This window comes from Oryx dammah, unplaced genomic scaffold, assembly GCF_014754425.2.
Source record: "Oryx dammah isolate SB20612 unplaced genomic scaffold, SCBI_Odam_1.1 HiC_scaffold_18, whole genome shotgun sequence".
NCBI classification, from domain to species: Eukaryota; Metazoa; Chordata; class Mammalia; order Artiodactyla; family Bovidae; genus Oryx; species Oryx dammah.
This window is the reverse complement of record NW_024070202.1, coordinates 106,824,031-106,896,119: the sequence shown is the minus strand read 5'-3', so window position 1 is coordinate 106,896,119 and position 72,089 is coordinate 106,824,031. Positions and strand designations below refer to the sequence as shown.

General features: G+C 39.6%; 4 protein-coding genes, 1 non-coding gene and 1 pseudogene across 5 annotated transcripts; 1 reads left to right on the top strand and 5 right to left on the bottom strand.

The window, feature by feature from the left end:
- Window positions 1-11,890: 11,890 nt before the first annotated feature.
- Window positions 11,891-12,823, bottom strand: LOC120877582 (olfactory receptor 6B1). The gene has a single exon (XM_040259917.1). The coding sequence runs from the start codon at window positions 12,821-12,823 to the stop codon at window positions 11,891-11,893; it is 933 nt and encodes a 310-aa protein (XP_040115851.1).
- A 4,934-nt stretch (window positions 12,824-17,757) lies between these two features.
- TRNAV-AAC lies at window positions 17,758-17,830 on the top strand. The gene has a single exon. It is a non-coding gene; the product is annotated as a tRNA-Val (tRNA).
- Window positions 17,831-25,494: 7,664 nt separating this feature from the next.
- Window positions 25,495-26,436, bottom strand: LOC120877718 (olfactory receptor-like protein OLF3). The gene has a single exon (XM_040260074.1). It carries the CDS (start codon window positions 26,434-26,436, stop codon window positions 25,495-25,497), a length of 942 nt encoding a protein of 313 aa, XP_040116008.1.
- A 14,523-nt stretch (window positions 26,437-40,959) lies between these two features.
- On the bottom strand, window positions 40,960-41,895 carry LOC120877717 (olfactory receptor 2F1-like). Its single transcript, XM_040260073.1, has one exon. The coding sequence runs from the start codon at window positions 41,893-41,895 to the stop codon at window positions 40,960-40,962; it is 936 nt and encodes a 311-aa protein (XP_040116007.1).
- An 8,224-nt stretch (window positions 41,896-50,119) lies between these two features.
- LOC120877716 (olfactory receptor-like protein OLF3) lies at window positions 50,120-51,073 on the bottom strand. Its single transcript, XM_040260072.1, has one exon. It carries the CDS (start codon window positions 51,071-51,073, stop codon window positions 50,120-50,122), a length of 954 nt encoding a protein of 317 aa, XP_040116006.1.
- A 13,664-nt stretch (window positions 51,074-64,737) lies between these two features.
- LOC120877715 lies at window positions 64,738-65,691 on the bottom strand (annotated as a pseudogene).
- Between the last annotated feature and the right edge of the window lie 6,398 nt (window positions 65,692-72,089).

Genomic DNA, 72,089 nt, shown 5'->3' with positions numbered 1-72,089 from the left:
AAAAAAACCCAGTGAGCTACGTTATATGTTATGCCAGGGTGCAAACTGTTTACTTTAATCCTATGAGTAATTCTAACTTTATTTTTTAGGTACAAGAACATTCTGCATAGAGCTACACTGAAGTTAATATTTATAGATGCAAGTAAATGAATCCAAAGTCACTAAGAAAAAGGCATTATGCTTTAAGACAAGCAATACTTCTTCACATCATTTTCCACTTGCCTTGATCTGTACAAGTGTGAATGTTATTCAACATGTATAGAAAATTTAAATTTCCAAAGAGACTGTTATTAAGATGTTAACCAGAAATACAATAAAAAATATGCAGTGATTTCATTGTCTCCAGCCTCAAGTCTCCAGACTCTCAGGGGCTGTGAGAGGTGACGCATTTTCCTGCTTAATGGCTTCCTCTTCTGCATGCTTGTTATTTGGTTGCTTCCTCTCTGATATATTAGTTAACATTCCTCCATGTACCTCTTATAAATATATTTTAATGCTACAATTTCTCTTGTTTGCTTATGTCTCCTCTGCTATTCTGTTTGTTCTTGCGGATTATACATTTTGCTCCATTAGCTATATCAGTGGTATCTCCAAAGGAAGAAAAGAAACTCGTGTATGATAAAGCTTTCTTGCTCTTAACACTTCAAATTCTATATTTCTATCACGTAGTTTTTCACCCTAAGAATTCTCTTTCTCTAAAATAAATTGAATTTAATTCATCTAATTTTTTACACAAGAAACTAACCCTAGCATATTCAGGAAGCTCTTTTGACTACTAGTTGTTTGCTGGCTTATTTTAGGGGGAGGTTTTTGAGAAATGGGGAAATTATTTATTTTTACATAATGGTCTAGATCTTCTTCATTAAATTCCATCAGCAATATCTTGTCAATGTCTCTCCTAGCTGGAGTGTCTATAACAAATTGAATTTATCCTAGATTTTTCTTCTATTTACCTTAATCCTAATCTTGCTCCATTGATATGCTTGATGGATGGTTAAGTATGAAAATCAGTATAAATGCAAGGTCAAAGAACTCAGAAGAATTGGTCACATCAGCAAGAAATATCAGTCCTTTCCATTACCTGCTTCACCACCCAAACTTACTTCTACAAATGAGTTTAAATTAAATGGTTTCCATCATGAATTGCTTGATTGGTTCAATCAAATGTTCAATCTGCAACAGTTAGAGCTGGACATGGAACAACAGACTGGTTCCAAATAGGAAAAGGAGTGCGTCAAGGCTGTATATTGTCACTCTGTTTATTTAACTTCTATGCAGAGTACATCATGAGAAACACTGGGCTGGAAGAAGCACAAGATGGAATCAAGATTGCCAGGAGAAATATCAACAACCTCACATATGCAGATGATACCACCCTTATGGCAGAAAGTGAAGAGCCTCTTGATGAAAGTGAAAGAGGCGAGTGAAATAGTTGGCTTAAAGCTCAACATTCAGAAAACGAAGATCATGGCATCTGGTCCCATCACTTCATGGGAAATACATGGGGAAACAGTGGAAACAGTGTCAGACTTTATTTTTTTGAGCTCCAAAATCACTGCAGACGGTGACTGCAGCCATGAAATTAAAAGACACTTACTCCTTGGAAGGAAAGTTATGACCAACCTAGATAGCATATTGAAAAGCAGAGACATTACTTTGCCGATTAAGGTCCGTCTAGTCAACGTTACGGTATTTCCAGTCAGGTATGGATGTGAGAGTTGGACTGTAAAGAAAGCTGAGTGCCAAAGAATTGATGCTTTTGAACTGTGGTGTTGGAGAAGACTCTTGAGAGTCCCTTGGACTGCAAGGAGATCCAACCAGTCCATCCTAAAGGAGATCAGTCCTGGGTGTTCATTGGAAGGACTGATGCTAAAGCTGAATCTCCAATACTTTGGCCACCTCATGCGAAGAGTTGACTCATTAGAAAAGACTCTGATGCTGGGAGGGACTGGGGGCAGGAGGAGAAGGGGACGAGCGAGGATGGATGGCTGGATGGCACCACTGACTCGATGGACATGGGTTTGAGTGAACTCCGGGAGTTGGTGATGGACAGGGAGGCCTGGCGTGCTGTGATTCATGGGGTCGCAGAGACTCAGACATGACTGAGCGACTGAACTGAACTGAAGCAAGATACACGGGCTTCCCTGGTGGCTCAGTGGTACAGAATCTGCCTGCCAATTCAGGAGACACAGGTTCGACCCCTGGATCAGGAAGACCCCCTGAAGAAGGACATGGCAACCCTCTCCGATATTCCTGCGTGGGAAATCCCATGGAGAGAGGAGCCTGGCAGTCTACAGTTCATGGGGTCGCAAAGAGTAGGATATGACTTAGCCCCTAAAGAACAAGAACAACAAAAGCACATACACATATGGCATAACATACGTATACCTACATATATGCATTAAATCTTTGCTGATTCTTGGGGATGAGGGGATCACTTGACATAGCCATCAGGTTAATGAAAGCCCTGAGGTAGCCTGAGTCTAGGGCTGGGCTGGGCGAGCGTATGTGCTTCTGCTCCCCAGTGTAGATCTGGTCAATGCTGTAGGTCTTCCAGTTGCCAGGCAGTAGGACAGAGGCCCAAAGTCTGTACTCAAGTATGAAACTAATTGGAACAGCCTTGCCGATCAGTGACTTATTAAAGACTTCCAAAGAACTCTCCCTCACTTCCTCCCTCCCTCAGTGACTGCAAATGATTCTAGAGAGATTCTGAGCTAAAAGGTGTGTGCAATCTCTCAGCCTGTCCAGGGAAATCATCTTTAGGGTTTCTCAGTTTTCATATCCTTACTCCCCAAGAACTGCTGCAACTTCAGTAAGTTTGCTATACAAACTCAAGGCGCAGGAGCCTCTTAGAGAACTCACTCATTAAAAAAAAGGCACAGCTGGAAAATTGCCTCAGGCATCTTAGTGAAGATGGAAAAAAAAAAACTTTTTAATTGATCTCGAAGGAATAGAGACTATTTCAGGATCTAAAAAGTAAGTGTCAGTAAAAATCTCCTTGCGGAGTTCATTAAAACTTTGCCACTATTAATTACAACAGCGGAGCTCTCAGTGGGCCGCTGCACAGGAAAGCATGGGGGTGCTTGGAGTTTTGGGGAAAAGTCCTGGCTGCTCACCTGTGGGGCCCCAGAGTTAATGTTTAAGTGGAGTGTGGGGACACCCTGCTTGGAGACTGGGACTCCAAGTATCTTACCAACAGACTGAGCTCTTTCCCCATCCACACATTTAGATAACAGAATAATAAACCAAATAACTGCAGTTTATTCCAGGCACACTGTTAAGAGCTTTATACAAATTGCTGTGAATCATCAAAATGGCATTTTAAAGTATATATTTATTACCTGCCTATTTATAAAAGAAGCAAATCTCATCAAGCTAAATAACTCATCCAAGATCATATAAGTGACAGCCTCCCGATTCAGAACTGATTTTGAAGCCTTTTCCATCTTTCTGTTAATAGAGTCTAGTATGAACTCAAGCACAGTCTCTCTAGACCATTTCATACTTCTCTAGTTCAGCTACTCAAACAGCTTCCCTGTATATTTATTTTCAGCCACAGTAAGGAAGACAAGATCTGATAGAGTGCCTGATGAACTATGGACTGAAGATCATGACATTGTATAGGAGACAGGGATCAAGACCATTCCCATGGAAAAGAAATGCAAAAAGGCAAAATGGCTGTCTGGGGAGGCCTTACAAATACCTGTGAAAAGAAGAGAAGCAAAAAGCAAAGGAGAAAAGGAAAGATATAAGCATCTGAATGCAGAGTTCCAAAGAATACCAAGAAGAGATAAGAAAGCCTTCCTCAGTGATCAATGCAAAGAAATAGAGGAAAACAACAGAATGGGGAAGACTAGAGACCTCTTCAAGAAAATTAGAGATACCAAGGGAACATTTCATGCAAAGATGGGCTCGATAAAGGACAGAAATAGTATGGACCTAACAGAAGCAGAAGATATTAGAAGAGGTGGCAAGAATACACGGAAGAACTCTACAAAAAAGATCTTCACAACCCAGATAATCACAATGGTGTGATCACTCACCTAGAGCCAGACATCCTGGAATGTGAAGTCAAGTGGGCCTTAGAAAACATCACTACGAACAAAGCTAGTGGAGGTGATGGAATTCCAGTTGAGCTATTTCAAATCCTGAAATATGACGCTGTGAAAGTGCTGCACTCAATATGCCAGCAAATTTGGAAAACTCAGCAGTGGCCACAGGACTGAAAACGGTCAGTTTTCAGTCCAATCCCAAAGAAAGGCAATGCTAAAGAATGCTCAAACTACCACACAATTGCACTCATCTCACATGCTAGTAAAGTGATGCTCAAAATTCTCCAAGCCAGGCTTCAGCAATATGTGAACCATGAACTTCCAGATGTTCAAGCTGATTTTAGGAAAGGCAGAGGAACCAGAGATCAAATTGCCAACATCTGCTGCATCATTGAAAAAGCAAGAGAGTTCCAGAGAAACATCTATTTCTGCTTTATTGACTATGCCAAAGCCTTTGACTGTGTGGATCACAATAAACTGTGGAAAATTCTGAAAGGGATGGGAATACCAGACCACCTGACCTGCCTCTTGAGAAATTTGTATGCAGGTCAGGAAGCAACAGTTAGAACTGGACATGGAACAACAGACTGGTTCCAAATAGGAAAAGGAGGATGTCAAGGCTGTATATTGTCATGCTGCTTATTTAACTTCTATGCAGAGTACATCATGAGAAACGCTGAGCTGGAAGAAGCACAAGCTGGAATCAAGATTGCCAGGAGAAATATCAATAACTTCAGATATGCAGATGACACCACCCTTATGGCAGAAATTGAAGAGGAACTAAAGAGCCTCTTGATGAAAGTGAAAGTGGAGAGTGAAAAAGTTGGCTTAAATCTCAACATTCAGAAAACGAAGATCTGGCCCCTCACTTCATGGGAAATAGATGGGGAAAATTGGAAACACTATCAGACTTTATTTATGGGGTCTCCAAAATCACTGCAGATGGTGACTGCAGCCATGAAATTAAAAGACGCTAACTCCTTGGAAGAAAAGTTATGACCAACCTAGATAGCATGTTGAATATCACAGACATTACTTTGCCAACAAAGGTCCGTCTAGTCAAGGCTATGGTTTTTCCAGTGGTCATGTATGGATGTTAGAGTTGGACTGTGAAGAAGGCTGAGTGCTGAAGAATTGATGCTTTTGAACTGTGGTGTTGGAGAAGACTCTTGAGAGTCCCTAGGACTGCAAGGAGATCCAACCAGTCCATTCTGAAGGAGATCAGCCCTGGGATTTCTTTGGAAGGACTGATGCTAAAGCTGAAACTCCAATACTTTGGCCACCTCATGCAAAGAGTTGACTCATTGGAAAAGACTGTGATACTGGGAGGGATTTAGGGCAGGAGGAGAAGGGGACGACAGAGGATGAGATGTCTGGATGGCATCACTGACTCGATGGACGTGAGTCCAAGTGAGCTCTGGGGTTTGGTGATGGACAGGGAGCCCTGGCGTGCTGCGATTCATGGAGTCACAAAGAGTGGGACACGACTGAGCGACTGAACTGAACTGAACTGAACCCAAATGCACCCAATACAAGACACCTAAATATAGAGCAAATATTAACAGATATAAAAGGAGAAACTGACAATAATACCACAATATAGGAGATTTTAACACCCTACCAACCTCGATGACAGATCATCCAGACAGAAAATCAAAGAGGACACAGTGGTCTTAAATTATACAATTATACAGACCAATTGGACTTAATAGACATGTACATAATATCCCACTCAAAAACAGCAGAATACACATTCTTTTCAAGTGCACATGGACCTTTTTCTAATATAGATCACATGCTAGGCCACAAAACTCATCTCAACAAACAGAAGAGTCTAAACAATAAAACTATAGTTCTCAAAGAATCATAGTACTGGTACATAAATCAGTGAAACAGAGAGCCATACAGTCATGGTCATTAATCTATGACAAACAAAGAAAGTAAAAGTGAAAGTCGCTCGGTTGTGTCCTACTGTTTTTGACCCCATGGACTATACAGTTCATGGGATTCTCTAGGCTAGAATACTGGAGTGGGTAGCCTTTCCCTTCTCCAGGGGATCTTCCCAACCCGGAGATTGAACCCAAGTCTCCTGCATTGCAGGAGGATTCTTTACCAGCTGAGTCACAAGGGAAGCCCGACAAGAATATACAATGGAGAAAAGACAATCTTCAGTAAGTGGTACTGGGCAAACTATAAAGGAATGGGATTTGAAAATTTCCTCATAACATATACAAAAATAAACTCAAAATGGATTAAAGTTCTAAATGTAAAACCTGAAAGCATAAAAGTCCTAGAAGAGAACATAGGCTGAATACTCTTTGACATAAATCACAGCAATATTTTTTTTTAGATCTGCCTCCTAATCCAAAAGAAATAAAAGCAAAAATAACCAAATGAGACCTCATTAAAAGTTTTTGCACAGCCATGGAGACCACTGACAAAATAAAAATAATCTACTGATGGGAGAAAAAATTGCAAATGATGTGACCAATAAGGGGTTAATATCCAAAATATAAAAACAGTCCAGATAACTCAATACTAAAAAAAAAAAACAATTAAAAAATGGGCAGAAGCCTGAATAGACATTTTTCCAAAGAAGATATAAAGTGGCCAACAGGAATGTGAAAAGATAATCAATACTGCTAATCATCAGAGAAATGAAAATCAAACAAGAGATATGATCTCATATCTGTCAAATTGGCCATCACCAAATAGAAAATAAATTACAAGTTTTGGTGAGCATGTTGAGAAAAGGGAATACTTGGTGTATACTGTCGGTAGGATTGTAAATTGGTGCAACTACTATGGAACACTGGTGGCTTAGGTGGCAAAGAATCCACCTGCAATGCAGGAGACCCAGATTCAATCCCTGGGTTAGGAAGATCCCCTGGAGAAGGAAATGGCAACTCACTCCAGTAGTCTTGCCTGGAGAACCTCATGAACAGAGGAGCCTGGTGGGCTACAGCCCATGGGGTCACAGAATGTTGGACATGACTTGAGCAACTAACACACACTATGGAACACAGTATGCAGCTGCTTCAAAAAACTAAAAAAGAATAGCCATATGACCTAAAGAAAATAAAAACTAATTTAAAAAGATACATGCACCCAAATGATCATACCAGCATTATTTACAATAGCCAAGATATAGAAGCAATGTAAAAGTCCATCAATAGATGAATGGATAAAGATTCCAGGTATGTATACACACACACACACACACACACACACAATGGACTACTACTTAGCCACAGAAAAGAATGAAATTCTGCCATTTGCAACAATGTGGATGGACCAAGAAAGTATTATGCTTAGTGAAGTAAGTCAGACAAAGCAAATAAATACAGTGTTGTCATTTATATGTGGAATCTAAAAAATAAAACACTCTCCCTTAGTTCAGCTTACATTAGCTGTGTTAATCAGGCATCAACTCTATTCCAGGGGCTGTTTTAGAATCTAGGGAAACAAAGATGAATGAGATGAGTTCCTGTTCCTTTGATATCAAAAAGAGAACACAGGACAGCTGATTGTGCATCAGACAGGAAGTGCGGGCACTTGTTGCCAAGATTCTTGAAAGAGATTCGGGAAACAGCCTGAACAAGAAAAGCATGCCTAAAAGAGCATGTTGTGTTTTATAAACTATAAGACGTTTGGGAACAAAAGTGCTAGGTGAGAATATCTGGCTCTGATGCTGGAGAAGCAGATGCTGATGTGCAAACACGGACAGGACATCAGAGAGCTTTATGACCAAGCTAAGGACGTCGTCTTTGTAGATGGTGAAGAGAAACAATGAAGCGTTTTAAAGAGGAGAGTGACAGGAGCACAGTAGTATTTTCACTTAGGGGGGAATTATTTTATCTAGGAAACAAGCAACACAGCATTTATTAAGTAGAAAAACATAAGAAAATAGGGAGTAAACATGTGTAAATAGATAGCTAGTGGGAAGCTACTGTATAACACAGGGAGTTCAGCCCTGTGCTCTGTGATGACCTAGAAGGGTGGGATGGGAGAGGATACAGGTATACATACATCTGCTTCACTTAGCTGTACAGGAAAAACTAAAGCGATTGCACTCCAATTAAAAATAAATTTAAAAAAGAAAATATTTGGTAAGAAAAAAAATGGAGGAGGACTAGAGGGAAATGGAAGAGACACAAATGCTTGAAATGCATCCACTCCTAGATAAACACTTCTATTCTGTATCTGTATCTCTAGATATTTCTCTTTTCAGATTATCATTGGCCACATGATAGCCCACCATGGAGACATTTCAGTGCCTCAGTCTAATCATGAATCAAAAGGGAAATGCTCCAAATGTCAAATATGTTTCATGTAGAGTTATAATAACTGCTTTAGTATGCTCTCAGTTCTGCGCCCTCCTGTTACCATGACAACCTGTTCAGCAAAAGGCAAGGTTGATGAAGTTGTTTTGATCCAGAAGCTTTGCCTCACTATTTAAGGCTTCAGATTTTTTAATATCAAATAAACCACAGATAGCATTTGTTTATACTCTGTTATAAATTAGATATATTAATTTATCTAAATTTCATATTTTAATATAGCATGTTTATCTATGTATACATTTATGGTGTCATAACCAGCCCAACTCCCAGAGGCTTCTGGGTCTCAGAAGAATCTGGCAATAAACAAAAGGGAAAAAGGAAAACCATATTACACCAAGGCAGAATAACAATTTTGCTGTTCATTGTTATTCTGCCTTAGCATAATATCACAAGTACAAAATGTAAGAATCAAGTTAAAGAAATAGCTGCCTAGCTCTCTCAAACACTATTGGGTTATTAAACCTTCATTTGATTAATATTTCATCTATCTACTCTCATCCCTGCAGTCTGGAAATTATTAATGCTTCCTTCTTTCATCTCTTTTCAAAAAAGTACACATATGCCATATATTCCTATATTTTATGGGATCATGCTGTACATCATTTTTGTAATTACTTATTTGCAAACTGCTTTTTACTCAATAGTATAATGTAAGTTATAAATAAAATAATCCCATGCAATTTTTTTAGCTACAGTATTTTCCATCACGAGGATGTTTTACTCTATCCAACTCTATTTTTTTAACATGCTGGGTTTTTTCATTTTCTGTTATAAACAACATTGCAATGAACATCCCCCTGATTATTCCCATATGGATGCATTTCCTTAATCGCCTCCAACTCTTTGTGACCTCATGGACTGTATAGTCCATGGAGTTCTCCAGGCCAGAATACTGGAGTGGGTAGCTGTTCCCTTCTCCAGGGGATCTTCCCAACCCAGAGATCAAACCTAGGGCTCCTGCATTGCATGCGGATTCTTTACCAGCTGAGCCACCAGGGAAGCCCAGTATAAATGTCTAAACTGGAATTATTATACTACAAGTTTTACTTTATTTCCAATATTGATTAGCCTTCTTCAGGTAACATGCTACTCTAGTTCTCACTACAAGCTCCTGTACTCAGTAGGTGTTTTGCCTATAAAACTTTGCCTGACACAAAAATAAAAACAATCCTTTAAGTAAGAACACTTACTCTGTGCTGAGTACTGATTAAGTACTTCTATTTACTTATCTTCAAACCAATGCAATGGAGTAGGTTCAGTTATGAACCTCATTTTACAAATGAGAAAACAGACACAGAAAGACTAAAGTTACCCAAGTTTACACAGCAGGAACTAGTTTCAAATGGGGCCCCAGAACCTGTGCTTTTCAGTCATTGCATTTTATTTAGCCTGACTACCTAACCTCTCATTATTCATTATTATTTGTGTAAAATATTACCTCCTCATAGGCATTCCTAGACTATTGTTACTAAAGTATTCCATCATCAACAAGTCTACAAATAATAAATACTGGAGAAGGTGTGGCGAACACTCCTACACTGTTGTTGGGAATGTAAATTGGTGCAGTCATTCTGGAGAACAGTATGCAGATTCCTTTAAAAGCTAAAAATAAAGCTACCGTATGATTATTTTTAAATGAATGTGGTTATGTTAAACATCATTTTAATGTGCATTTCCTCACTTTATGTTTTTTGTTAAGGGTTTATTACTTGTTGCTTATTTTATATTTTAGACTATAGAAATGACGTTAGACAAAAAGCAAATTCAAGCAATTTTTTATTCCAGTTAAAAATAGGTGATAAAGCAGAGGAGACAATTGGTATCATCAACAATGCATTTGGCCCAGAACTTCTAACAAATGTACAGTTCAAGAAGTTTTGCAAAGGAAATGAGAGCCTTGAATATGAGGAGCATAGTGGCCAGCCACCAGAAGTGGACAATGACAGATTGAGAGTGTCATGGAAGCTGATCCTCTTACAACTATGTGAGAAGTTGCTGAAGAATTCAACGCCGACCATTCTATGGCAATTCGGCACTTAAAACAAATTGGAAAGGTGAAAAGGCTCAATAAGTGGCTGTCTCATGAGTTGATCAAAAATTTTTTTAAAAATCATTGTTTTTCAGTGTTATCTTTCTTCTATTACCAAATAAGGTAATTATGTGAATCAATATGAGGCCTCACAGGTGGTGCAGTGGTAAAGAATCTGCCTGTCAATACAGGAGACATGTGTTAATCCTTGAATCACAGAGATCCCCTGGAGTAGGAAATGGCAACCTACTCCAGTATTCTTGCCTGGAAAATTGCATGGACAAAGGAGCCTGGCAGGCTACAGTCCTTGGGGTTGCAAAGAGTTGGACATGACTGAGCACATACTACTCACACAATAGAATATTTAAATTCTGACTGACATCAGCACGTTACATTGAATACAGCTTAAAGTACAGCTCCCTTTGCCTTTGTGAGAACTATGAACCAAGAGTAGGCATATCCATATGCACTTCTGCAGGTGGGTGGGCTCACTTTACCAAAAAGGTAAAGCTTACATGGGTAGGGTGTCAGATAAAGAAGTAGGAGAGTAGAGAGTCACTGTGGTATAGGGTGAAAATCTCTTAATTCCTAAGACTGGGCTAATTACTTGTATATGAGGTAAGAGAGTGAGGCCAGAGGAAGTAAAAGCAAGCTGAAGAGGACTGAGAAGACTGAGACCGGAAGGAAAGAGGACTATGAGCGCAAGCTTCCTGCAGCAAGTAAGATATGTGATGATATTCATTTATTTATCAGCGATCATGTGTTCATCCACTGGATGATACAAATAAATATGCTGTGACAGCTAGGAGGGAAATATGAAATTCAACACAAAACAACTGAATAACTTATATAAGAAAACAAAATGTAAACTATAAAAGGTACAGTTCACTTATAGGTGACACCTTGCAGATAACAGGAAGCACTCCAGCTATTTTGAAGCAGAAGGGTATTTTAATGCAGGGAAATGGGTGTTTACAACAAGTGTTGAAAGAGGCTAGAGACTGCTCCTCTAGTCTTTGCCACCAAGATCGACTCCTGGCATCAAATCCAGAATGGGATTATTAAAGGAGCAGCTACTTCTGTCTCAGGAAGCTAAGTCAGGAAGCCATCACCAAATCTGATTCCCTGGAGAGTATAGTGCTTGCTAGATCCTAAAACAGCTAATTCATATGCTGCCATCTCTCTCTCCCACTCTACTCAGGAATTTACTCACAATCTTAGAAACCCCATTTTGGATCACAGTCAAAGAGAACTCGCTGTTAAAGGGGCATGCCCTTAAAACACAGACCACAGGCACAGATGTAGATCTCAGGACACAACCAAGAGCCAGTGGTTAATATGGATGTGGTTAGGTCACATTAACATGAGTAATATGTTAACATCCAGCTGAGGCATTAAGGGAGAAAGGATGGGGGTTGAAGAGCAGGCTCCAAATCAAATTACTTCTTCTAATCACTTGTAACAGACTAGTGAGATCTGGCCTGGCAATAAGCCAGTTTCTTCAGAGCCTCTTTGACCTCCCGGTTCCTTAGACAATAAATGAAAGGGTTGAGGGCAGGGGTGACAATGGTATAGAAGATGGAAATAACTTTGTTCGTGTTGAAGGAGTGAATGGCTCGGGGCCGAGCATACATGAAAATTGTCGCTGAGTAGAAGATGGTGACCACCACGAGGTGGGAGGCACAAGTAGAAAATGCCTTCTGCTTGCCCGTGGGCATGCGTAGAACGGTGGCCAGGATGCATCCATAAGACAGGGTGGTGACAGTGAGGGGTAGGAGGAAGATGACCAGTGCCAGGGCAAAGTCCACCAGCTCAGCTGTGGACATGTCTGTGCAGGAGAGGTTAAGTACTGGAGAGATGTCGCAGAAGAAATGGTTGATGACATTGGGGCCACAGAAGCTGAGGCGAGAGATGAAGTAGGTCTTAGCCAAGGAGATGCCAAAGCCAATGGTCCAGGAACCAAGAGCCAGGCGGAAGCAGAGCCCGTGGCTCATAATGGTGGGGTAGTGTAGTGGGCGGCAGATGGCCACGTAACGGTCGTAGGCCATGGCGGCCAGGAGCACGCATTCTGTGCACATGAGTGCAATGAAGAAGTAAAGTTGTATCATACAGTGAGCAAAGGAGATGCTGTTGCTCACGGACCAAAAACTAAATAGCAACTTGGGTACAGTCACAGAGATGTACCAGGTCTCCAAGAAGGACAAGTTGGCCAGGAAGAAGTACATGGGCTTGTGCAGTGGCCAGTTCTGCTGCACCAACAGGATGATGGTCACGTTTTCAGCCACTGTCAGAATATAGGCCATGAGGAATATGAGGAACACTGCTGCACGCATGCCCCAGCTCCCAGGGAACCCCACCAGGATGAACCTGGTGACCCATGTCTGGTTTTCCACTTCCATATTGGAAACACAGGGCTTAACTCTCCTGGGAGAAAAAATTACTGGTCAGACTCCATGGTCCATTTAGAACCTTCCATCTCTTGCCTTCTTTGACTAGTAACAACAGTAACATATCATTTTTAATAGTGCATTATAGGTTAGATCATACACTGGGTACGTTATGTACACAATGTAATTTGATTCTCACATAGCCCTTTTATACATCTTAGTAATGAAGAAATTGAGTTTTGGAGAAGTATTAGTAACCCACCATGTTCCCACTGGCAGCAGGGCAGGAATCACATTCAAGTTGAAGTCTAAACACCATGCTCTATCTATTACCCTACACTGTCTTTCACAACCACGTCCAAATCAAACAGTATCAAACAACCATGTTCCATATTACCATTGCCAACTGTGAAGGATACACCTGGCTTTCCTGGCCTACCATCCACCCAGAGCGCTGGAAGTTCTGCCTTTACAACGCTTTTCCCCCTGTACTATCCATGGAGACAGAATGAAACCTGTCATTGTCTGCAAGGTGCCTGAGAGAGTGAGGGGGGAGAGGCTTTCCAGTATTAAAAACCTGGACCTCAGTCGTAAATTGCTGTATGAATATATCATCTCCGAAACTCAATTTCCTCCTCTGCAAATGCAAATATTAATATTCATTTAGCTTATCTCAATGTGGATCAAAACCCAAATGAAATAATATAAGTAAAATTATATATAAACTGTAAATGACAGTAGTTCTGAAAGGGCTCCTCCCCCATCTCAGGGCCTTAAAAGATAAGGATGGGCTCACAGGAGTGAGGAGAGTGACTGCTGTGGACCAAGCAGAGTAGTAAACAGATATGAGCTTCCTTTTGCGGAGACTGAAGTCCTTGGGGGTGGAGGTGAGAGTCTCTTGGAGGAGATTTTTTTTTTTAATCAGCAAACAATAAGAAATGCATAAGAAAATTTGAGATATTTTCTATGAAGGTTAAAAAACAGAAATGATACTCGTGTGATTGGGGAAGGCCTCTCTGACCTCTGAGGAGGTGACATTTGCACAGAGGAGGATGCCAGAGCCCCAGCCTTCTCAAGAGTGAGGTGGGAGAGAGCTGCACAGACATGAGGCCGTGCCGGCTGTGACGGATGGAGAAGAAATGAGGAATGGGGAGGGGGAAAGCAAGCAGGGCCAGCGTAAGACCCCACAGGTCATAACAGGGGATCTGGATAGTGGTCTAAAAACCGTGAGAAGCAAGTGAAAGGCTTAAAGCTGAATAGGAGCACAGTATGACTCACGCTTGGAAAGATCACTCTGACATTGCAAAAGACTGGGAGCGAACGTGGGGGTTGTGAGATTGCGGGTGGCTACTCAGAGGTGACGGTGACCTTGAAAACCTCGTTTCACGGGATGAGTGGACTCCAGAGGTATGTTAAAAGCATCTTTAATGGTAACTGATGGATTAAATATGGGAGGAAAGAGAAGAGAGAAATCAAGGAGGAATTTCAGGTATATGGCTTACTATATGGAAGTGATGCCATTTACTGTAATGGGAAAAACTTTGGTGTTTACAGACACGTTTCTCATAGTTGAAGAGATAGCAATGGGCAAGAATCTGTTAGGGTTTTGTTCTGATGAGTTTTAACATGAAGCCTGAACAATATTCCAGAATATTGTTCTGAACAATACTGTTCAGAATATTGAACAGAATATTCTCTAATAATCATTTATCAGTTATTACTAGGTACTGGGAAACTTGCTAAGTATTTTTCAAATATGCCGTTTAACATACAAAACAAATAAGTGAGGCACTGTTACTCTAATTTCACAGAGGACACTTCAGTTTAGACTGATTAGTAACATTTCCAAGTTTGAGAGTGATGAAACCAGAATTAAAGCGAAGACACCATCTGTCTGACTACAAAAGCACAGCTTCAATCACAATGCTCTTTAATATAGATAAGGAATACCATATTTTGCACTCAATACCACTTTTTAAATATTTAAAATGTCTGATAATTTTAGGAAATATTCTCTAATTGTACTGAAATTTCATTATTGGCACAGGCTATTAAAGAGGAGCCCAAATTTTTACAAATGTGACAGCGAGTGCATGTTCAATTACACATATGAAACAGAAATTAATATATAGAAATGCTTGGTAAATGTATCGGAGAAGAGAAAATCATTACAATAAAGATAAGTTGACAATAAAAATAAGTTAGAGATATTTTAGGCAGATGAAACAGAGTGAACAAAGGCAAAGAGATAAGAAATAGCCTGACATTTTCAGGGAAGCATCTCATTAAGACCTATTTCCTCTGTGAGTGGGAAAATTATACGTTAATAAATGAATAGAAACAGAAAGAGAAAAGGGGGATGGCAGAGAGAAACGGTATGGGAAAAGAGAGGAAGAGATAAAATAGTGTTAAGGACCAGATTGTAGATTCCTTCATATGAATTATTAAGGTATTTAAGAGTTATTCTATATTAGAGACAATATGTAATCATTGAATGTTTTCAGCAGCTGATAACATCCTCACATTCCACCCTGGATTTTGTTATCAGGGGGCATGGATTTGATTGGGTCAGGGTTGCCAAATCAGAGATTAAAACACTAGTTGGAATACACCTTCATAGCTAACAAAGACACACACAAAGAAAACAAAAATCACCCCAGTTACAATATTTCTTAAAGAAAAGAAGACAAACATATTGAGACATACTTGTTCACAAGTTATACGGGTAATTTTGCACTCCTAGAGGAAGCTCAACAACGACAACGGATTTCCTTATTTCTCATCCTCTAAATGAAGGGTGCAAGCACTAACTATTGCACACGAATAGGAGGACTTGACCACATGCACTTTCAATGTATTATTTTACTATAGACTTTGTGGTAGTTTCTACTCCACTACGGTGTACTCAAATTTGTTACCCCCTCATTTGAGACTTTTACCAATGATGCAGAATCAGGCATTTTAGCTTCTTCTCTCCATCCTTGTGCCTGCTGTGTGTACACTCCTGCTTAACTCTGTATGGATTCTGTACAAGGGTAGGATCCAAGTAATTCAGATATGATAGAAACATAACCTCCTTCCCTGTCAAGACGGCAGCAGTTTTTGTAGCCACCATCACAAATGAATTGCCAGGAAGACACAGCAGCAAAATTGCTGTCAGAGGCATAATAAGAAACTGCAGGCTGGGATCAGAGCCTGGGGTTTTTATTTCTGACCCAATATCAAGAGATGCCCCTCAAAAACAGTAGGAGGAGTGTGCTCACTGCATATCTGGCTGTACTTAGAGTTCAAAAGACAAGATTATCACCCTGACTGATTGCTGGAGATTGAGAGTGGATAGAAGGAAGAAGTGTGACAACAGAATTAAATGTTTGGTATTCAAACATCACTGTGCCATATGAACCTGAAACAGAGCTGAAATTTCATTATAGGCACAAGCTATTAGAGATGAGCCCACATTTTAAGAAATGTGACATAGATACATATTCTATTATACAAGTAAAACAGAAATGAACATACAGAAATGCTTGGTAAATGTATGAGAGAGGAGATAATCATTAGACTGAGTCCTAAAAAATAAAGTGATATTCTGAGAAGGGACTCTTACCTTGGCTCAGCAGCCTCTAAGTGGCTGGGATGTGAAAAGAAATTCTTCACTAATTCTAAAATAGGAAGAAGTAGAAAAGAAAGATTCAGGTATTGGATAGATGTGAAAAGCGCACTCTCTAAACCTACAAAGGGTGAATGGCCACAGGTTACCCAACTGCTTCCAAACTGATCGTCAGGACTAGAAGAGAGCTGAGCCCTGGACACAAGGAACACATCTGTGCCTGATGTGGCTCCAGGATGGCTCTCCCAGTATCCTGGGGCCAGAGCACCCATTGCCTTCCTGCAGGAAGCTGCAGAGGTCTTAGGCACACCACACTGCAAAGATCTTTGGACTCTGAGAGTTTTATACAGTTTTAAGACTTGCCCTACATTTCTGCAAACACCCAGGAGAAAAGCACTTTGACAAGGCAGTTCAGGTCTCTTGTGGGACCTGAGAAATTTCTATTTGCCTATTGTGGTAATCTAACTTATTTTATACAGTACTAGTTCCATAGGGGAAAGAAATCCATGCTTTGAAAAGAACTACCTGTGAATTTAGTCTTTGCTGAAGCACAAAGAGAAAAAAAAATTACTACTTTTAAATCTATCTGTAGATTTTCAGGATGGCCTGTGGCTCAGATGGTAAAGAATTTGCCTGCAGTGCAGGAGACCTTGGGTTTGATCCCTGGGTCAGGAAGATGGCAACCCACTCAGTATGTCTGCCTGGAGAGTTCCATGGAAGAGCCTGGTGGGCTACAGTCCATGGGGTCACCAAGAGTCGGACACAACTGAGGGACTAACACTTTCACTTTTCATAGATTTTTCAATTATTATTCAACCTTCAGTTACTTAAAACAGGACAATCACATCAGTACTCCATGGGAGATACTAATATCCAAAGTAAACATACTGCTACATGTCAATAAAATTTTAAATAAAGGTTTTTGTTTAAATGTTTCTGCTGTAATTGTGTGCTGAATAAATTTATCATAATGGGATCATTACTTTGTCAGCTGCCTTTGGGAACCACTTGACCAGTATTTCATGTTCTAGGACAAAATTTTACTTTACTAAAATCACTTCTCTGAAATCTGAAGAACTCTTAAATAACCCTCACAGAAGCAAAATCTGTCTAATTCATTGGGGTTTCATAAAATGAAAAATAGAGATATTAGTAGTTATAAGCAATTCAGTCTTCCAATGTGTCTATGATAATTAAACAGGCTTTAACACAGTTTATAGGGCTGAAGTATGAATAGATATCAAACAGTGATAACACCCATATACTGGACTACTGCTTAGCAAAAAAAAAAATGAACTGTCCTTTACCATTAAAAAAATCTAGCCATAACACACAGGTTTCCGTAGTGTAGTGGTTATCACATTCGCCTAACACGCGAAAGGTCCCTGGTTCGAAACCAGGCGGAAACAATACTGGTAGGAATCCTTATTTTGGGCCTTCCCTGTGACTCAGACAGTAAAGAGTATGCCTGCAATGTGGGAGACCCTGGTTTGATCCCTGGATCAGGAAGATCCCCTGGAGAAGGAAATGGAACACAACAGATATAAGATGACACGGAAAACATTAAAAACCAACAGCTGAGGGGCCTCAGGACCTGAGGGAAAACAGGACAGAGAGTGAGTTCCCTGGGTTTCCTTAATGCTTCCCACATAACCTGGACAGAGATCTGCAAAATTATCCAACCTGCAACTGCCAGCCAATACATATATATCTCCAAGAAAAGACAGTATAGCTGAATTCTAGAATAAGATAGTGTCAGCGTGTCATGGAATATAGCCAGTTTGTATCTGATGAACTTCTCCTACCTATCTGAGATCATTTGTATGGAATTCTGACCCTAAACGTCTTGTGTAAAGACACAGACACAGTAATTCATAGAACACTCTGAAGACAGACATTCCCAATCTTTGGAGGAGAAATGGGCTCCCATTTTCAGTCTCCCTGGCACACTGCCACCACAACAGGGAGCCAGAACCAGGTTAGCACAGATATTGTTTAGTGGACCCTCTGTCATTTCTTTCCATTAGTGCCCGCCACATCATGATATATTTAAGATCCATTTGGGAAAACTGTCGATGATATCAAATGATACATTTTGGGGGGATGTCAATTGTTCTAGGATTTTAGGATAAAAGGATTCAGGATAAATAGGATTTGAAAGAAGTGTCTTATTTTTAGTTGTTGCAATTTAGTTTTTATACTTTGGCTCTATTAACTGTTCTTTACCACTAGCACCACCTGGGAAGCCCTTGAAAGTAAGTGAAAGTCCCTCAGTTGTGTTCAACACTTTGTGACCCCATGGACTTTAGCTTGCCAAGTTTCTCTGCCCATGGAATTCTCCAGACAAGAATACTGGAGTGGGTTGCCATTCCCTTCTCCAGGGGATCTTCCCGACCCAGGGATCAAATGCAGGTCTCCTGCATTACAGGCAGACTCTGTACTGTCTGAGCCACCAGGAAAGCCCAAGAATACGGGAGTGGGTAGCCTATCCTTTCGCCAGGGGATCTACATGACCCAGGAATCAAACCAGGGTCTCCTGCAGGTGGGTTCTTTACCAGCTGAGCTACCAGGGATGCCTTTTAAAGCCCTTATTTCCCATATATACATCCTTTTCCAGCCTCTTGCTTCCCAGTCTTTTCAGTCTGGTTGTTGGCTGTCTTGACTCTTAACCCTACTGTCAGGCTGCCATACTTTTGCATTTAAATATTTTCAGCAAATGCCACCTGGAAAGCCATCCCAGTCCTGATAATACTCTGAGTCATAAAATACAGGCCAGCCTTTATGTCAGCTCTTCAGGTAGCTGCCAGATATGTTGAAACAGCCGAAATTCTTTGAGTAAGGTCCAGATTGCTGTTTTTTACTGGCAACCTGCACCAGGAGTATAGACTGTAACCTTCATGGCTCTCACCAAGTTGGGAGGTGAGAGGTAAGTGGGCAGCTGAAATGCCCTCGTACTATTTTACCATAATGCAGCATTTTCAGTTTTTATTAATCTTTCCCCTTTGAAGTCAGTTTTTTTTTCACCAGATTTCAGAGTTCTGCAAAGGTTAATTCCAAAAGTTTTTGCCAGCTTATTGGCTGTTTTGTGGAGAAATAAAGTCTTGGAATTCCCTACTCAACAATTTTCAGTAATGTTTACATAAACATCATTACCTTAAATATGTATATAATTTATATTTATATATATGAATATTTATAAATTTATTAATCTACATATTTAAATACCAACCCCATAAACAGTATGAAAAGGCAAAATGATAGGATACTGACAGAGGAACTCCCCAGGTGGGTAGGTGCCAAATATGCTACAGGAGATCAGTGGAGAGATAACTCCAGAAAGAATGAAGGAAAGGAGCCAAAGCAAAAACAATACCCAGTTGTGAATGTGACTGGTGATAGAAGCAAGGTCAGATTCTGTAAAGAGCAATGTTGCATAGGAATCTGGAATGTTAGGTCCATGAATCAAGGCAAATTGGAAGTGGTCAAACAAGACATGGCAAGAGTGAACATTGACATTCTAGGAGTCAGTGAACTAAGGTGGACTGGAATGGGTGAATTTAACTCAGATGACCATTATATCTACTACTGTGGGCAGGAATCCCTGAGAAGAATTGGAGTAGCCATTATGGTCAACAAAAGAGTCTGAAAGGCAGTACTTAGATGCAATCTCAAAAACGACAGAATGATCTCTGTTCATTTCCAAGGCAAACCATTCAATATCACAGTCATCCAAGTCTATACCCCAACCAGTAACGCTGAAGAAGCTGAAGTTGAATGGTTCTATGAAGACCTACAGACCTTTTAGAACTAACACCCAAAAAAAATGTCCTTTTCATTATAGGGGACTGGAATGATAAAGTAGGAAGTCAAGAAACACCTGGAGTAACAGGTAAATTTGGCCTTGGAATACAGAATGAAGCAGGGCAAAGGCTAATAGAGTTTTCCCAAGAGAACACACTGTCATAACAAACACCCTTTTCCAACAACACAAGCGAAGACTCTACACATGGACATCACGAGATGGTCAACACTGAAATCAGATTGATTATATTCTTTGCAGCCAAAGATGGAGAAGCCCTATACAGTCAGCAAAAACAAGACCAGGAGCTGACTGTGGCTCAGATCATGAACTCCTTATTGCCAAATTCAGACTTAAATTGAAGAAAGTAGGGAAAACCACTAGACCATTCAGGTATGACCTAAATCAAATCCCTTATGATTATGCAGTTGAAGTGAGAAATAGATTTAAGGGACTAGATCTGATAGATAAGAGTTCCTGATGAACTATGGATGGAGGTTTGTGACATTGTACAGGAGACAGGGATCAAGGGCATCCCCATGGAAAAGATATGCAAAAGAGCAAAATGTGTGTCTGAAGAGAGCTTACAAATAGCTGTGAAAAGAAGAGAAGCGAAAAGCAAAGGAAAAAAGGAAAGATATAAGCATCTGAATGCAGAGTTCCAAAGAATAGCAAGGAGAGATAAGAAAGTCTCCTTCAGCAATCAATGCAAAGAAATAGAGGAAAACAACAGAATGGGAAAAACTACAAATCTCTTCAAGAAAATTAGAGATACCAAGGGAACATTTCATGCAAGGATGGTCTCGATAAAGGATAGAAATGGTATGGACCTAACAGAAGCAGACGGTATTAAGAAGAGATGGCAAGAATACACAGAAGAACTGTACAAAAAAGATCTTCATGACCAAGATAATCACAATGGTGTGATCACTCACCTAGAGCCAGACATCCTAGAATGTGAGGTCAAGTGGGCCTTAGAAAGCATCACTACGAACAAAACTAGTGCAGGTGATGGAATTCCAGTTGAGCTATTTCAAATCTTGAAAGATGATGCTGTGAAAGGGCTGCACTCAATATGCCAGCAAATTTGGAAAACTCAGCAGTGGTCATAGGACTGGAAAAGGTCAGTTTTCATTCCAATCCCAAAGAAAGGCAACGCCAAAGAATGCTCAAAGTGAAAGTGAAAGTGAAGTCTCTCAGTCGTATCCGACTCTTTGCGACCCCATGGACTGTAACCTACCAGGCTCCTCCGTCCATGGGATTCTCCAGGCAAGAATACTGGAGTGGGTTGCCACTTCCTTCTCCAGGGGATCTTCCCGACCCAGGGATTGAACTCTGGTCTCCTGCCTTGCAGGCAAGCACTTTAACCTCTGAGCCACCAGGGAAGCCCAAGAATGCTCAAACTACCGCACAATTGCACTCATCTACACACTAGTAAAGTAATGCTCAAAATTCTCCAAGCCAGGCTTCAGCAATACCTGAACTGTGAACTTCCAGATATTCAAGCTGGTTTTAGAAAAGGCAGAGGAACCAGAGATCAAATTGCCAACATCTGCTGCATCATCAAAAAAGCAAGAGAGTTCCAGAAAAACATCTATTTCTGCTTTATTGACTATGCCAAAGCCTTTGACTGTGTGGATCACAATAAACTATGGAAAATTCTGAAAGAGATGGGAATACCAGACAACCTGACCCGCTTCTTGAGAAACCTATATGCAGGTCAGGAAGCAACAGTTAGAACTGGACATGGAACAACAGACTGGTTCCAAATAGGAAAAGGAGTATGTCAAGGCTGTATATTGTCACCCTGCTTATTTAACTTATATGCAGAGTACATCATGAGAAATGCTTGGCTGGAAGAAGCATAAGCTAGAATCAAGATTGCTGATAAAAATATCAATAACCTCAGATATGCAGATGACATCACCCTTATGGCAGAAAGTGAAGAGGAACTCAAAAGCCTCTTGATGAAAGTGAAAGTGGAGAGTGAAAAAGTTGGCTTAAAGGTCAACATTCAGAAAATGAAGATCATGGCATCTGGTCCCATCACTTCATGGGAAATAGATGGGGAAAGAGTGGAAACAGTGTCAGACTTTACATTTTGGCACTCCAAAATCACTGCAGATGGTGATTGCAGCCATGAAATTAAGACGCTTACTCCTTGGAAGGAAAGTTATGACCAACCTACATAGCATATTCAAAAGCAGAGATATTATTTTTGTCAACAAAGGTCCATCTAGTAAAGGCTATGGTTTTTCTAATGGTCATGTATGGATGTGAGAGTTGGACTGTGAAGAAAGCTAAATCGCCAAAGAATTGATGCTTTTGAACTGTGGTGTTGGAAAAGACTCTTGAGAGTCCCTTGGACTGCAAGGCGATCCAACCAGTCCATCCTAAAGGAGATCAGTCCTGGGTGTTCATTGGAAGGACTGATGCTGAGGCTGAAACCCCAATACTTTGGCCACCTCATGCGAAGAGTTGACTCATTGGAAAAGACTCTGATGCTGGGAGAGATTGGGGGCAGGAGGAGAAGGGGACGACAGAGGATGAGATGGCTGCCTGGCATCACCGACTCAATGCACATGAGTTTGAGTGTACTCCAGGAGTTGGTGATGGACAGGGAGGCCTGGCGTGCTGCGATTCATGGGGTCGCAAAGAGTCGGACATGACTGAGTGACTGAACTGAACTGATACATAAATGTGGGCTCCCCCAGTGGCTCAGTAGTAAAGAATCCACCTGCAGTGCAGGAGACATAAGAGACGTGGGTTTGATCCCTGTGTCAGGAAGATCCCTTGGAGGAAGACATGGCAACCCGCTCCTATATTCCTGTCTGTAGTATCCCATGCACAGAGGAGCCTGGCAGGATACAGTCCATAGGGTCACACACAATAGGACATAGCTGAAGGGATTTAGCTTGCCCACATGCACACACTCATACTTTACATATTACCTTTGCATCTTTCAACCTTGCCAAATTCCCTTATTAATTCCAAGATCTTTGTTGTATATTCCTAGAGATTTTAAATGTAAATAATAATGCTGCCTGAGAACAAAAATGATTCTATTTGTTTCTTTCTAATTTGCATTCCTTTTATTTCTTTTTCTGGCCTTATCACTTTGGCCTGAATTTCCAGATAAGGAAACTAATGATCATGGACATTAAGGATTGTTCTCAATCTCAAAGAGAAAATGATTCCATTTTTTTGCTAATAAATGTTGATGTCAGCTGTAAGTTATTTGTATATACATTTTATTGGGTTAAGAAGTTTCCTTCTATATCTAGTTTGCAAAGATTTTTTTTTATTAACATTAATACTTTTTGCCACCTATTGAAGTGCTAAATTGTTTTTCCCCTTTATTCTCTTGATACAGGGAAATATATACATTGATTTACTTTAAGATGTGGAACTAAATTAAAATATAAGCTATTATAGTTTTGCAAAGTATGGGATTTTATTTGGCAATATTTTTAGAATTTTGTGTGGCTGTTCATGACTGTTATTGATCTATGGTTTCCTTTCTATAATGTCTTGGCTTGGTTTGGTGTGAGCATAATCCTGACTTCATAAAATAATGTTGCGTTTACTCCCTTTCTGTATTCTGGAAGAGTCTGAACTAGTATTAATACACACATATGAGAAGATACTCTATATCATATGTCATCAGGGAAATACAAATTAAGTCAATAATCAAATACCACTACAGACTATTAGAACAGCCAAAATCCAAAACACTAGAGAATGCTGGAGAAATATGGAGCAATAGAAACTCTCATTCACTGTTGGTGGGAATGCCAAGTGGTACAGCCACTTTGGAAGACAGTTTGATGGTTTTCTACAAAGCAAAACATACTTTTACCATACGATCCAGCAATCATGTTACTTGGTATTTACCTAAAGGAGTCCTGAAGGAGTCAAAAATATGTCCACACAAAACCTGCACACAAATGTTTATAAGCAGCTTTATTCATAATTACTGAAAATTAGAAGCAGACAAGAAGTCCTTCAGGAGATGAATGAATAAACTGGGGTACATGCAGATGATAGAATATTATTCAGTTCCAAAAACAAATGAATGATTAAGCCATGAAAAGACAAGGAACTTAAATGCGAATTACTAAGTGAAGCCAATATGAAAAGGCTGTATACTGTATGATTCCAATTATAAGACATTCTGCACCTCTTCTCCCCAAGTTTGCAGTGACATATAATTGATGTGTACATTTGGTATTTATTTTTGTAACTTTTTCCATTTATTGTATCTATATCAACAGAAAGACAAAGTAAACAAATGGAATGAACTGGAGAATCAAAATTCAAAATAATCTAGGCAGGTTGGTGTGTGAAAATCAATAATGATTAGCAAAACAAAATGCACATACCTTTGTTTAAGTTTAAGAGAAAATGAATACAGTGGGTGTGGAATCTTTGTAACCAGTTTATAGGAACCAAGTCTTTGAAAATTAGTTGAATAAAAGACTATGGTAATCAATAGCTTTGGAAATAGATAGTGGTGATGTTTGCACAACATTGTGAATGTAACTAATGCCATTGAAGTACACACTTAAAAATGACTAAAATGGCAAATTTTATATTATATATTGTATGTTTTACCACAATGAAAAAGACTATAGTGAAGCCACAGATTTCTCATCTTCAAAGCAAATAAGATCCAGCATAATGGTCTGAACAAATATTCTGTCATATATTATTTATTTCAGAATATAATAATATCACAGTCTAGATTTATGCATAGAGAGTATTGAAAGCTCCAAAATTGATGTTATTTTTTTTAAGGAGTTGAAAAAAACCATTTGGAGGAAATCAAGCTGTTCTAAAAACAATTGGAGTACTGTCATGTAGAAAGAGAAACAGACATTCTCTCTTCTAGTCCACAAAAGTGTAAGTAGGCCTAATTGTCAGAATTCATCTATCCATTCAATCCACAAACCAGGTCTGTTGATGAAGCCATGCATTATTCCTTTAAACATTGACAGCCTAATAAAATGTAAAAATGGGAGAAGAATCCTAAATACTACTGGATACCTGAGATAAGATGATCTAAGAAAAGGCCCTTTCATGAATGACTGGTATGTATATTACCTGTTATTGGCCTACATGAGGAAATCCATTAATTATGTGGAGAAATTCTTCACTTGAAATCCAGGATCTGACCATAATAGTCTTCTTTAGTGTAAATGTGGCAATCCCACCTTCACTTATCTGATCTTCTTTTTGCGTTTGATGATAGATAACAAGAAGTTCTTATAGTCTTTACCCTTTGTCTCTGAATTTCTCTAAAAGTTTACTGAGAGCAGCCATAACTTCCTTATTTCTCAAGCTATAAATCAAGGGGTTCAACATAGGGGCCACTACAGCATAGAACAGAGCAACCATCTTCTCCCCTTCCACTGAGTAGGCGGACCGTGGCCCCAGGTAGGTGAAGATGGCTGTTCCAAAGCACATGGAAACCACAATGAGGTGAGAGGTGCACGTCCCAAATGCTTTGCTACGTCCCTGAGCAGAATGAATGTGCAGAATGGCAGCAACTATACGACCATAGGAAAACAGAACCAGGGAAAAGGGAAGCATGATCATCAGAAATCCTGAGATGGCCACCATGACCTTGTTGAAAGAGATATCCACACAGGCTAGCCGCAGCATTGCTAGGGTCTCACAAGCAAAGTGATTAATAACATTGTGACACAGGGGAAGCCGAAAGGTGATGACTGTCTCCATCAGTGAATTCGTGAAACCGGCCACCAAGCAGCCAACAGCCAGTCCCAGACACAGCCCTCCATGCATGATGACCGTGTAGTGCAGTGGGTAGCACACGGCCACATAGCGGTCATAGGCCATGGCCCCCAGCAATAGGAACTCAGACGCAGCCAGTGCCAGGGATGTAGAGAGCTGGATCAGACAGCTGCAGAACGGGATGGACTTCTGGACTGAGAGCAGGTGGACCAGCATTTGAGGGACAATACTGCTTGAGTAACAAAGGTCCACAAGAGATAGAACACTAAGGAAGAAATACATGGGGGTATGAAGCCTGCTGTCCAGTCGGATCAGAAGAAGGATGAGGACATTTCCCACAATAGTCACCAAGTACATGGCCAAGAACAAGACAAAGAGGGAGACTTGAGTCCCCCAGTTGCTGGACAGCCCCAGCAGAATGAACTCACTCATCCATGTCTGCGTTTTATTACCCTGACCCATTTAGTTCCTAAGAACTGAACTAAAGATGTCAAAATGATGAATTAAAGAAACTCAGAATTGGAAGGTGGCTTTCATAACACATGGAGAACCTACCCATTTGAACTTAAAGTTCTCCCTGAATGTCTCAGCCAGATCGTCATCCAAACTCTGCTTAACGTTATCTGTAGAGGAAGAATGTAATGGTACCCAGTTGTGCAGCTGGAAAGCAAGGGGAAAAAAAGGTCACATTCTTGAAATTCAATTTATTAGAACATAAGTTATTCTCTCAAATATCTACTCTTAAATGGAGGAAGGAAATTAATGAAGTGTTTAGATTTAAAATTCTAGTTAACTTAGTAGTTACTAGAGGGGATAATTACTGTCTTTCTGGTGAGAAAGTTTTTAGCCCACATGAAAGATCTTCTTCTGAATTCTACATGATGTTCAGTACCATTTAACTTTTTTGTTTTGTTTACTCTCAGGATGTCTCAGACACAACTGTACTCACCCCTCTTCAATGGAATGTATTCATGAAATCCTGAATGTTTTAAGTAATATTCTCATACTTATTACCAAGGGATTTTGAATTTGTTTTCTATAATTTGCCCTTTTAATCTGAGAGTGTCAGATGGAAGGTCTCACCTTCACCTACCTCATGCCAGTGGCCCAGGTGGGCATGTCAACACACGATGGCCAACTTCAAGAATCAGGTGTTAAATGAAGAGAAGGTATACATACCTGTTAAAGTGTATCTCTTATGTCCTCCAAGGGTAATTTACTAATGTGTTTAATGATGTCATGTTATCGTGTGAGCATGCTCAGTCACTTCAGTCATGTCCAACTCTTTGTGACCCTATGGACTACAGCCCACCAGGCTCCTCTGTCCATGGGATTCTCCAAGAAAGAATACTGGAGTGGGTTGCCATGCCCTCCTCCAGGGGATCTTCCTAGCCCAGGGATTGAACCTGCATCTCCTGAACTGCAAGTAGATTTTTTACCACTGAGACATCAGGGAAGCTCATCATGTTATTACTTAATAACAATGTTTACTCAAGGAAAGGACAACTCATTCATTCTCCAATATAACAGGAATCACTCCTCACCAGTGAAGGCAGAAGGGTAGAAAATCAGGTCTTAATAGAACATGATAACAGAGACAGTAACAATTTTTTTAATCCCAAGTCAAAACTTATTTTATGTTTCCTACTTAAAAATGTATCCATAACTAAAATGTGCAGGTGGGAGTTTGAGGTCTCTGAGATACTCCTGTGACAGGACCTGAAAATTCCACATGAGGGTCATTATTACAATGGCTTATTTACTATTCAAACAGCAGATGGGCAGCAGATTACATTTATCAAAAGTTTCCAGTTTTAGCATAGAAACTTTTAGGATGATTGTTAGAGATCACACCACTTACAACACAGATGGCTGGAGGTCTTGCTATTATAGTTTATTTTCATATGGTTAACTATAAAATATTCAGGATTTAGTATTGCTTTGAATAAGGTCCAAAATGTCAAGGAATTTATTAAAAAGAGAACTTTCAGAAATTGAATATCACACAGAAAATATTAGAAATGATGACTGAACAAAGATACCACTTTCAAGTCTTTGCATTGAAAGCTTTCTGTCACTTACATCAAATTGATTGGAACAAGACACTCAGCTGCAACACTGGCAAAAAATGCACAATATTTAAAGATATAAGTAATATTCTTCACTGAAACACTTTTGCACAGCCAGAGTGCAAAAATCCACTGGAGTGGAAAAGATGGTAAAAGAAAAACAAGAACCATAGTTAAATTTATTTTTATTTGCTGAACACGTACTCTGTACTAGTCATTATACTAAATACCTCATATATCTACTAATATATGGAGCTTCCCAGGTGGTGCAAGTGGTAAAGAATCTGCCTGCCAATGCAGGAAACGCAAGAGATACAGGTTACATCCCTGGGTCAGGGAGATCCCCTGGCGAAGGAAATGGCAACTCACTTCAGTACTTCTTGCCTGGGAAATCTCATAAAGAGAGGAGCCTGGAGGGTTACAGTCCATGGGGTGACAAAGAGTCGGACACAATGACTAAGCAACAAAAATATGTCTTCACAACAACACTGAGCTTTGGCTTATTAACTCTGTTTTACAGATGGGAAAAAGAGCCGAAGTGACTAGAAAATGGAGGAGTCAGCAGGATTACCATAAGTAGGATTATCTGACAAGCTGGGGCACATCCATTATGCTGCTCCTATACATAGCAGACCCTGTGTAGAGCACATGACAGTCATTTTTTAAAAGGCTATGGATACACTGAACATGAAAATCAGGAAACATATCAAGGAAACTAAATGAGATCCTACTTTCTACTTTTGAGCCCATTTACTTCAGAGTCCTGGTGGGCCAGAGTAGGTCCCTCTCATTTACCTGTAAAGTTGAGATCTGGCCTTCAAGCCACTTCAGCAACATAAGGAAGGGAAACACAGCACACCTCCCCCATTAGAGACTCTATTCTTGAAGTACGTGAAAGGCCTCTTTCATAAACTTGAAAAGGTGATCATGCTTCTACTCTGTGTCTGATATGGTGATGTGTCTTATAGTGGATCCATGGCAGGAAGTCCTTTCTTCCTCTTCTAAGAGAAAACTAAGAGCGCTGAATATGAAATATAAGGAAATAAAAATGATCCAGTATCAGAAATGAATAAATCAATTGCTTAATTTTTTTAAATTAGCTCTCAAAGTTTCAAACCTAAGAATAGTTTTCTCTAGACAAAAGAATATCCTTAAAAAGTAAGAGGGGAAGGGTATGATGAAGTATAAAAGTATGATGAAGGGTCCTGGTCTGAGGGTATGAGTTTCATCTGATTGGGAAAATTTGTCCCTTCTGAGCCGACTCCCAAAACTCAGAATCTCTTCTGTGCAGTGGTGAGTGCTTATAAATTGAACCAATATATCCCCTACTGTTCATGTAAATAGTTACTATCACACTAATATAAAAAGTGGACTACATTTCCAGGTCACTCGGTAATCATTCCAAAGCCAGAGGTAAAAATTTTGAGTAGCCATGTAATTAAGCTAAAATCATTACACAGGTGGAGGAGAGCCCAGAATTCTTTCGACTCATAGGATCACTTTCCATCATGGTCCCTTTGGAACCCACGCATAAACGCACTCAGTCATGCTTAAACTGTTCTCAAACTTCTTTTCAAACCTACTTAGCTGTACACTCACAAACATAATTTGAATAGACAGAACATAAATTTTAGGATGAACTTCTACCAGAGGACAACTATATCAAGCCACTAACTGTACTCTGAGACTTGAAGAATACAGAAGTCATGGATTACAGGAAGCTAGTTTCACAGTTTATGTTGCTAAATAAGTGCTGGAGAAAGACTGGAAATGCCTGAGTTACCTCTGGAGAATGGAGGGGGCCATTCTGTGCCTCAGAAAGATGGCAGGGCTGGGAGAGTTGTGGAGTTTGAAACAAGTGCAGTTGGAACACGTAACTTTCTATAACTTAGTGATAAAATCTCAAGGGGCCAATTATTTTTTGCTTATTAGATTTCTTTTAATTTTCCTCTCCCTCTGCCTGGTCACTTTTGCATCTAACACCCTAACCTACATTTCACTTTGCAAGTGAAAATTTTGTTTCCTTGTCTCTGGAGCATGAGAAAGAACTCACCAAACTTTAATTTCTCAGGGGAATACGCATGAGTCTTCAGTGATACCAGCTTTGGATTGTACATGCATCCATGCTAAGTCACTTTGGTTGTGTTCGACTCTTTGCAACCCCATGGATTGTAGCCCATGAGGCTCCTCTGTCCACGGGATTCTCCAGGCAAGAATACTGGAGTGGGTTGCCATTCCCTTCTCCAGGGGATCTTCTTGACCCGGGGATCGAACCCACATCTCCTGAGGCTCCTGCATTGAGGCAGCTTCTTTACCACTGAACCACCAGGGAAGCCCCTTTGGATTGTTGGGATTTTTATCCCACATTAGGACCATGGGTCCATGGGGTCAAAAAGTGTCAGACGTGACTAAACAACTGAACTGACTGAACTGTAGGACCACGGGAATTACATCAAAACTTCCCCATTCCAATTCACCCATCACCACATCCTTCTGAGCAATAACTCCTAGATCAGCAACTCAGGGGACCATTGGGTGCTCTGTGGTAGGTCACCTAATCTGAGATCGGGCAAGGAGACATTTTTTATGCCAATACCTGACAGTTGTTACTTATTATTGGGCTGCTGTCCAGGCTTCCCATGTTGCTCACTGGTAGAGAATCTGCCTGCCAGTGGGGGAGACTCAAGAGACATGGATTTGATCCCTGAGTCAGGAAGAACCTCTGGAGTAGGAAATGGCAAACCACTCCAGTATTCTTGCCTGGAAAATTCCATGGACAGAGGAGCCTGGCGGGGTACAGTCCAGGGGGTTGCGATGAGTTGGACATGACTGAGCACACACACAGTCCAGGTTTGTAATTCTATCATCACACTCTGTAACCTTAGGACTTTTGCCTTTCCCTTCACTTTAAGGAAGATGTTCTTCCATATGTTGGTTTGTACTTAGGGATTTTTAGTGTTCAGAATCTTTAATAAAACACCACTACCCTCTGTTAAAAATACTCTAGTGAGGATGCTAAGCATTGCGCAGTGAAACTTCTATTCCCCATTTTCCCTTTCCCAATGGTAGCAGGGGAGATTTCCACCACATGCCTCATCTAAGTGAGTGTAACCAGTCTGTTCTCATCCTCTGCTCGGTTAGGTGGCATTGCCCTGTAAAGGGCTTGAGAGCTGGTATAAAAGTGTCCTCTCCCAGCCTGAGACCCACTTTTTAAAAAGAATAGACAGCCTACCTACAGATGGCTGCCTACGTGGGCACTGCTGAAAGGGAAAGTGTCATAGAGCCTATGTTATCTCTGAACCTTAAAAAGATAAGAAATATTTGCTCTCTAGCTTCTAAAACGTTCCTGGCATTTCTTATAAAATATATTAGTTTATTTATTGTCCTTTATGCTTTGTGGATTTATTGCTTTGTTTCTTATTCTTTTACCATCATATACTTTAGATTTAAATGGGAATGAACATAAAATCATTTGTAAAGTGAACCTCTTCACCTCTAGATATTAAGAATTGATCATTTTTTACATACAATAGGAAAGATGAGCTATTTTTCCTACTAAGGTGGCAATTTTTCCCAATATCATACATATTTTCTAAACTACACAATTATGATACACTAAATTCCCATGACAAAGGTTTCTTTTGAGTGTGTATGTTGATTTATTGACACATGTCTTTTTCTACACCAATACTATAATTTTAATTGTAGTTGCCTTATGACATGCTTTGATGTATTCTAGAGAAGCTAATCCTTAAATATACTTCAAACTTAAAAACTTAACTTAATTCAAATTAAATACCCTAAATCTACAGAGAATATTGTATTTAATGGAGAATCTGCAGATTCCTGCCTTTAGATCAGGAACAAGAAAGAATACCAGCCATCATGGCTATTTTTTCATATGACCTTAGAGGTTTTAGACTATGATTCAAGAAAAGGAAATAGATTAAGATGGATAAAAGATTATAAAAACTATCACTATTTATAGATGATATGACTATAAACCAGGAACATTTTTTCAACAATCTATAAAAGAGAACTAGATCAAGACCACCTTACAGAAATCAATAGCATTTTTGTATGCCAGCAATAACCAACTAAAAAAGTAAAATAAAATACCTCATATAATAATTGTTAAGTATTTAGGAATTATAAATTATAAAGTAATTAGGAATTTCTCAGCAGAGTATATACATGAATTCTATGGCACTCTCTCCCAATACTTTCAATCCTCCTGTGTTCTTTATCTACTTTCCCCATTTTATTTTTCTCCATAGTAATTATGACACACTGTATTGATTATTTATTTCCTATATTTACTGTCTATGTTCCTTTAAGTAAAACATAACAGTCAGACACAATTTAGCGACTAAACCACCACCACAATGTCCAAGAAGGCAGACATTTCTGTATGCTTTTCATTGTTGGATCCACAACATCCAGAAGATTGTCTGGCATATAACATATGTTTAACAGATATTTATTTTAAATATATGGAGAATATGTGAAAACTCCAAATAAAACATTAAAGATTATGTGGACTAAAAATACATTTCATGCTCTGGATTGGACAATTTAATATTATAAAGATGTCAATGCTCCAAAATGAATCTCTAAGCTCAAAGTAAACCTAATCAAAATTTCAGGTAAATGCTTCATGGAGCTTTAAGAAATTACTCAAAATTTATATAGCACATATCATGCTATAAATAGCTAACTATAGAGAAAACATGTCAACATAACAAAGGCCATATATGACAAACTCACAGCTAACTTACTCAATAATGAAAAGCTGAAAGCATTTCCTGTAAGATCAAAAACACAAGTGTGCCAACCATTGCCACTTTGATTCAACATAGTATTGGGCTTCCCCCATGGCTCAGCAGTAAAGAATCCACCTGCAATGCAGGAGATGTGGCTTCAATCCCTGGGTTGGGAAGATCCCCTGGAGGAGAGCATGGCAACCCGCTCTAGAATTCTTGCCAGGAAAATCCCAAGGACAGAGTAGCCTGGTGGGCTGTGGTCCATGCAGTCACAGAATCAGACACAACTGAAGCAATTGATCACACACATTGGAAGTAATAGCTGCAGTGATCAGACCAAAAAAAAAAAAAAATGAGAGCAAGAGAGAGAGATAAAAGGCATCCAGAATGGAGGATAGAAGCAAAACTCACTTTACAAATGGCATGATACTATATAGAAAGCCCCTAAGCCCCTACTCTTCAACTATTAATACTAATAAATGAATTCAGTAAAGTTGCAGGATACAAAATAAAATATATAGAAATCTGTGACATTTCTATACACTAATGAAGAATTATCAGAAAGAGAAATTTAAAAACAATCCCATTTACTATTGCACCAAAAAGAAAAAAAAATACCTGGGAATAAAAATACCAAGGAGATGCTGATAAAAGAAGCTGCTGCTGCTGCTGCTGCTGCTAAGTTAGTCAGTCGTGTCTGACTCTGTGCGACCCCATAGATGGCAGCCCACCAGGCTCCCCAGTCCCTGGGACTCTCCAGGCAAGAACACTGGAGTGGGTTGCCATTTCCTTCTCCAGTGCATGAAAGTGAAAAGTGAAAGTGAAGTCACTCAGTCATGTCCAACTCTTCACGACCCCATGGACTGTGGCCTACCAGGCTCCTCCATCCATGGGATTTCCCAGGCAAGAGTACTAGAGTGGGGTGCCATTGCCTTCTCCAGAAAGAAGTTGAAGATGACACGAATAAAAGGAAAGATATGCTGTGCTCACTAATGAAAGGAATTAATATTGTTAAAATGTCTACACTACCAAAAGAAATCTACAGACTCTATGTAATCCCTTTCAAAATACTAATGGCATTTTTCACAGAACTAGAACAAGAAACTTTTAAATGTATATGGAACCACAAAAGACTCTAAACAACAAAAGCAATCTTAACAAAGATGAACAAAGCTAGAGGTATCATGCACCCTTATTTCAAACTATGCTACATGGCTACAATAATCAAAACAGTATGGTACAGGCAGGCACATACACACACACACACACACACACACACACATATTTCAGTGGAAAGGAACAGAAAGCCCAGAAATAAACTCACATATCTATGGTCAACTAATCTATGAGAAAAGAGGAAAGAATATACAATGGGGAAAAGACACTCTCTTCAATAAATGTTGTTGAGAAAACTGGAAAGCTATAGGCAAAAGAATTAAAGTGGACCACTTCCTTATACCATATACAAAAACAAACTTTAAATGGGTTAAAGACTTAAATATAAGACCTGAAACCATAAGACTCTAGGAGAAAACATAGACAGTACACTCTTTGACATCAGTCTCAGCAATATTTTTGCGTGTCTGTCTCCTCAGACAAGAGAGACAAAAGCAAAAATAAACAAACGGGATTACATCAAACTAAAAAACTTTTTCACAAGGAAGGAAATCATCAACAAAAAGACAACCTACTGAATGAGAGAAAATACTTGCAAATAATACACTAGATAAGGGGTTAATATCCAAGATATATAAAGAAATCACACAATTCAATATCTTTTTTAAAGTTCTATTAAAAAATGGTCACAGGATATGAACAGACATTTTTCCAAAGAAGAAACACAGATGGCCAAGAAACACAAGAAAAGATGCCCAACATCACTAATCATCAGAGAAAAGCAATTGAAAACCACAATATCACCTCATCTCATGTAGCCTGTCAGAATGGTTATAATGAGACAGACAACAAATAGCAATTATTGGCAAGGATAGGGAGAAAAAAGAACCCTCAATGAAGTTTCCATCGGTAGGAATGTAAATTGGTGCAGCCCTATGGAAAACAGTGTTAAGTTTCCTCAAAAAGTTAAAAATATTACTGTCCAATACAGCAATTCCACTTCTGGATGTTTCCTGAAAGAAAACAAACAAACAAACAAACATTAATTCAAAAAGATTTATGTACACCTATATTAATTGCAGCATTACTTACAGTAGCCAAGATACAGCAGTACCTTAAGTTCTAATAAACAGATGAAAGAATAATGAAGATATAGTATATATGTACATACAAAATGAAATATTACTCAACCATAAAAAGAATGAAATTCTGTCATTTGTGACAATATAGATGGACCTAGAGGATATTATGCTAAGTAAAATAAGCCAGAGAAAGGAAAACAAATGTTGTATGATTTTACTTATATGTGGAATATAAAACAAAGAAACAAACCAGTGAAGCAAAAACAGAAACTGACTCACAGATAAAGAGGGAAAAAGACTGATGATTGAAAGACGGGTGGGAGGTTGGGGGAAATAGGTGAGTGAGATTAAGAGGTATGAATTTGCAGTTACAAAATAAATAAGTCCTGGAATGTGATGGACAGCATAGGGAATATAGTCAGAAATGTATAACAGTTTTGTCTCATAACAGATGGTTATTAGACTTACCATGGTGATCAGTATGTAATGTATATAAATGTCAAAACACTATGTTTTACACTTGAAACTGATATACTATTATATGTCAATGATATTTCAATTTTTGGAATTAGAAAATAGGATTGCATGGTGAAAAACAAATTAACAAAATAGAAAAGAATAGAATTCAAAGATAGATCTATATATAGGACCATACATGGACCACAACATGGGGAAAAACACTAGACCTATATTTAATAACTTAAGTAGAAGTAGATGTCTAAGGAAATTAAAATGCTAGAGATAAACTAAAGATATGCTGTGAAAGGTGAAAGTAGAAAACTTGATTAAATAAAATAGAATATTTTATGACCTAGATTTGAAGATTTTTTTAGAAAAACAAAACTTCATTAGTTTATATCATTGGACAAAGTATGATAAATTGGATTATATCAAAATGAAGATTTTTCATTCAACAAAGGACTCCATGAATAAAATTCACAGAGGTGACATATCACAAGTATATATTTGCAATGGCTATAACAGAAAAGGATTCATGTCTATAATGTACATTCCAACAAGGAAATGGTAGAAAACTAAAGGAAAATGAACAGAGTGTATAGCAATAGAAATCCAAAAGGCTGTCAATATGGTTCACTCAGCAAATATTTATTGTTTGGTAATTATGATACAGACACTATGATATATTCTTGATCCAAACAAAGACCTCTATTCTTAAGGGTTCTGGGGGCAGTGGAAGGGTGACAGTTCAGTTCAGTTGCTCAGTTGTGTCTGACTCCTTGCGATCCCATGAATCGCAGCACGCCAGGCCTCCCTGTCCATCACCAACTCCTGGAGTTCACTCAAACTCACGTCCATCGAGTCGGTGATGCCATCCAGCCATCTCATCCTCGGTTGTCCCCTTCTCCTCTTGCCCCCAATCCCACCCAGCATCAGAGTCTTTTCCAATGAGTCAACTCTTCGCATGAGGTGGCCAAAGTACTGGAGTTTCAGCTTCAGCATCATTCCTTCCAAACAAATCTCAGGGCTGATCTGACTCAGAATGGACTGGTTGGATCTCCTTGCAGTCCAAGGGACTCTCAAAAGTCTTCTCCAACACCACAGTTCAAAAGCATCAATTCTTCAGCGCTCAGCCTTCTTCACAGTCCAACTCTCACATCCATACATGACCACAGGAAAAACAATGGCCTTGACTAGACGTACCTTAGTCAGCAAAGTAATGTCTCTGATTTTGAATATACTATCTAGGTTGGTCATAACTTTCCTTCCAAGGAGTAAGCGTCTTTTAATTTCATGGCTGCAGTCACCATCTGCAGTGATGTTGGAGCCCCAAAAAATAAAGTCTGACACTGTTTCCACTGTTTCCCCATCTATTTCCCATGAAGTGATGGGACCAGATGCCATGATCTTCGTTTTCTGAATGTTGAGCTTTAAGCCAACTTTTTCACCCTCCACTTTCACTTTCACCAAGAGCCTTTTTAGTTCCCTTTTCCTATTTGGAACCAGTCTGTTGTTCCATGTCCAGTTCTAACTGTTGCTTCCTGACCTGCATACAGATTTCTCAAGAGGCAGGTCAGGTGGTCTGGTATTCCCATCTCTTTCAGAATTTTCCACAGTTTATTGTGATCCACAAAGGCTTTGGTATAGTCAAGACAGACAGACATTTAAAAATGAATTAACTGCAAATACATTAGAATAGATAAGTTCTTTGGAAAAAATAAATACCAAGGTAAGAGGAAAGACTGCTCTGGGGTTCTCAAGGCAAAAATACTGAAGTCCATTGCCATTCACTTCTCCAGTGGATCACATTTTGTCAGAACTCTCTGCCATGACCCATCCATCTTGGGTGGCCCTACACATCATGGCTCATAGTTTCACCAAGTTAGACAAGGCTGTGGTCCTTGTGATCAGTTTGGTTAGTTGTCTGTGATTGTGATTTTCATTCTGTCTGCCATCTGATGGATAAGGATAAGAGGCTTATGGAAACTTCCTGATGGGAGAGACTGGCTGAGGGGGAAACTGGGTCTTGTTCTGATGGTGGGCCCATCAGTTCAGTTCAGTTCAGTCACTCAGCTGTGTCTGACTCTCTGCGACCCCAAGAATCACAGCACGCCAGGCCTCCCTGTCCATCACCAACTCCCGGAGTTCACTCAAACTCATGTCCATCAAGTCAGTGATGCCATCCCCCCATCTCATCCTCTGTTGTCCCCTTCTCCTCCTCCCCCCAATCCCTCCCAGCATCAGTCTTTTCCAATGAGTCAACTCTTCGCATGAGGTGGCCAAAGTACTGGAGTTTCAGCTTTAGCATCATTCCTTCCAAAGAAATCCCAAGGCTGATCTCCTTCAGAATGGACTAGTTGGATCTCCTTGCAGTCCAAGGGACCCTCAAGAGTCTTCTCCAACACCACAGTTCAAAAGCATCAATTCTTCAGCACTCAGCCTTCTTCACAGTCCAACTCTCACATCCATACATGACCACAGGAAAAACCATATCCTTGACTAGACGGACCTTAGTCGGCAAAGTAATGGCCATATGTGGTGAGGGGGAGTTGGGTACCACAACAAAGAATGGTAGTTAAAATATGGTGGACACTATGGATTACTCTGTACAGTTTAAAGTAATAGACTAGCAATAGATGGTTTGGTTAAAAAAATAAATAAACTAAGACATTGTACTAGTTTCTTGAGTAGTTAATATATTTCTAAATACATAAACACAGTCTCAAACATCATTGCATGCATTAAACATACCAGAATAGTTGTCCACACAGCAAGGAAGAATCGCCAGTCTATGTCTGATGCAGGATACGGCACGCTTGGGGCTGGTACACGGGGATGACCCAGAGAGATGTTGTGGGGAGGGGAGTGGGAGGGGAGTTCATGTTTGGGAACGCATGTACACCTGTGGTGGATTCATGTCAATGTATGGCAAAACCAATACAGAATTGTAAAGTAAAATAAAAAAGAAAGAAAGAAAGAAAAAAAATACTAAAAAAAGAAAAAAACGAAACAAAAGAATAAAGAATGGGATAAAATATAATTAATCTACTTCAGTTAATGAAAGAAGCCTTGTATGGGTGATAATATTTCATCTGCTGAGGAACAATACAAACCAGTTAACTCTGCACCTATTTTTTAAAGTCTTATTTACCACTGTACTAGATTCTAATATGAATTATCTTTATATGTTTCATAAAAGGCAACCTCTAAAATTGTAAAGAAAGTTTCAATTAATAAGTTATTCAACCAGTAGGTATTTATTGGCACTGTTAAGGCACTGGGGAAAAATGAGATAAAACACATAGTCCGTACTCACATATTAACTGGTGAACATAATATTTTGCCCTTTCTAAGGCGAACACTTGAATTTTCTCTTCTTAAAAAGTGGGAGATCAAAATATCTTTACTTCTGAGATTTTACTCAGAAATTTGAGCCCAGTTATTCATGATATTAATTGACAGAATTGAGAATTCCCAGTGAAAGGTAGCATTTATTACTAAACTTATGAGTGCTTATTAGTAAATTATTAATACATTGGGTAAGTCTCAGATTTCACATAGAAAAATCTAACAGGTCTACAATTATTTTTTTCATGAATTCTTATGACTTGTAAAAAAATAAATAAATTTTCCTTTTATAGAGACAGTCCTTTTCTTCCAACCCTGATAGACAAACGGTGTACCCTGAGAGCAATCAGAGAGAGGAGGAGGGAATCGGGATGCAGATGAAGAAGCAGGCACACATAAGGCCATATCAGGCCCTGCACATATGGAGTTTGGATTTTATTCTAAGCAGGAAAAAGATGTGACCTGATTTGTTTTCTAAGATAAAGAATCTTTCTACAGGTCAAATGGTCCAGGTCACTCAAATAAACTGTAGGGAAAAGACAGAGTTAGAGATTTCTAAGCATATCAAATTGAGAAAACTGGACAAAATTCAACTACAGTGACTGGAGATGTTTGCTTGAGGAATAAAGCCATAAGTAAATACAATACAGTAATTACTACAAAGGTCAAGAGAACAGTTACTTTTGAGAAAAAGGAGTTGTCATTAGGATACATGGAGGGGCTATTGCAGCAGCTAGCAGATCTTTTTTTGTTTGTTTCTTTTAACTTGAGTGGTGGTTACAAGATGGTTTGTCTTATAATAATTCACTAAGTTATACATTCAGTATTGTGTTCTGCCTCTGTTTTCACTTACAACATAAAGTAAAAAAGCAAACAATAATTTTAAAAATTAAATTTGTTGTGTGCAGAACAGAATGTAAAAGGAAAGGTGGAAACAGAGAGACCAGTTAATCACATATTTTGTTGGCAAGCAAATGAAATCTATTGCTGGGTAGAATGTAAAAGAAAGGAATCAGAAATTACTCTGATGTATGATGGTCACTTTTACTAATACAGTGAAGGTGTCTGGTGGCAAGAGGAAAGGAATAGCTTGGGACAGAGGAAGCAAGCATAATAGCTCTATTTTAACTATGGTAAGAATGAGATTTATATAAGTGAAGGAGTCAATCAAACATTGATACATGTGTTTGGAGATCACAAGAAAGGTCTTGTCTGGGCTGAAGCTAAAAAAAAATACACAAGAGATAGATATGTAGGTAGGTAGGTAGGTAGGTAGGTAGGTAGATAGATGCATGGATGGATGAATGAATAAATGCCATAGTTCTGGGTAAAGTAATTACTTGGAGCAGACAACAGTGATCTACTAGAGCCAAAGCAAAAGGAAAAAAACTCATTTTGAGTAGTTGTATATAGAGAGAAGTTTGCATAACATGTAGCCCTACAATTGTGTAATCCTACTTTAAAAAAATAGTTGAATATCTACTCTATGCCACCACTCTACTAGGTATTTTACATAGATAATTTATAATCTTCAAAGTAATCATATCACTGGTTATGATCACTTGTTTCTTATAACTGAGGAAACTAGAGGTTAGAGAGTTTTCAAAGCCACATGAAGTGTGGCTGTTCCCACCTGAAAATTTTTACTATTTACCTTGCATTTTCTGAGGGTACATGCAAAAAGAATTTGAAAGTAAAAAGAGGGATATGAAGTCTAGGAGGAGAGGTTATCCAGAAGACTGCAGCACAAAAATTAAAGGCTTTAAAAAATTTTGTTGTTGTTGTTGTTGTTTTGCTCAATCATGTCTGGCTCCTTTGTGACCCCATGGACTATAGCCTGCCAGGCTCCTCTGTCCATGGGATTTCCCAGGCAAGGATACTGGAGTGGGTTACCAATTCCTCCTCCAGGGGATTGTCCTGACCCAGGGATTGAACCTACATCCCCTGTGTTGGAGGCAGATTGTTTACTGCAGTAGTGATGCACATAGTCAAAATGTGGATGAATGTGGAAAGTCAGTCTAGAAAAGCTTGTTCACCATGATCTGCCTTATCAGCAAATCTGAGGAGAAAGGGCACATCCATCATTTTCTCTTTAATTAAAATGTCATTTTATGGGCTGTTGGAGGGAAGGAGAAATTCTTTGAATCGTTATCTTTTTTCACTAAATTTCCTCAACACTCTTCTAATGGCGCTCATCACTTCCTTGTTTCTCAAGCTATAGATTAAGGGATTCAGCATTGGGGTCACGACAGCATAGAATAGAGCAACCCTCTTCTCCTGTTCTGCGGAGGAGCCAGCCGTGGGTCTCAAGTATGTGAAGAAGGCTGTGCCAAAGCACATGGCAACCACAGTGAGGTGAGAGGCGCACGTCCCAAACGCTTTGCGGCGTCCCTGGGCAGAGCGGATACGCAGAATGGTAGCGACTATCTGACCGTAGGAGAATAGAACAAGAAAACAGGGAAGCATGATGACCAGAAATCCCGAGACGGCCACCATGACCTTGTTGAAGGAGTTGTCCACACAGGTCAGCCTCAGCATAGCCAACATCTCACAGGCAAAGTGATTAACAACCTTACGGCAAAAAGGTAGCCGAAAGGTGATGACTGTCTGCATCAGCGAATTCATGAAACCAGCCACCAAGCAGCCTGCAGCCAGCCCCAGGCACAGCTCTCCGTGCATGATGACCGTGTAGTGCAGGGGGTGGCACACTGCCACATAGCGGTCATAGGCCATGGCCCCCAGCAGGAAGAACTCTGTGCTGCCCATTGCCAAGGAGATAAGCAGCTGGAGCACACAGCTGTAGAACGGAATGGACTTCCGGGCGGACAGGAAGTGAACGAGCATCTGGGGGACCGTGCTGTTGATATAACAGACGTCCACAAACGACAGGACACTGAGGAAAAAGTACATGGGTGTGTTTAGCCGGCTGTCCAGTCTGATAAGGAGTATTATCAGGAAGTTCCCCAGCACGGTCACCAGATACATGGCCAGGAAAAGGACAAAGAGGGAGACCTGCGTCTCCCAGAGGCTGGACAGCCCCAGAAGAATGAACTCACTCATCCATGTCTGGTTTTCCCTGCCCATGGGCCTCTGAAGACCAAACCCAAGCTATAACTCGAAAAAGACTAGATGCTTAAGGTGCCAGAGGATCTTATGAGGTCATTTAGACAAAACAGCTGTCCAATATTAAGTGGTCTGCGTTTTCAGATCATGTGTCTCCTTCTGGGTTTGGGACCACCGTAGAATGCATGATATGGCTCAGATCCAAGGAAAATAGAAAACTCTTCTCATTCCTTAAGTGGGAAGATTTTCATTAAAATGCTTAGATAATTGAGTTAAAAATGTTAACTGTAAAATGTGATTTTTTTCTTTAAAGCCAACTCCTAACTATGGAGTTTATTTACTTCTTTGTTAAATACCAGTTTTTCCTTCTTATGATCTCAAAATCCATATTGAATGGTTTTAATCACTTTTTTTATTTCTGGATTCTTTGATTGTGAAGATGAGATATTAAATTTCCACCCTTTTAAAATAAAAAATTGGGGGTTATAAGTTAGAAGGTAGCAAATATAAAATAGTTTTTAGGAGCTAAAAATTGTCAAAAATTACATCTCCAGTTCAGTGAAATGAAAAACGAAGACCTGAGTAATCAGACTCAGTTTTGAGAAAACTTTACCTATTTGTCTTTTATCTGGTCGAGAGAATAAGGGGGAAGAATCTTCTATATTGTATTTCTCCTCCCTTGAAAGAACCGCAGTGCATGGGGTCAACAACAGAGGATGACTGTCAAGAAACAAAGATGCATTAACCATCTTCCTTAGTGATAAAAGCTCAGATAGTTGCACATGTGCTAGCCTATTAACTAAACGATAAGGGGAAACTGGTTGCACATTCGTTCCAATTCTATTTCTATATATTCTGGATAGGGATTGTTGTGGTTTGGAGACTGCAAAATGTAATGGAAAAATTAAAGTTAACTCAGTAAAATGACTAATGATTACCTCTTTCCTTTAACCCTCTTTACTTGTATCTCCATCTGAAATACGTGACTGTTCCCTGTGCCTTAGAAAATTCTCTTTTCTCATCCTAATGCTATGCTCCCTCTACTGTGCCTAACATGGCCAGAAAGTAATAGCCTACTCTGCTCAATACCATCCTCAAACTTTCTAATCCTGCTGATGTATTAGTACTTCAAAAAGTACAAGAGCTTGAGTATTATCTCTGGAACGCTTAGTAATCTTACTTGGGCCTTATTCAAATCACAAGTGACTTCCAGGAACCTCACAGACCGAACAAAGCCCACTCTAGATTTTCCACATGCTCTGCCCCTCAAATTATTTTCTCCGTTGGGTACAGAAAGTGAAATGTAAGCACAGCTATCCCAGGAAAATGTTACCTGCTTGCTGCCTGTGATCAGAGAGGGTCATTGAATATGTGATGAAAATCATACTTTGTTTTGAGGGTATTCATGACAGTCAGGGCCGATAACTGCAGATAAATAAGATGCCAAAGGTGCCATCCAGCAGAGAAGGGTCTATGGAAATTTGCATTTGATAATCTTTCTATTGTCTATGAATGAATTAAGCTTGATAAACCATTCCCACTTCAAGAGATAATTTATGTAAGTTATAAGAGGAGGCAATAAAAGTGCAAAATGTTCTTTAATTCTTTAGAATTTACTCTAGAGCTTCCAATTAGCAAGTCACTTTGTAATATTTCTATAAAAGAAAGAGGAAACCTACCTTTTTATCCCCAGTAAAACGGGAAAAGTTGGAATATGAAATTATCACTGGTGAAGACCTCAGGTACCAGAGAGAGGTAAGTGACTTCAAAGGGGAAAATCTGAGACCTGTCAGGGGCATGTGACCATGTACATATAACATTTTAATAGATAATATTTCTAGAAAGGTACATGAGGTAGTCTTTAATCCTGCTATAACACACAAAACAGTTCATGTAGCACAAGTTCTCTGGGAGAGGGCTAAAAGAAAAACAAAACAAAACAATCCAGGAGGTAGCTGATGATTATTTAAGGTATTCTCAGGAACCAAATAATGAGACTTTGTTAAAAAATCTGATGATAATCTCTTGTGGTTTTGAGGCTTTCACCTCTTAAAAACAAATAATAGTTAAGGGCTTGACAAAGAAAATATAGTAATCCTTGTTCTTGGGTCAGTAATTCCCCTTAAAGGCTCAGCAATTTATTGATACAAATAGAAACACTCATTGTTAGCATGTCATGTTTCTGTATCATCTTCATGTTTTTAAAGTGCCATGCCCTGGGGTGAATGAACTGCTTTGTCAATGAACTTGCATTTCCCAGTCCAACTATCATTACCTACTCTTGCCCCTCAGTATCCATGGGATTGGTTCCAGGACTCCAGTGAACACCAAAATCCATGAATGTTCAGCTCCCTTATATAAAGTGGTCTGTTATTGCATATAACCCACACACATGCTCCTGTACACTTTAAATCATCTCTAGATTACTTATAATATCTAATACAAAGTAAATGTGATGTAAATAGTTGCCAGTATGCAGCAAATTCAAGTTTTGCTTTTGATAACTTTCTAGAATTATTTTTAATATTTTCAGTCCATGGTTGGTGAATGCACAGATGTGGAACCCATGGATTTGGGAGTCTAGCTGTAGCTTCTTCATCCGTCTAAACACAGCATACGTTCAAATCTGTCCCAATTCATTGGAGTGAGGGAAGTAGGAAGAGTGATAGAATTAGGATATGACATCAGTGGTAAAAAGAATAATTTTTAAATCAAAAATAAAGATTCAACACCAAAACAAGTAAAATGATTAAAACTTTTGAAAATATGATACATAAGTAAAAGTTAAAAACAGACTTTCAAAAATAAGGTGGTGGTGTTATAAGTGACAATAACAATAAAACAAACAGCATTCCTGAACCACCTTTCCTTCCTAGAACTGCGATTCAATCTCCCTAACGAAATGTTCTTCTCAAAAAAGAAGCTGGCAGAAAGCTTGAGATTTCTCCCAAATGTTAACGGGCTAAGTTGCTATCCCCACCTGATTCCTACTTCCTAATGCATACCTACACTGCTTGGAGCGACAGAAAGTTTAAAGCCAGTTATCCAGCTGAAGTTACCACCTTCTGACCATCACTGTTTAAGAATGAGCTGGTTAACACAAACCTGTCCTCTGGTCCAGATTTCCAGCAGTGTACAGGTGCTGGGGGTGCAATGTGACAGAGGGAAAACAGCCTATAGTGACTTATGTTCAATGATTCCATGAATGCAATAAAAGCCCTATGCTAGGTACTTCATTTCTCAGAGGTGTTCAAGAGAAATTTCTCGCCAGTTTGGCTATTCAAATGTATTTTCTTACAACAAATTGTTCAAATGTGACCTTTATCTCTATGCTAACCAAACTCAACCCAACTGTCACATGAGCCTAGAAAGAAGCTATGTGTTAAGGAAATCATTGCTTCTTGACCATAATCCCAAGAACCCAATGGAGAGCCTCTGATCACGACTGCCCTACCTCCAGGACAAGAGGCCAGCATTGCCCCAGGAAGAGTTGGGCTGGGCAAGATGTGGGATCTTCTTTTCCCTCAGAGACAAAATCTCTGCAGGCCAATTATCCTGTGCTTGTTAGGTTTCTGTTGTTTTTGCTCTTTCTCTATAGGTAATTCTCTCACCTTAAACTCTTACCTGCTTTTAAAGAATTTACAAGTGAGAATAATTTTTTAATGAGCCAGAAGAGAGAGGAGAATCTGAATCCCTGGTTCCCCTGGAGACATTCTCCTGTCTTTGGTGAAGTTTCACTTTAAAGAAGTTAAAATTTGCCCATGACTAGATTGAGACTATTTGAACCAAAGTGTCCCATTATTCATGGATTGCTCAGATATCTTTGAGCAATATCTCCTGTAACAAGGTTCTAAATTATACATGGGCTATAATCATATACTATCTTCAGAACTGATGCAGCTATTTCATGGGACCTTTCCCCATTTTGCCTTACTATTGGGGGGGGTTCCTTTTAACTGGGCATTGTCAAATTATGCATTTTTGTATCTAGAAATCTGCCCTCATTCTGAAAATACTTCAAAAAGTTACTACCCACTGAAAGCATCTCAAATCTGATATCCATCCCATTGATAGACATTTAGTTTGTTTCTGCTTTGCTGCTGTTAATAAGAACACTCCTATGAACATTCACATACACACACTCTCATCTTTTGTCCCACAAATGTCCTCATTTCTGTTTCCCAGTAGTGGAATTGCTATATCACAGATTATGTGTGTGTCCAGCTTTAGCTAATATCGTCAGTTTTGTAAAAACAGATGTTCCAATTAATTATATGCCCACCAAATCTATATGAAATTTCTTTTCTCTAATCATTCTTTATCCTTAGTCATTTTACTAAGTACTTTACATATAATATTTCATTGAATCCTCTCAAACTTCTCACAAGGAGCTTATTATTCTTTGCAACTTATGAAAAAGAGAGCTGATTCTTAGAGAGGTTTTATAACTTGTCCAGGATCACACTTCTTGTTTTGTTATCCTGCTATACTTTGATGAGGACTATGTAGAAGACTCAAAGAAGTCAGGCAATAGCATGCATACAGTGATAATTTCCATGAAATGGGAAAAAAATCTCATGGTACCGAGGATCAGATTTTGCTGAAAGTAGCTTAACCCAAATTTGATGCTAGAAGGACAACCAAACCACATCACTCTGGCAAGACACCACTTGGATGTGTATATTTTATAGGATCTATATTTTATATAGTAGGATTAGCCCTCAAAAGCTGAATTTTAGTGGGAAGAATAAGGGAGAGCTTGATGGTCCCAGATATCACAATAACGGATAGTACAGAGTGAAAGCGGAAGCTTGTGTCCCCAGAAGACCTATCACTGTGGTTAAATGTTTCTAGGGCTAAGAAGTAATATAAATTATTCATTTCATATTCAGCAGATATCTAAGAATGATGCTAATATGTGATTTGTGTCCTGCATTCACCCATCAGTTTGGAGTCCTTAGATCTTGGGCAAATGAACCTAAATGATGATGAGAAATGAGATGCTTTCTGAAATGCAAACTGAAGTGAGAACTACTTCATTTTCTCTTCATCATCATGACCTCAGTCCACATGCTGAAAGAATCCCTTTTTCCTTTTTATATCAGTGCTCTTTATGTGTATACCTTGTGTTGCAATTTTGTTCCATTTCCCTTATATTGTGGCAAACTATTGCCCATAGGTCAAACTTGGCCTGCCACTGTTTTTGTATGGTCCATGGGAAAAGAATTTTTTTATATTTTTAAATGGTTTTTAAAAAGAAGATTTTATAATGTAAAAATTATATAAAATTCCAATTTCAGTGTCCCTATATTTAGACTTATTGGTACCAGCAACATTTATTTTTTTATACATTATCTATGGCTATTTAGTGCTATTATGGGAGAGCTGAATTAGCTGTAATGTAGAATGTATGACCCAGAAAACCTTGACAATTTTCTATCTGGCCTAATACAGAAAGAGTTTTCCAACACCTGCCCTAGAAGACTGTATACTTCCTGAGGTAGTGGCCATATCTCATTGACTCAATCTTTGACTACACTAAAGCTCTTCACTATGTGGATCATAACAAACTGTGGAAAATTATTAAAGAGATGGAACTACTAGACCACCTTACCTGTCTCCTGAGAAGCCTGTATGCAGGTCAAGAAGCAACAATTAGAACAGACATGCAACAAGGGACTGGTTCCAAACTGGGAAAGGAGTATGGCAAGGCTATATATCGTCACCCTCTTATTTAACTTCTATACAGAGTACATCATGTGAAATGCCCAGCTGAATGGATCAGAATCTGGAATCCTGATTTCTGGGAGAAATATAAACAACCTCAGATATGCAGATGATACAACTCTGATGGCAAAAAGTGAAGAGGAATTAAAAAGTCTTTTGATGAGGGTGAAAGAGGAAAGTGAAAAAGTTGGCTTGAAACTCAACATTTAAACAACTAATATTTTGGCATCCAGTTCCATCACTTCATGGCAAATAGATGAAACAGTCACAGATTTTATTTTCTTGGGCTCCAAAATCACTGTGAATGGTGACTGCAGTCTTGAAATTAAAAGATGCTTGTTCCTTAGAAGGGAAGTTATGACAACCCTAGACAGAGTATTAAAAAGAAGAGACATCACTTTGCCAACAAAGGTGTATGTATCCAAAGCTATGGTTTTTCCAATAGTCATGTATGGATGTGAGAGTTGGACATAACAAAGGCTGAACATTGAAGAACTGATGCTTTTGAATTGTGGTGTTAGAGAAGACAAGAGAAAGTCCCTTGGACTACAAGGAGATCAAGCCAATCAATCCTAAAGGAAGTCAACTCTGAATATTCATTGGAAGGACTAATGCTAAAACTGAAGCTCCAGTACTTTGGCCACCTGATGCGAAAAGTTAACTCATTTGAAAAGACCCTGATGTGGGGAAAGATGGAATGCAAAAGAAGGGGACAACAGGATGAGATAGTTAGATAGCATCATCGACTCAATGGACATGAATTTGAGCAAACTTCAGGAGACTGTAAAGGACAGGGAAGCCTGGCTGCTGTGGTCCATGGGGTTGCAAAGAGTTGGACACAATTTAGCCAGTGAACAACAACAAGTGGCCATATCTAAACACAACTTTGATACCATACAATGCCTATAGTATTGTCTTCAACAAAGTCAGTGTCCACAAAATGATCATATGTAGTAACTTTGAGAGGGCTGAGAATAAAGGTGGTCAAATTAGAGGAAAAATGTGACCTTTGTGACCTTGTAATTGAAGATACTGAGATGAAATTTAAAGATACTTGAGGCAGAGAGTGGTGGCCACAAGTGAAAGAGGCACACTTGTCTGTAGCCCACTGTGGGCTGTTAACCTTCACCATTCTCACATCTCACACCTTCATCTCTTCCTCCTTCCTCTGCACTCTCAGCCATGAGTGATCCATCTTGTTTCACAGAGAAGAATAGGTGCCAATGGAAATCCCTCAACTGATCACCACTGCCGAAATGCAAGTCAACCAAAAACTAAGCAACTAACTTAATAATGAGACAAAAAAGAAAAGGAAAGTCTTTCTTTTAGACTCCTTGAAGAGAGTGAGAAGACCCTCTATTATCATATTCTTTATCTCCTCTCTTACCTAATCCCTTGTTTAGGTTTATCCTCAGAGACAAGCTGCACTCACAGGCAGTGCCAGCTCACAAGATTTACAGAGGGGATTTAAATAGAGGGTTAAGATTTAAGTAGGGGTTTGTGTCTTTGTGTGTGAGGTGTGCAGAGGGGAGTACAAGAACACCTTTAATATGGAGACTTGAGAATAACATCTGTACAGCAGACTGACCTATCCTTATAGTACAAAATCCATATTAAAGCTGTATAGTCTTTCATTGGCTTATTCAAGGAAACTACTTTCCTTAGATTAACTGTGTCTTAACATTGTATTCATTTATCTTCCTGTTTATTTGCTTATTTTTTTTCCAAAAGTTCAAATAAAGGTTTGCTGAATTTTCACAAATTACAATTTTACCTTTTGAAAGGTACCCAATATATACAATTGTTTCCTTACCAAATTATTCATATGCTATTTAGCAGTAGCTGTTTCCTATTTTTCTTAAATAATATCAATCACAAGTAATCGATTGTATCTTTATCACAGTAAAAAAAGAACTTTAGTTGATGTTTCTCCTCTCATTTATTTCCATTACTCACACAGAGACTGTACATCCACAATAGGCTGTGCAAAAAAATTTCAATCAGAGTTGATAGCAACATGCTCCTTAAGACAGTGGCTCACACAATTAATAAATGTGACTATATATGGCCCATAATGTTTTGAGTGTTCAAACATGAAAATTCATTTTGTTCCCAGTGGAAATGAGATGACCTCCTTAAAATGTGGTTGAATAATTCAGTATTCCAAGGTAAAATCCAAGAATGGGTCCATAATTGCAACACTTTTTCATGTTCCTATCAAAACAATAAATATTTTCTTCCAATATTCCAGGGTCATATGAATGGATACTGAGTGGATAACAGTGGAAAGTTCTATTTCAGCACTGCTTACTGTCTCTGAACATCCTGCTGTGACATAAAAACACCCCCACATCCCACACCCAATCCAATCACTCAGCCTCCTACCCAACATCACAAGCACATGTTTTATCATCTCCTTCCTGGTTGCCAAGGCAATGCAGTTATAAGGCTTCATATCTGAGATGGGTAAGAGAACACACAGGCAAAGCTCCTTTCTCCAAGTGATGCTCATGATTCATCAGGTTGCCAGTTTCGACAATAATCCAAATAATTGTCCTAGTAGTTTCTGCCAAGCTCTCTTCACCTCCTTATTCCTTACACTGTAAATCATGGGGTTCAGCATGGGTGTCAAAATGGCATAGAAGACAGAGATCAGCTTCTCCTGAAGCACAGAAGGGCTGGGATTGGGCTGGATGTAAGTGAAAATGGCCATGCCATAGCACAGGACAACCACTGTGAGGTGAGAGACGCAGGTGTGGAAGGCTTTCGTTCTCCCCTCTGTGGACTGGATCTTTAGGATGGTGGAGATGATCTTGATGTAGGACAGGAGGACCAGGCAGAAAGGTGTCACCAGCAAGACAATGCTAGAAACCATTACTGAGATCTCATTGGAGGAGGTGTCGACACAGGCCAGCCTGACCACAGCTAGGATTTCACAGGATATGTGATCGATATACTTGTTTGTGCACATAGGCAACTGAAAGGTGATGGCAGTATGAACGAGAGAGTTGAGAGAGCCACTGACCCAGGATGTGATGGCCAGCCCAGCACAGAGCCCTCCATGCATGATGACCGAGTACCTCAGGGGGTCGCACACAGCCACATAGCGGTCATAGGCCATCACGGCCAGGAGAACAAACTCAATCCCACCCAGGCCCAGGGAGAAGAATAACTGGGCTGCACAGCTCACGTACGGGATCCCCTTATGTCCCGCAAGAAAATGCACCAGCATCTGAGGAACGATGCTTGTGGCATAGGAGACATCAACAAGGGAGAGGTTGGTGAGAAAGAAATACATGGGAGTGTGGAGTCGGCTGTCCAGTCTGATCAGAAGAACAATGAGGACGTTCCCCAGCAGGGTCAGCAGGTACATAACCAAGAACAGGACAAAGAGAGCGACCTGAGTGTCCCAGTCACTGGACAGGCCAAGGAGAATGAATTCTCTCACCCAAGTCTGGTTATCTGCTCCCATTAAAAGATGTGAGGTTATTAACCTGCAGAGACTCAGAAATAATAGAAGCTGTTGAATCAAAGAACCATTTTCGTTGTTCAGTTGCTAAGTCATGTCTGATTTTTTGCAACCCCATGGACCACAATACACCAGGCTTCACTACCTCCCGGAGCTGCTCAAAGTGATGTCCATTGATCTGCTGCTGCTGCTGCTGCTGCTGCTGCTGCTGCTGCTGCTGCTAAGTTGCTTCAGTCGTGTCCAACTCTGTGCAACCCCATAGACGGCAGCCCACCAGGCTCCCCCATCCCCGGGATTCTCCAGGCAAGAACACTGGAGTGGGTTGCCATTTCCTTCTCTAATGCATGAAAGTGAAAAGTGAAAGTGAAGTCCCTCAGTCATGTCTGACTCTTAGCGACCCCATGGACTGCAGCCTACCAGGATCCTCCATCCATGGGATTTTTCAGGCAAGAGTACTGGAGTGGGGTGCCATTGCCTTCTCCGTTTGATGATGCTATCTAACCATATCATTTCTCAGATGCACCCTTCTCCTTTTGCCTTCAATATTCAGTCAAAGAATCATAAAAATAATTTTTTATCAATACATACTGTATGAAATTAACCAGCCTTAGATGTTCCAGATCATTTATGGGTCAAGATGACAGGCTTTATACTGATACATATTATATCTACTCTGTATCAGAGACAGCCCAGTGCGTTTAGAAGAATATGATGTGGTCCCTGGGAGATTCAGTTAAAGTCTGAAGAGAACCACAGAGCAATTTTAAGAACTCCATATCTTAAACAGTTTACAATAGATTCTAGGATATGGAAAGGATGGTAGGTGACAGTGATGGATAAAATGATAAACAATGAAGAAAATCTTGGTTTGAATTTTTTTTTAAAGCCTGCATTAGACATGTCAGCTAGACCCATCATGATGAACTGGATAAATCTATTATAAAAGGAAATATTGGGAATAGAGAGAGACTTACAGAAAGATCTGAAATCAGTGAACCTAGGTTTGAAACCTAATTTTATTTAGCAGCTATGTGATCTTGGTTTAGTGACAAACTTCTATTTATGAAACAGACTTACACAACTCAGAATACATTTAAGCTCAAATGAAGGAAACTTCTGGAGAAAGTACTTGTGAATTGTTACTGGTAGTAGTTCTATAGTAGTATGACAAGTAGTAGTAACATGACCTCCGCCTGGGGGTAAATAAAGTAACAGATGTGACTTTCCTCATATCTCTATAGATTCAGACATAGATGTTTTAAAAAATAAAACTGTAGGCAACATTTAATGAATCTTAGGGCTTAGTGGGATATTCTGAGGACTTTTTCTTCCTTTCGGTGTTTTTACTAGACTCTGGTCTCTTAGCCTTTAGTGGGATGAGACAGATAAGAGAATTGTAGTTGGGCCTTGTCTTATTTTTTCTCTTCAACTAACTATTATTGATAATCTACCATTTTTATATTGGCTTAAAAGAAAACAAGGAAGGTTATGAATGTTTAGGCTTTCTCAATATAAGAAAGAAAGGAAAGCATATGGCTAAGGACCCTTTCTTACTGTTCAAGGCAGAGAAGGTATGGATTCTTGTAGATACACATTAGAATAGTTTCCACTTTGTTTTCTTTTCTTAGCAGCACTTTTTCAGTAGGTCTAATATGTTTTAAGGTCAATTCTGAACAACAGAAATAGTTTTTTACCATGTCTGAAGCACTGACTCATTCTTACTCTTCCTCCATGCCTGCATATTTTTAATTTCCTTTCTTCTCAGTGGAGAAAACAAGAGAAAACAGGAGATAAAGGCAGCGAGAGAGATTGAGAGGAGAGGCAGAGCTTCTTGCCTCTTATCTGAACCCACATAGATGTCAGGCCAGGGTTTCTGAGCAGAAAGGTGAAGAAAGGTGTTCATGCTTCCACTCTTAAAGGACAAAACAAGCAGTTCAATAAATGCCCTTCTTATTCATGATTTAGACACATAGATTTTTACAAACATCTTTCCTAATGTTCTTCTCACAACCTGATTGCCCCTTTAAACAATTCCTTCATTTCTGCTACATCAGGGTACTTTCATTACTACCCCTCACTTTGCTTTCCTCAATCATGACCCGTCTGAGAAATATCTACTTCCTGGAAGCCAGTGTTGAACAATGACCATAGCTGAGTGTCAGCTTTATTTAGCGCTTTCTCCTATATAAGTTTGTCTGTGTTCTCCTCTCAGTATTTGCTACGACTCTGGCTACTTAAACATTTTTCCCAGGTACCTTTTGCTCCTTTGTTGTTGCATAGTCGCTAAATCAGTGAGCACTTTCTGTGTCTTGTCTCTACAGAATACTTCCAAATTCATTTTATCAGGCTAGCACGATACTGATACCAAAGTCAAACAATGATACCAACATCTTTGAAGAACATATATGCAAAAATTCTTAATAAACAGCAAACAAAAATTCAAAAATACATGAAAAGGATTATATACAACAATCAAGTGGGATTTAGCTATGGAATGCAAGGATAGTTCAACATATCCAAATCAATCAACATGGCACATCACACCGGCAGAATGAAAGATGCAGAGAAAGCACCTGGCCAAGTCTAATAGCCATTCATGATTAAAACTCTCAACAAAACAGGTATAAAAGGAAACTTGCTGAACACAATAAAGGCCATTTATAAAAAGCCCACAGCTAATGTCATAAACAATGTGGAAAAACTTAGTTTTTTCTCTAAGATTCAGAACAAGGCAAGGATGTCCATTCTCATCTCTATTCGATACTAGAAATATTAACAAGAGCAATCAGACAAGAAAAAGGAATAAAAGGTATCCTAACCAGAAAGAAGTAAAATTATCTCTGTTTGAAAATGATATAATCTTATGCAGAAAACCCTAGACTCTACCAAAACATTGCTATAAATAAAATGAGTTCAGTAAATTGCAGGATGCAAATCAACAAACAAAACTTACTGGCATTGTTGCAACATCACTCCATCCAAAAAGGAAATCAAAGGAAAAAAAATCCCACGTGAAAAAGAATACTTAGGAATAAATTTAACCAAGAAGAAAAATGATGTGTATGCTAAAAATTATAAATATTGAAGAAAAAAGTTAATAAGACATACCTAAATTGAAAGATATCTCATGTTCATGTCTTAGAAGAATTAATATTGTTAAAATGTCAATACCACCCAAAGCAATATGAAGATCCAAGTCAATGCCTACAAAATTGATAAACTATATATCTAATAAAGTATTGCTATCCAAAATATACAAAGAACTCCCACAAATAAATAGTAAGGACAGCAAACAGCCTGGTTTTTTAAAACGGCAGAAGTCGAGTAGAGATTTTTCCAAAGAAGACATATTTATGAGGATAAATAAGTCTAGAGATCTAACATAGAAATAGCTGACAGATATATTTAAAGATATTTTAACATCACTAATTATCATGGAAATCAAAATCAAAATCACAATGAGCTATATAACCTCACACCTGTTAGGATAGCTATTACAAAAGATTTTTAAAAAGGTAAGTGTTAGCAATGATGTTAAGAAAAGAGAACCCTTTTACACCATTGATGAGTATGCCAATTGGTATGGCCGATATGGAAAACAGTATGGAGATTCTTCAAAAAATAGAACCATCATAAGATACAGCAATTCCACTTTTGTACATAACCAAAGGAAATAAAATCAGTACCTCAAAGTTATCTGTACTCCCAAAATCACTGCACCATCATTCATGATAGATAAGAGATGGAAACAAATTTAGTATTTGTGGAAAGTTAAACAGATTAAAAAATCATGGTATATACACATACAAAAATGGAATATTTTTCAGCCTTAAAAGGAAAAAGATATTGTCATTTGTAACAACATAGGTGAATCTGGAAGACATTCTGCTAAGTGAAATGAAATAAGCCAGGCACCGAAAGAGAAAAACTGCATGACCTCACTTACACATGGAATCTCAACAACCAAAGACAGAGAGTAGAAAGGTGGTTGGTTACCAAGGGCCGGGAGGTGGAGGAAACGGGGCAATGTTGGTCAAATATACAGAGGTGCATAATTTAGGGTGAAAAAGTCTAGAGATTTAAAGTAGACCATGATGACTACAGTTATTAGTATTACATTTAATACTTGGAATTTGCTAAGAAATTCAATTTTAGGTGCTCATCACAAACAAACAAGGAATTATGTGAGAGAACAATGAGAAGAATATGTTAATTATCTTGATCATGGTAATCACTTCACTATATTTGTGTGTGTGTGTATAAATAATGATGTACACATAAAATAATACAAATTTTATTTTAAAAATAAAACTAATAAATCTTATTTTTATCCTTTGGGTAATATGTTCATATGTTCAAACTTCAATACCTCTCTCTGTTTTGAGTTTCTTTGTTTACTTAAAAATAAGCAAGCTCTGCTGCCTGCTCAGAACACTGTAGTGAGCAGTGACACACCTCTGTTGTTCCTCTCCTTAAACATGAGCACCGTAAGGGAAGGACTTGTTCATGCTTGTGTTTTATGAATTGAGGTGGATGTAGGGTAGTTACTGTGGCCGTAACTAATAGAATACACTATGCGATATTGCCCAATAGATGTCATTGAAATAGTCAATGAAAGCACTGCCACTAATGCCTGAGATTTATTACTTTTATGTTCAGCAGTTTCTTTTTCATAAAATGGTTAAAGATAAAACTAATTAGGCGTTTTAAAGTAGAAAGTTTCTAACCCTAGTGTGAACTAGTACATCAGCTTATGTGCACACATGCTCAGTCCCTTCAGCTCTGTCCAACTCTCTGCAACCCCATGGAATGTATCCCACCAGGCTTCTCAGTCCATGGAATTCTCCAGGCAAGAATACTGGAGTGGATAGCCATATCCTTTTCCAGGGCATCTTCCCAATCCAGGGTTTGAACTTGGATCTCCCGCATTGCAGGTGAATTCTTTACCATCTGAGCCACCAGAGAAGCCCATTAAACCATTTTAATTGCATTTAGTTTCTATTACTACTATGGAACAATACTCCAAAATACTTGATTTTCCTTTGTAAGGAAGTATCCAGGGCTTGACTCGTGGGTACTTTTTCCTTTTCCATATTTATTGTCACATTTTATTAAACTGCCCTGATCAGTGTATTACACATTTAAAACTATCTAACAATACTTTCTACTTATACTCACTGACAGTTTCATAAGTTATCTTGCTCTTTTTCCACTCATTAGAAAAAAGTATTAATTTGAAAAACTTAGCAGGTATATATACTACAGAAGAACTCCCCAGGGTAATACCTTTCAGAATTATATTTCAGAATAACTATCTCTTCGATTAGTCATGCCAATCAAAGACTGTGTGGATGGATAAACCTCAAATATCCAATCTCCAACAGTGTGAAGGCTTAGAGGTGAGCCCGCAACCCATATGATCTCCACATTACCCATTCACTGTAGAGAGGATACCTTCAGCTAAGGGATGAAAAGCCAACACCTTTTTTTCTCTATATATAGAAGTGTTTGTATACCATCTTTTGTAAGAATTCAAATAGAAGTCCTAAATGTAGAAGCAGAGCACATGAAGGTGGGGCCCACAACCTAAAGATATGTTTTCTTTCATGCTGGTCAGAATAAACGAGAATCATACCTTCTGGCAGTTGAGTTGTCAATAGAATGGCACTTCAATTTAAAGAAAGAGTCATCAGACCTGTAGGTGAATACTTGGATGTTGTATACACTAAGTTCATCTATCATGAGCAGAAATATTTGCATCAACCTATTGTTTGGAAACAAAAGATCCCAAGGTCACTTAGATGGATGAAGTTTCAAATATGGTGTAATACCCCGAGAGGGAAACTAGTTTTTCTTCTTCATGGTTTTATTATCTATTTCACATCTGGATTTTTTTGTTGCCTGACTTTTCATGTAAGCTGAGTCCAATTATAGACACTGTCCAATATGTGAAAACCTGAAATTCACCTTTGATGATATATGTTACCACGATTTCATTTGTAAATGCTCACTTTCTTTGTATCTCTTGTCCCCTGTAGATAAGACTAGGGTATTCTTTTGTAGTATAATTCCCTAAGCCTGGCAGCTTTCCACAGTATAACCCCTACAGCTCATTCTGTAGTCAGGAGACCTTATTTCTAGTGCCACTTCATAGTCTCGCTGTTTATGAATGTAAGCAATCCATTTAATCATTTTACATGTCAAATTCCTATCACTGAAAGGAAAATCCAAATACTATGAGAAAAGACACCTTAAAGCTATGTCCAGAGATGTAATATACTCCTCTTATTTGTTCAAGAATATCAATATCTAATAGTCATTTATATCTGGGCTTGTTTAGTAAGTGTTTCCCTGAAAAAAAAAAAGATGCAGAATGCATTCATAGGAATTCCAATCTTTAATTATTAATCATCTCCACTATCCCCTCTGTTTCATATTTTCTTTCTCTCTGTCAGTACTAAAGTTTGGAATTGAGAAACTCTTACAACAAAAATATAATTAAGCCCCAAACATCTGGAAAGCAGTATTATTTAACCACCTTTGTTATTTTAAACAGAATGAGAAGATCCCAGCATTCATGGTTTATATTTTCAACTCAGTCTTTGACAAATCACATCAGTTCTATTTCTACCACTCTTAAAAAAACCTGTGCTTGCAACCATCCCCTCTGAGTACCTCTATTAACAAACATTCATTAGTACCAGAAAAAATGGTCATGTGTTCTTCAGTCCAGGTTTATGTTGCTTTCTGAAGAGTGCTCTTCCTCAAAAAAGTGATGGACCACAGGGATTAAGTTTCTTGGTTTCTGGGCTAAGATCACCAGGGACTAGTTTAGTTTGTGAGGGAAATTGAGGAGAAGCAGCTCACAGGTGCCCCAGAATAGGCTCAGACACAAACCTAATGAGGTGTGACAGTGGCTGAATTAGAAAGGTAGGCAGAGTGCCTTTGGGACCTGTAAGCATTAGAGTGTTAATTGTTGCCTCCACTCCCAACCCTCAAGAACAGGGCCTTGATGCCACACTTCTTCTCTCTGTGGAAGAGGGTACTTCATCCTCCTCAGACTACAACAAATTACTGAAGACTTAGGTCATTCTAAGAAGCCGGAGATGGCAGCTTTCTGGGGATAGGATAATCTTGTACAGCCCCAACATGATATTTAGCTCTCAATACATGCCAAAGAATGCTCAAACTACTCGACAATTGTGCTCATTTCACACGCTAGTAAAGTAATGCTCAAAATTCTCCAACCCAGGCTTCAGCAATACATGAACCATGAACTTCTAGATGTTCAAGCTGGTTTTAGAAAAGGCAGAGGAACCAGAGATCAAATTGCCAACATCTGCTGCATCATTGAAAAAGCAAGAGAGTTCCAGAAAAACATCTATTTCTGCTTTATTGACTATGCCAAAGCCTTTGACTGTGTGGATCACAAGAAACTGTGGAAAATTCTGAAAGAGATGGGAATACCAGACCACCTGACCTGCCTCTTGAGAAACCTGTATGCATGTCAGGAAGCAACAGTTAGAACTGGACATGGAACAATAGATTGGTTCCAAATAGGAAAAGGAGTACAATCAAGGCTGTAAATTGTCACCCTGTTTATTTAACTTATATGCAGAATACATCATGAGAAATGCTGGGCTGGATGAAACAAAGCTGGAATCAAGATTGCCGGGAGAAATATCAATAACCTCAGATATGCAGAGGTTATGCATAAAGGTATATGCATGGCATATATCACCCTTATGGCAGAAAGCAAAGAAGAACTAAAGAGCCTCTTGATGAAAATGAAAGAGGAGAGTGAAAAAGTTGGCTTAAAGCTCAACATTCAAAAAACTAAGATCATGGCATCTGGTCCTATCACTTCATGGCAGATAGACGGGGAAACAGTAGAAACAGTGGCTGACTTTATTTTTGGGCTCCAAAATCACTGCAGATGGTGACTGTAGCCATGAAATTAAAAGACGCTTACTCCTTGGAAATCACTGCAGATGGCGATTGCAGCTATGAAATTAAAAGATGCTTACTCCTTGGAATAAAAGTTATGACCAACCTAAATAGCATATTCAAAAGCAGAGACATTACTTTGCCAACAAAGGTCCTTCTAGTCAAGGCTATGGTTTTTCCAGTGGTCACATATGGATGTGAGAGTTGGACTGTGAAGAAAGCTGAGCACTGAAGAATTGGTGCTTTTGAACTGTGGTGTTGGAGAAGACTCTTGAGAGTCCCTTGGACTGCAAGGAGATCCAACCAGTCCATCCTAAAGGAGATCAGTCCTGGGTGTTCATTGGAAGGACTGATGTTGAAGCTGAATATCCAATATTTGGCCACCTGATGCAAAGAGCTGACTCGTTGGAAAAGACCCCGATGCTGGGAAAGATTGAGGGCAGGAGAAGAAGGGGATGACAGAGGATGAGATGGTTGGATGGCATCACCGACTCAGTGGACATGTGTTTGGGTGGACTCCGAGAGTTGGTGATGGACAGGGAGGCCTGGTGTGCTGCAGTTCATGGGATCACAAAGAGTTGGACACGACTGAGTGACTGAACCGAACTGAACTCCTTGGAAGGAAAGTTATGACCAACCTAGACAGCATATTAAAAAGCGGAGACATTACTTTGTCGACTAAGGTCCATCTAGTCAAGGCTATGGTTTTTCCAGTAGTCATGTATGGATGTGAGAGTTGGACTATAAAGAAAGCTGAGTGATGAAGAATTGATGCTTTTGAACTGTGGTGTTGGAGAAGACTCTTGAGAGCTCCTTGGACTGCAAGGAGATCCAACCAGTCCATCCTAAAGGAGATCGGTCCTGGGTGTTCACTGGAAGGACTGATGTTGAAGCTGAAACTCCAATACTTTGGCCACCTGATGCAAAGAGCTGACACATTTATAAAGACCCTGATGCTGGGAAACATTGAAGGCAGCAGGAGAAGGGGATGACAGAGGATGAGATGGTTGCATGGCATCACTGACTCAATGGACATGAGTTTGAGTAGACTCTGGGAGTTGGTGATAGACAGGGAAGCCTGGTGTGCTGCAATCCATGGGGTCTCAAAGAGTCACACTCCACTGAGTGACTGAACTGAACTAAACTGAACACCTTTCCTCATGAACAATGACTAGACCTGCATCCAAACTTGGGCAAAATAAAAAAAGCTATTCCCTTTGGCTCCACGATGCCTTCATCTCTCCTTCTGAAAATAGAATTGTGCTTCGCTGCCCTGAGATATGTGCCAAGAATCTAATGGACTCCTGTGAGCAATGTAAGGACAGAGGGACAGCCAAGTACATATTTTACATTGGTTTACAACTTTTAAAAACAATAATGCCATACAGAAAGATTTAAGACTCAAAATAAGGTCCCAGAAAGGGAGTGAAGAAAACCTTATGATTTGTAGGGGGAAAAGGAGGAAAGGCAATAGGTCAATTGAAATTCTCCACACAGAATTATGAGCTTCTATACCTCTTCAAATCTTTAATTTTTATGAAGAGATTCAATGTAATTTTGACAGAATACAGTCACATTAACATTCTCTAATATATTCTGTATGCATTGCACATCTTTTAAGTGAATTATTTATTCATTTATCTCCCAAATAAAATTCTTAGCATCATTAACACATCTACTCACTTACCTGTTTGTAACCACCTCAATACTCACTCATGTGCTCATCCAACCATCTATGCAACCCATCAGTCATCCACATTATAACCCTTTGATAACCCTTGTTGTCATTTTTGTTGTTTAGTTGCTAAGTCTGACTCTTTGGCAACCCCATGGACTGTAGCCCGTCCAGCTCCCCTATCCTTCACTATCTCCCAGAGTTTGATCAAATTCATGTCTGTTCAAATTCATTCATATGAGTCAGTGATGCTACCTAGCCATCTCATCCTCTGTTGCCCCCTTCTCCTCCTGCCTTCAGTCTTTCCCAGCATCAGGGTCTTTTCCAGTGAGTCGGATCTTCACATCAGGTGGCCAGAGCATTGGAGCTTCAGCTTCAGCATCAGTTCCTCCAATGAGTATTCAAGACTGATTTCCTTTAGGACTGGCTGGCTTGATCTCTTTGAAGTCCAAGGGACTTTCTCTTGTCTTTTCCAGCACCACAATTTTTTTTTATTCTTCAGTGCTCAGCCTTCTTTATAGCCCAACTCTCATATCCCTATGTGACTACTGGAAAAATAGCTTTGACTATATGTACCTTTGTCGACAAGGTGATGGCTCTGCTTTTTAATATGTTGTCTAGGTTTGTCATCCCTTTCCTTCCAAGGAGCAATTGTCTTTTAATTTCATGGCTTCAGTCACCATCCACAGTGTTTTTGGAGCCAAAGAAAAGAAAATATGTCACTGCTTCCACTTTTCCCCCATCTATTTGCCATGAAGTGATGTAACAGGATGCTATGATCTTAGTTTTTCTAATGTTGGGTTTCAGTCCAGCTTTTTCACTCCCCTCTTTCACCCTCATCAAGAGGCTCTTTAGTTTCTCTTCATTTTCTGCTGTTAGAGCAGTATATGCATATCTGAGCTTGTTGATATTTCTCCCAGTAATCTTGATTCCAGCTTGTGACTCATCCAGCCAGGCATTTCACATGATGCACTCTGCATAAAATTTAAATCACAGGATAACAATATGTGGCCTTGTCATACTCCTTTCCCAATTTTAAACAGTCAGTTGTTCCATGGCTGGTTTTAACTGTTGCTTCTTGACCTGCATACAGGTTTCTCAGGAGGCAGGTAAGGTGATCTGGTATTCCCATGTCTTTAGAATGTTCTACAGTTGGTTATAATCCACACAGTCAAAGGCTTTCATGAAGTCAATGAAGCAGAGGTTTTTCTGGAATTCCTTGGTCTTGTTTATGATCCAACAAACGTTGGCAGTTTGATCTCTGGTTCCTCTGCCTTTTCGAAATCCACCTTGTGCATGTGCAAGATCTCTGCATATCTTAACTTCAGAGCCCCCAACGTCCCAGCAGTACCACTGGAGCAGCCCCTTAGCTGGTCTCCTTGGCTCTAATCTTTTCTTCCTCTGACTCATTTGCCACAGTGATAATTCAAAAATGTAAATTTTATCAACCCAAGCTCCTACTTCAAAATCTTTTCTTGCTTCCTGTTGCTTTCAGGATAAAGTTCAAAATAGTTTAGCATTTCATGGCCTCCAAGACCTGACTTCTCCCTGCTTCACCCTCATTACTTTTTCAGTCTGCTCTGCCCTGCAAGCCAGACTCTAGGATAGTTTTGAACACTCATGATCTCTTCCAGCTCAGCACTTTTTACAAGTTGCCCCTTTGCTCAGGTTGATAGTCACTTAGATAACTTGTTTCTCACTTTTCTGGTCTCCATCCAGACGTTTTCTGATCCCGTCATATAGAAGATTTCTATAATCACCCCTGAAGCCATATTCTTTCTGTGACACTCAGTGCATTTTATCTGTTTCATTATCTGTCATCCCAACTCTGTGGCCATATCCCTATCAGGATTGTTCCATATTAACTGTTGTCTCTCAAGAACCATTCATGCTACTGACACACAGTAGACTCTGCACTGATATTTCTGAATTAACAACAAGCCTGGTAACAATGACAACTTTCAGGAATGCCTGATTATATTCCAAAATGTGTGTTTTCCCTGGTGGCTCAGACAGTAAAGAATATGCCTGCAATGCAGGAAAGCTGGGTTCAACCCCTGGGTCACGAAGATCTCCTGGAGAAGGGATTAGCTACCCAATCCAGTGTTCTTGCCTGGAGAATTCCATGGACATAGGGGTCTGGTGGGCTATACTTCATGGGGTTATAAAGAGTCAGATGAAATTAAAAGACACTTGCTCCTTGGGGGTAAAGCTATGACAAACCTCGACATCATATTAAAAAGCAGAGACATCACTTTGCTGACAAAGGACCATATAGTCAAATCTATGGCTCTTCCAGCAGTCAGGTATGGATGTGACAGTTGAACCATAAAGAAGGCTGAGCACTGAAGAATTGATGCTCTGGTGCTAGAGAAGACTTTTGAAAGTCCCTAGGACAGCAAGGAGATCAAACTAGTCAATCCTAAAGGAAATTAACCCTGAATATTCATTGAAAGAACTGGTGCTGAAGCTGAAGCTCCAATAGTTTGACTACCTGATACCAAGAGCCAAGTCATTGGAAAGGACCCTGATACTGGGAAAGACTGAGGGCAGGAGGAGAAGGGGGCACACAGGATGAGATGGTTGGATGGCATCACTGACTAAATGGACATGAGTTTGAGCAAACTCAGGGAGATAGTAAAGACAGGGAAGCCTGGCATGCTGCAGAACACAGAGTCACAGAGAGGTGGACATGACTTAGTGACTGAACAACACTGTAAATTTTAGCATTGACAGTTTTAGGTAAATTTAATACATCAAGTGGATTTTGGATTATATGAAACTTCAGTTTGTTTAAACAGAGACTGTGGGTCAATGTGTTCACAAATGGGAAAACTGCCCCTGAACTGATATGAAGAAAAGACAATGGAAGAAAGGACTTCAAGATGTCTTCAAGGGGGTGAGGCCATGAGCTTCCATCATAATCTTTCTCCCCACTTCCTTTTCATTATCCCATGTACAATTACTTCTTCTGCCTCTTTCTCCTTATTTAGGCTGTCTCTCAGAGGTGAGGTCTATTCCAGACTATTCTAAGCTCCACAAATTTACCAAGAACAACTAGGGCCCTGCAGTGTGTGAGGAGGAGGGATGGGAGAAGAGGTTTATAAGGAGACTGGAGGCTGACATGGGCACAGCTGGCTCAACTATCTTGATTCCCAAACTACATATTAACGTTGTCTTATCTTTCACTGCCTTTGCTTCAGGAATCTGTCCTTCCTTAGGTTAACTATATTTTTTGTTTTATGTATATGATTTCATATATTATATGCTTGTTTCTAAAATCTCAATAAAAGAAATTATAGATGTTTCAGAAGTTGGATTGGTTAAACTTTTAAATGGTATCCCATATATAAGAAGTAAAATTTCTCTCAAACTGTTTGCACAGTATCAAAAAAAAGAGCTTGAAACATAGCTTTCCTTGAAGAGTAATAGCTTGGCATAGAAACACCTTCATTTATAACAGTGTAAAACAAGACCTTTAGTTGATCCTTCCACTGAGTACCTCCAGCACGCAAAGGCTTTATGTCCATATGTCATAAGTCCAGCACGAAACATTTTAACCAGTCTTGAAAGCAATACTCTCCTAAGAACAATGACTCACACAATTATTGGCACATACATTATTTCAAAATAAGTCTAAATGTGAAAATGGTTTTGTTCCCAATGGAAACAAAATAACCTTGTACAGTGTAAGAACCACTGGTCCAAAGCAAGATTTATGACTCATGATTACAAACAATAAGACCAATCAAGATAGCAAATGACATTTTAAAAAATATTATCAGTTCACATGAATGGAGACCAAGCAAGTAGTAGATGTTCTATTACCGTAGTGCTTAATTTCTCTGAACATCCTGCTGTGACACAAAATGTTCCTGCATTAAATACCTTAACCTAACTCCTCAGCCGCCTACCCAGCATAACCAGTACACATTTTGTCATCACATTCCTGGTTGCCAGGGTAATGCAGTTAATGCTTCATAGCAGAGTTAAGTGGCAGAATTCACAGGCAAAGCTCTCTTCTCCAAGTGACGCTCATTATTCATCAAGCTGCTAGTTTCGATGTTAATCCAGATAATTGCCCTAGTAGTTTCTGCCAGGCCCCCTTCACTTCCTTATTCCTTAGACTGTAAATCATGGGGTTCAGCATGGGTGTCAAAATGGCATAGAAGACAGAGATCAGCTTCTCCTGAAGCACAGAAGGGCTGGGATTGGGCTGGATGTAAGTGAAAATGGCCATGCCATAGCACAGGACAACCACTGTGAGGTGAGAGGCGCAGGTGTGGAAGGCTTTCGTTCTCCCCTCTGTGGACTAGATCTTTAGGATGGTGGAGACGATCCTGATGTAGGACAGGAGGACCAGGCAGAAAGGTGTCATCAGCAAGACAATGCTAGAAACCATGATGGCCACCTCGTTGGAGGAGGTGTCCACACAGGCTAACCTGACCACAGCTAAGAGTTCACAGGATATGTGATCGATATACTTGTTTGTGCACATGGGCAACTGAAAGGTGATGGTGGTCTGCACGAGAGAGTTGAGAGAGCCACTGACCCAGGATGTGATGGCCAGCCCAGCACAGAGCCCTCCGTGCATGATGACCGAGTACCTCAGGGGGTCGCACACAGCCACATAGCGGTCATAGGCCATCACGGCCAGGAGAACAAACTCAATCCCACCCAGGCCCAGGGAGAAGAATAACTGGGCTGCACAGCTCACGTACGGGATCCCCTTATGTCCCGCAAGAAAATGCACCAGCATCTGAGGAACGATGCTTGTGGCAGAGGAGACATCACCAAGGGAGAGGTTGGTGAGAAAGAAGTACATGGGAGGGTGGAGTCGGCTGTCCAGTCTGATCAGAAGAACAATGAGGACGTTCCCCAGCAGGATCAGCAGGTAAGTGGCTGAGAACAGGACGAAGAGAGCGACCTGAGTGTCCCAGTCACTGGACAGGCCGAGGAGAATGAATTCTCTCACCCAAGTCTGGTTATCTGCTCCCATGAAAAAAATGTCAGGATTAGTCTGCAGAGAGAGCCAGAAATAACAGAGTCTGTTGAATTACAGAACCCTAAAAATCACTTGTATCAATACATACTGTATGAATTTGGGCACTCCTAGCCAGATGTTTCAGATTGCCCATGGGCCAAGATGACAGGCTTCCTCCTGATGTACATGGTACCCATTCTGCATCAGAGAGCAGGCCAGTACCTTCATAAGGACTTAATGTTGTTGTTGGGAGACCCAGTTAAAGCCTGAAGATGGTGTAGTACGGTTTTAGGAGCTCCACATCTTTGCCAGCTTACCTCAGATTCTAGGACATGGGAAGGACAGTAGGTGACAATAATAAGTGAATTTTTAAACAGTGAAGAAAGGCTGGTGGGAAAGTTACAAAACTTACCTTAAATATGTCAACTAGGCCCATCACAGTATAATAATAGATTTATACATTTCTGTTATTAAAGGAAATGTTGAAAAGAAGAAGGTGCTTGTGAAAATATCTGAAATCAGAGAATCTAGGTTTGAAACCTGATTTTATTTACCAGCTCTGTGATTTTTGGTTCAGTGGCAAATTTTGTGTATAAGACTCACCAGTACATTTAAGTTCAAATATAGGTAACTTATAGAGAAAGTTCTTTGTAAACTGCTACTTGTAGTAGTACTACAGTAACGTGAGTATTAGCTGTAGCATGATCTCTGCCTTGGGGTAAATACAAGTAGCAAGTATGATTTTCTCATGAACCCACCAGCCCTCCCCCCACAGCAATTCAGACACAAATAATACTAGAGGCAATTTTTAATAGCACTGAGGGCTTAGGAATAGTTTGTCCCTTTAAGAACCTGGGGACCGTTTGTCTGACAGGCTTGTCTGTTTAGCCTCAGTGAGATACAATGGGATAGATGATTGTAATCCTATCTTGTTCTTTTCATTTTTCTCCTTTCAACTTGCAACTGGTAAGGGTCTACTGTTTTATATCAGCTCAAAATTAAGGAAATGAGAATATGGATGGTTGACTTTTTATTTACAAGAGAGAAAGGGAAGTAAATGCCTAGCAATCTTTCTTCATTATCGAAGGCAGAGAAGGAGGTATGAATTCGTGTAAATGTACAGAGGAATGAAGTTGACTTTTTGCTTTCTTTCATCCAGAAAGTGCTTTATTCAGTAGAATTATATGCTATAATATCAATTTTGGATATTAATAAGAGGGCATTTACATTTCTAAGAATATTTTTTATAGGACTGATTCACTCGTATTATTTCTCCATGCCTGCCCAATTTACTAACTTTCTTTTCTTTCAGTGCACAAAATAAAGCAGGAGATAATGCATTAAGAGGGCTTGAGGGCAGAAACAGAGCTGCTTGTGTTATCAGCAAACCCTTAGGGGTTGGGGTAAGGTCTCTGAGCAAAAAACTGAAGATTGTCTGAGCTTCAACTCTCTTACCTGTGTGAAAATTAAAAAAGGAAAACCCTAAGTTAGGAAGGGTAACTTCAGATACGAAGTCTCAAGCAGACCAGCAACATAAATTAGAGGATGAATCATCAATTACTAGGCCCCAGAGAAGAATTGTCAATAGGAAAGAATCATCCATTGCAAACCTCAACGGGAAAAGATATACAATATGCACATTGCATCTGCTTTTAGAAACCGACTACCTCAGCAACTCAGCCAGGGAGAAACTGTCATCACCCTGGATTCTCAATTCTCTCCAAAAGACTCTGGTTCAAAACAGCCCTTCCCAACACCCTCCTTCTCTATAAACTTCCTCTCCTTTGTTTGTGGTACATGACAATTGGCTTTTGCTACAGCTTGCATGCCCTGAATTCCAATTCCTCTTGCTATTCCCAAATAAACCCACTTTGCTGGTAAAATAACTGCTTTATTTTTGAGACTGAAAAGCTGTTAAAGGACAAAACAAAGCAAGTAGGTCTAGAAACGGCCATATGTTTCATGATTCAGATACATACATTTTCCATAATATCCACACACCTGCTGTCCACTATCACTGTCAAGATACTTCCTGCACCACCCCTCGCTTTGCTTCTCTTCAACATGGTCAGGCTGAAAAGAAACATCTACTTGCCTCGAAAAAGGCTATCAAATATAATTCTGAAACTGCAAGAAAATATTTAACTTAAAAAAAATTGTGAACCGTTGTTGACTAGATAGCAGACCTTCAGCAGAAAGTAGACATTTCTTTTTCTACTAATTTGGAAAATATCTATAAAGTCTCATCTTGGCTAGATGCTGGTATTTCAGGATGAATATTACACTTATCTGTGTTCAAGACCTAAGCCATCTGTAGAGGGAATGACACAAAGCAGGTCATCCTCGCATCATTTCCCCTTCTGGTGTCAGAGAACTGGCTGCCCTGTTCTCTGCCTGGAGAACAGGGCAGCCAGTGACTGCCTGTGTTCCTCTTACTCATCCAGCACATCTCTCTACTATAGCTGTGTCTCCTTACAAACACAAATGAGGGACTGGCTCACCTCTCGGCGCAGGTTTGAGCTTCAGAGTCTAGTAGTTTCTGTTTTGAATTCATTCCCTTCCACTTCCTGAAGCAAGCCACGTGCCCTCTCTGAGTCTCATAATTCTCACCTATACAATGTGCGTAATATTGGCCTACTGAAAGGATCACTGGTGAAGTTAAGGAGCTGAAGATCCAGCATTTCTATACTAATGACCGAATAGGACAAATACCCACTACTTGTTTATAATAATTGATATAAGCTTTGATTTCAGGCTTTCTCTCTCGCATGATCTTATTCTGCCATTCAGCCTCTCTTTTGATCATTCTGGGGTCTTTCCTACTCCCGATAAACTCCTTTTCCTTCATTATAAAAAATAAACAAATCTCTCAACGTGCATGGAGAGAGGAATCTTCGCTATTTTCCATTTTAATTCTTTCTTTCACATCCAGCTTTCACATCGAGTTCTCAAATGATTGGTGTCCACTTGCCGGGTTCATTTCCTCAAAACATTCATCCTTTAAGACATGGAAATGGAGTTTTCACCTTCATTAATTCGTGGAAACACTCACGGCCTTTTAGGCATCAAACCCAGAGACTTTCATTTCTTTCCATTGCTAACTTTGAAGAACGTTAACCAATTCCTCTTTCTGATTTTTAACTCTGTCATTCACTTCTGATCTGATTTTCCTCCAATCTGTTATTTCTCATCTGCACTCTTGGGTAAATTTCCTAAATTCTCCTACCCCAGTACTGTAAGAACGTTTCAAGTTTCTTGCTTACAATTTATACTCTTCTTTCTAGTTTTCCTTTCTGGAAGAGTTTGTGATTTCTGGGGCTTCCCTGGTGACTCAGACATTAAAGAATTTACCCACAATGCAGAAGACCCGGTCTGATCCCTGTGTTAATAAGATCCTCTGGAAGAGGGCATACAGCCCACTCCAGTATTCTTGCCTAGAGAATCCCATGGACAGAGGAGCCTGGCGAACTGCAGTCCATGGGGTTGCAAAGAGTCAGCTGAGTGGCTAACACTTTCATGTGTAGCTCACCCTCAATTCTACATTTATCTCCTAGCCTGTGTGCTCAGTCACTTCAGTCGTGTCCAACTCTTTCTCATGGACCCCCTTGTCCACCCCGTGGGCTGGGGCCCACCAGGCTCCTCTGTCCGTGGGATCTCCCAGGCAAGAGTATGGGAGTGGGTTGCATGCCCTCCTCCAGAGGATCTTCCTGACCCAGGGATCGAACCCAGGTCTCCTGCATTGCAGGCGGATTCTTTACCACTGAGCCACTGGGGAAGCCTCTTTATCTTCTAGACTTCCCTCCAAAGCTCCAGATGCTTTTCCCAACAGCTTAGCAAATGTTTCATGAATATCTCACCAAAATCTCAATTCCTCTCCCCACATGCTATATTCATGTCCTTCCTGACTTCACGTCTGACAATGGAACTAAAATGCACCCACTCTTCCAACACATCCTGGTTGATTTTTTTCTTCCTCCCCACTTCTCCATAGAATAAATCCTCCTTTATTTAATCCTCAAATAAATAAATCTTTGTTTTAATTACACATCTTCCAGCCTTCACTTAGTGTTCATTCACACTTATGTTTGCCCTCATCAATCTCACTTTATGAAGTGTAACAGCTTCTTTGTAAATTTCCCTGATGACTCTACACATCCTACACACTGCCTCCACATCAATGATGCAAATTACAAATTTATTCACATCATTTTCATGGGCAAACAGATCTATGATGACTAAATGTGCACAAAATTAAGTTCCTGATCAGAATTCCCACCCAATCCACAATCTTATCCCATCTTATTTCTAAATTTCATTATCTTTTAATTATCATAGCTTATTAAAATAACTGAAATATCTTTCATTTATATGTTACCTGACTATTTTTGACCCAAACTACTATTCATTTTTAAATACCATGTCTTATTTCAGACTTATGAATATCCAAATGCACCTTTTATCCACACTCAATGTAGCCCCTTCTGGGAATCATTGTAGATAAAGAAAATGGAAATAGCATCAGCATTTGGAAAGCCAAATTAAGGAGGAAATGTGTTCACTGGATGCTTCTAACACTCCCTGAAGTTAATACTTTCTCTATATTACTTTTTGGTTCAGCTCCAATGGATCAGAGCTGAGTGTCGATCCTGGCCCACAGTGGAGAATGAACTAGTGCCTGAGAATGTTCTTCATCCCTCACCACTCCTATCAGGAAGCCAACGCATGGTCTTCTTAGCCCAAACTAATTTGTGGAATATGTAGCTCTCTAAACACGTTTTTCATTGAGACCAAATAACTAAGAGAACAATCTGGGACTATTTGTCCATTTGCCTGTGTAAACAGAACAACAAAAACCTCATAGTGCAGGGCTGGGCACACAACTGATATTCAAAACCAGAGTTACACAATGACCACAGTTAACAGCCTGATCTATCTGGCTCTTCCTCCTGTAAAAATCGTTTTCTTCTCAGTATTGTTTTAGTTTTGGCTAATTCACATCTGTTCCAGGTTCATAATGCCCCTTTAATAAAAAACAAAATCATATTTTACATCTTTTGTGTCATATAAGGCTCACACTCAACAAATCTCAAATCATATCTCTCCCTTTGTTTCGAGTTCTGCCATACTTAGGGTGAAAAGATTTCCACATCATTCATATCTCCAATCCTCTAATCAGATCAGTTCTATTTCTGACGCTGTGGAAGCCTCTGCCTACACGTGACCCACTGTGGATATGTTAGAACCCTCACTCATTAATTAGTGCCTGACAAAACAGGCACGTCTCCTTCCATCTAGGTTTCTGTTGCTCTCTGAAGAGTACTTCCCCCCAACAAGGTGATAGACCAGAGATTGGAGGGGTCAACACTCCTTGGCTACTGTGCTAAGATCACCTGGGACAAGTTTAGTTTATGGGCGAAACTGCTGGGAAGTTCACAGATGCACCAGAATTGGCTCAGACACAAACCTAATGAGGTATGCTGCTGCTGCTGCTGCTGCTAAGTTGCTTTAGTCGTATCCAACTCTGTGCGACCCCATAGACGGCAGCCCACCAGGCTCCCCGTCCCTGGGAGTCTCCAGGCAAGAACACTGGAGTGGGTTGCCATTTCCTTCTCCAATGCGTGAAAGTGAAGTTGCTCAGTCATGTCCGACTCTTCACGACCCCATGGATGCCTACCAGGCTCCTCCACCCGTGGGATTTTCCAGGCAGGAGTCCTGGGGTGGGGTGCCATTGATAGCAGTGGCTAAATTAGCAATTAGATTCCCCTCAGCAGCCTTATGCTTTAAAGTGTTAATTGCTGCCTCCACTCCAAAACCTCAAGGGCAGGGCCTTGGGCTACGCCTCTTCTCCTCCCTGTGCAATCCAGTCCTCCTCAGATTGCAGTCCACTGAAGCCTCAGGTCATCTGAAAGCTCACTGAAGCCAGTATTCTGATATTTTAGGATATTTTCCTACAGCCCAAACTGACTTTCTGCACTCAGTCTCCTATCCTGGTGAACACTGACCAGGCCTGCATCCACCTGGTGAAAAGCCAGTTAGCCTCTTCTACTCCATGATGACCTAACTTCTCCTTCTGGAGACAGGAGAGCTGTTTTCATTCCCCTGAGAGATGTGCTGAGTTGGCTAAGCTGCTGTGAACACTGCATTTTGAGTGGAACTGAGTACACTGCTCATGATAACTGCAAAGTATAGAAAGACTTAAAACTCCAAATAAAATACACAACAATAGTTTTATGGTCTCCATGGGAAAAAAAGGAAAAAGAGTATCCAAGTCCTTCAAACGGAGTTTACTTTCTAAACCTTTTCAAATTTTTGATAATTTATGAAAAGACTCAATGTAATTCTGACAGAATGCAGTCACATTACCATTCTCTGATATATTCTTTAGACATCATGTATCTGTTAAATGAACCATT

Bases quoted from the DNA above. Each gene is read 5' to 3' on its own strand.
- LOC120877716 (XM_040260072.1), bottom strand. From the start codon at position 51,073: ATGGGAGCAGATAACCAGACTTGGGTGAGAGAATTCATTCTCCTTGGC.
- LOC120877718 (XM_040260074.1), bottom strand. From the start codon at position 26,436: ATGGGTCAGGGTAATAAAACGCAGACATGGATGAGTGAGTTCATTCTG.
- LOC120877582 (XM_040259917.1), bottom strand. From the start codon at position 12,823: ATGGAAGTGGAAAACCAGACATGGGTCACCAGGTTCATCCTGGTGGGG.
- LOC120877717 (XM_040260073.1), bottom strand. From the start codon at position 41,895: ATGGGCAGGGAAAACCAGACATGGATGAGTGAGTTCATTCTTCTGGGG.